At 39.7% G+C, this 72,089-nt stretch overlaps 2 protein-coding genes across 2 annotated transcripts; one reads left to right on the top strand and one right to left on the bottom strand.

Moving 5' to 3' along the window:
- The first annotated feature begins 19,386 nt into the window (after positions 1 to 19,386).
- Positions 19,387 to 28,409, top strand: spdef (SAM pointed domain containing ets transcription factor). Its single transcript, XM_010794625.1, has 6 exons — positions 19,387 to 19,738; positions 24,005 to 24,449; positions 25,197 to 25,394; positions 25,671 to 25,718; positions 26,039 to 26,173; positions 26,800 to 28,409. Exons 2-6 carry the CDS (start codon positions 24,014 to 24,016, stop codon positions 26,976 to 26,978), a joined length of 996 nt encoding a protein of 331 aa, XP_010792927.1. The 5' UTR covers positions 19,387 to 19,738; positions 24,005 to 24,013; the 3' UTR covers positions 26,979 to 28,409.
- A 10,358-nt stretch (positions 28,410 to 38,767) lies between these two features.
- Positions 38,768 to 69,769, bottom strand: kcnb1 (potassium voltage-gated channel, Shab-related subfamily, member 1). The gene is made up of 3 exons (XM_010794624.1): positions 69,438 to 69,769; positions 66,754 to 67,405; positions 38,768 to 45,014 (listed from the first exon to the last, which is right to left on the bottom strand). The coding sequence occupies exons 2-3, from the start codon at positions 67,324 to 67,326 to the stop codon at positions 43,098 to 43,100; spliced, it is 2,490 nt and encodes an 829-aa protein (XP_010792926.1). The 5' UTR covers positions 67,327 to 67,405; positions 69,438 to 69,769; the 3' UTR covers positions 38,768 to 43,097.
- Positions 69,770 to 72,089: the final 2,320 nt, after the last annotated feature.

Raw genomic sequence — 72,089 nt, 5'->3', positions numbered from 1 at the left:
CTTTTTACTCTGACAATAACACTGTGGTGCATAACGCTGGCTTCCTTATTCGTTTAAATGAGACCACTGAATTGGCACAACGGGGGTTCATGTTGAGGAAGCCTTAGGCAAAAGAAGAAAAAAAAACACAGGGTGTCATTGTGCAACACACTGCACTGAATACCGGGGAATACCTCCTGGTGCGTTACTTTCAGCATTTCAATTGAGAGGGAAAATCTTGCTGCTGCGATTTAGCTTCCCCAACTCGGCAGTTTGAGCTTTTGATAAACCTTTCATCTTTATGTATTGATTACATATTTTTCTTACTCTGTTCAGGAACACCAATGACAATAATATTTTGTTGTATTAACTGTGTGAACTTAAAGAGAACCAATAAGAAAGTATGATTCTGTTCCTTTTTATTTAGCTCAATTCATTGTGTTGGTGATCAAATGTAACTGTCAGTGATGGAGACTCCACCACGATGATGCCAATATTTGTTGCCACCTTTTAGTTTCTCTTCAAAAGTGGGAGATGCTGAAGTCAGAATGACAACTTGCAGTCTTGCGTTAATTTTTTCCCCACTTGAATGCCGCAGAAAAATACTCTTTCATTCTCAGAAGAATGGTATTTGAGGTCATGGGGAGCGCTAGATTGCTTTTATACCCTAGCAAGTGTTGGTGTTGTGAGGCTGTTTGCTAGCTAGCAGCTGTTAACTGTGATTTTGTCAGCATGCTTCAACTCAGTGTCTGGTACCCCTACATACAAATAAAGAGACTGCATACAATTTCTGTAACTGCAGACAATTTCTGTAACTTTCAAAAAGTGCTAATCTTTCAAGCAATGCCTAGTTCATGCAGTGATGGGCCAGGAGCTTGAAAGTAAAAAGAGTTAGCAGGGTTTTTTTAACTTCTACTACGAGTGCAACATGGTTGTGCTCAGGGCTAAGCAATCAATCCATGGATTAGTTTGAAGCTGTTACTGTTAGGAGCTGGACAAACACACTTTAACGTTACTAGCTAGTTCTTATAACCTGCCAAACAGCGTTTCACCTAAACAGCAGCAGGTGCAGATTAATTGTGGTGCAGTAGAATCTTTAAGAGAATCTAGCTTAAATATAGGCTTGTTAAATGTACGAATCAATTTGTTAGAGACTTCTGGGTGTGCTTAAGCTCATCTTTGTAGCATTGATTGTGTTGTAACTTACTGAAAATGAGCTACATTTGTTAGCTACATCTGCAGTTTAAAAAGGGGGAACAAGTCTTTTCATAAAGTAAAATGACTCCTTTGTCTCAGCACAGAGGATGCATAGTGTTTTGGTTGACTTTTCCAGATGGCTGACACATGCTCATTTGCTTTCCAGCTGCTATCAGTCTCTTTTTCACAGTAAGGTGATCCTCGCTTGTGATCCCAGCTGTATCTTTGCAGCAAATTCCAGGGTATCAGCAGTCAAACACTCAGCGTCTTTTGTCTCGGACCCAACTTTACTCCATTTGAAAAGCACTACCACACCCCATACACAAGAGAATAAAACATTCACAGACAGATGTGAATGTGTACAAATAAACAAAGATGACACAGATTTCATTTTTACGATTAATTTCTTTAAAAATAGTCTTCTTTTAGGGTGTGTTTCTTACACATTGTAGCTAACGTCAGCATGCATAGAACTGGAAAGAGCTCTGAGTCAGTCAGTGCACTCGATGCAGAGGAAATCCAAAATCACTCTCCCATTTAGATAAGACCGTCAATTTCTGTCAGATCCCAGAGCCAAGAATGAAGTCTGCCTTGCAAAACCCAGAGAATATGCCCAAACGTGTTCTAGCATTTTAACAGTATTGATTGATGAAATCGGCTGCTTTTCTAAGTAGATCCGAAGCAGTTTTAGTGAACTATTGACTTGAGGGAGATCTATTGTAGAATGCAAAATCCTGTTTTTCTCCCCTCACCTGATGCTTTTCTAAAAATCTATATACCTATTTGGCAAACAAACATCCACTACAATACCCAAAGGGCTCACTCGTATTATTTTCAAATACCCTGGGTTGCTGGGCATTTGACTTCCTCTTGCTCAATTCTCCCAGTGTCTGTCAGATCCAGTCATTCTTTTGCATTTGCATTTAGACACATACCTTTTCATACAATACTTTTCTTTTCATTGATCAATTCCTTGTTTTTGCACCTGGAAAAATGTTGTCACAATGCAGCAGGCTGACAAAGAACTGAAGTCCTGGTTTCACACGGGCAACTGTCAGCCAGTATAGTTTTAACACAATGGAGGGTAGACAGAAAAAACTCTTTCTAAGGCATCCAATTGGAACCACACGGCTCAAATAAGACCAAGCAGGGAGGACTCTCAGATACAGAAAGCATGAAGGGTGTATGAAAGGAGAGCTGGAGGATGCAGGGATGAGCACAGACAGGCCTCACAGCGATATGCAGCGCAGTGATACCCATGCAGCTGGATTATTGCTTTTATCATCACAACTGAAGGCAAAGCAAATGCAATGGAGGGAAAGGTTTTCAGGCACAGACATAAAATCTGACTATAAAACTGCAGTGCAAAACGTTGGCTTCCTCATTCAGTTGGCTGAAACCACCACATTGGCACATGCTCATGATGAATAAGCCTTGGGCAGAACAACACAGGTTGTCACAGCTGAAAAGTAACAGTGCACTTTCATCATGAAACACACTGCACTGAATACCATGTAATGCCTTATAACATGGTACTTGTTGTATTTAGATTGAGGGGGAAAGTATTGCTGCTGTGATTAGCTTCCCCAAGTGGTACCATTTCAAGAACATAAACAGCACTGCAGAACCACATCTCTGAGGCATGACTTTTAATTCTGTATTCACAAGATATCGGTACTATTCAGCCTGCTGACAAAGAACCGAAGCTCCAACAGCTCGAATAAAACCAAGAAGGGAATATTTAGGCTTACAGAAAGCATGAAGGGTGCTTGAAAGGAGAGCCGGACGATCTAGGGATGAGCATAGACAGGCCTCACAGCGATATACAGCAGCGTTGACATCCATGCAGATGGATTCTTGCTTTTATCAATACAACTGAAAGCAAAGCAAATATGTCAGAGAGAAAGGTTTATTTGGCGAAGACATTAAAAATCATCCGTTATATTGACAGCCGTGCAAGCAGTGGCAACATCAGGCTTTATTCTTGCTTAATCAGTGCTTTCATGCCATGTTTTAACTCTTTTTTTTCTCAAGCTTCTTTAGCAAACACACATCAGAGATTGATGTTTGATTAAGCAGAGAATGAAGGCTGTTCCATAAAACTGTGAGAACAGTTTATTTAGTGAACAAATAAAAGCTTTGAGTCCGAGACTCAAACACTATTCAGTTGCAAAAAATGATTGGATTGTGGATATAGAAAGTTTGGCCTAACAATTTAAGCCATTTCCACAAGTATATTTCTAACTCAACATGCTTTAGAGGCCATTAATCCTTGCCTGCTGCTCTCAGTCCGGCTCTGTGATACTCTGGGTTGTGACACGGGAGTGCAACACTGATTGGACTTGATGGCTCGTGCTGTGCTTTGGTTGGAAACCTGTTAGAAACAACTGGAAGTCCTTTGTGCTATGCTGAGAGCTGGGTGATGAAACCCTTAACTTGTCAGGCTAGTTAAATTATATTCCGACAGCCTACTTTGTTAGCTAATAACACTCCGGATTAACGGTTTAACCATTTTCCCTCGTGGCAACTTCCATATACTGTAATTAGATTTCACTTTTTAAACCCTGACATCATCGGCTGCCACTGATACTCTCAGTGCTCCACGTGGGACGATCCTGTGTCGTATTCTCAGGAATTTACCAGCCAGTTTGAAAAGCGAGGGTATGTGAGAAAACGGAAGCAGAAACTTTTGAATGTGTCTCTCTGGGGCTGCAGCGTATCTGCTCTCCTAATCCTCGACACAAAGCCTAGATGAGCAGCACCTTTTGTGTGTGTCAGAATGGCAGGCTTAGGAAACAGGCCTCGGCATGCACGGCTCCTCGCAAAGCCGCAACACGGTGGAAACTTAGCTGACATTGAGAACATCCACAGAAACATGGTGGAATAATGCTGTCAGGGATGATAACACAGCCATTCGTACACACAAAAAATACGCCCACGCGGACACAAACATACCATCTGTTTCCCGCTGTGAATGTTTTAGTGTACGTGCTTAGCGGTTCGTGCAGGTAACAACAGAATAAGAGTGATTTACGATAAAAAAAAAATTGGGGATGTGTTTATTCCTGCATGAAATTGTGAGGGATTTATGAGGTAAAGTTTGTATTAACTTTGAGAAAACAACAATTTTGTTTGGTCTTACTGGCAAGTTGTACAAATATATATTCTGAGGCAGCAGTGGTGAAAATGATAGTGAAGTACTGTAGATCAGTACAACTTTGAGGTGTTTCATACTCACTGCTTTTCAAATGTTACTTCTGCTTTTATTAAGAAATTGTGTACTATTCATCCCAATACATTTATCAGACTATAAATACTTTTCAGATAAAGATTTGGCATTGAAACATTTACGTTGTTAAATGTGTAATAAAATAATGTAATATTAAATCAGTCACATGGGCTTTTTTTCCTGCATTTTTAGAACTATATTTAGCAAAAATAATATAGTTCTGCTTATTGAATCAAATACTTTAGATGTATTCTTGTTGGCTGATGTTTCTATGTAAAAAAAAAAATAGTTCTACACTCGGGTGAAGTCTTTCATTTGAAAAAAAATTGCATTTTTCCGTGTCAATCTAGTATTGCACCTGGAGGGCATTCAGAGCAACTCCCACAGAGACTCAAAAACATACAAAGGATGTCAGGTTGTAGCAAATATCTGAGTGCGACACTTCCAATTCATAGGAGCCTCTATTTAATGTTTTATTCTTATCCACCAAGCAAAACTTCTGTTTAAAATTAGATTTGGTTCATTTAGACCAAAGTGAGTCTATGACGCGTGGAACTTCTGATCTAACTAAAGATACTGTTATATCTCTTTCAATACAAATCTTTGAACATTAAACATCATATTCAGGAATAGATCACAGACAAAACTTTAGTCTGATCTTAAGTTAGGAGTTGAAATCTTTAACACATTCAAATGCCATCAATCATTTAAATGCAGTCCATAAGTTCCATTATACCATTCATTAATTTATTTTCAAGCATGTCATATTTAATTTTTGACTATCCTAACCTTGGGATGTGCTGTTTTGAAGCGCACCACATTTAGACGCTGCCATTTTCATTAACACCGTCATGTTTTTTCTGGAGCTCCCAAAGGCAAACCCATTTTGGCAGCCTGGCGTTGGATCAGGCCAACCACCTGTCATCTTATTTCTGCACATGGCCTCTTCTGTCAAACACTCCCTCACATTCCTTCCTGCGCCCCACACAGCACCTGTGATTGGCTCGCCTATTTCCATCACAGCTGTCAGCCTCACCCTCACTGTTAATTAAAGCGATAGACCTCCCAAAAAGCTGTTTACTCCAACAGCTTGGTGCTTTCACAAAAGTGTGAGGAAACTAAATATTATGAAGTATTGTCTGTTGCATGTAGATGTATATGAGGCTCTAATTTGTAATTCAACATCACATGTGGTGATCTCAGTGCTCATTGTTTTAGCTTTTCAGTAAGAAACGGCAAAACATTCAATAATTCCAGTTTTTAAATGTACGGATGTAATAATTTCGTTATCATATATAATAGTCAGGTGAATATTCTTTGGTCGCACGGGTATGAAAAGACATTAACACATTTATTTTTACTATTTTCTGACCAACTAATCAAATCATTAATTAAAAACGAAAACAATTATTAGTTGAAGTCATTGAAAAATGGCAATATTCTTGTATGGAGAAGGGACCTCTCCCACATTTTTTCGTTGGAAGCCTGCTAACATCACTCCAACATGTTGAAGCTCCAGTCGCACAGACACAAATCAGCCACAGCAGACTGAATGAAACACAAATGTGCAACGTGCCTGCACATTGGCTTCCTGTCAACTTCATCTCCGGGGACTTTTGTTCCCAGAAAGCCGTAATATTCAGCACAATGAGACAACGTCACTTACAGCACATTGATCCAATTCATCCAGGCACTAGAGGCTCATTTGGAAATAAACACAAGCACATTTGTATAGTAGATCATTTTCTAATCATATGCTTCTCGACATTATCTCACCAGGAGCAGTCCGTAATAGCAGAAAAATAATGGTTCCTAAATAAAAATCTTAAATAGTGAACATTAAACTACTTTTGCAATAAATAAATAAATAATAATAAAAACAAATGTATTACTAATTTTCGAGATCAGAAACATATGGTAGTAGTGGGTTATGCAACAAGCTCACTGAAAGCCTCCCTGCCATCTCTGAATAAGCCTCAACGTTGTCATTAGAAGTTAAGTTTGAGTGCAGAACAAAAATCAAGCGAAAGACAGCAAGCCAAAAGAAATAAAGAAAACGCCAAAGAATCCGGCCGACGACTGAGCCGAGATAGAGTTTGTATTCAAAGCCAGCTTCTCACTGTCGCCATGTCTGTGCATAAGTCGACATTATGGATGTTTTTCACAACATTGTATTGGATTCACCTCATTATGTTGCACCGGCAATGCCTCTGCAAATATCATCCTTTGATCCATTTCGTAGTGCTAATGCCTCACAGAAAATACAAATCGTGTGTCAGCAGAAAATACCCCTTTTCCTTTTTTGTGAGCTGGCGTGTGTGCAGCTTTTTAAGGAAGATAACTATGGACTCCAATGGAAGCACACAGTTGTTCAATTGTTCATGAATATGTGTGCAAATCAGATGCAGAAAGGATGCATGTAAGGTTTGCATAAGATCTTTCTATTCGAAAATACGTTCTGTGCCACAGGAATATTAAAAAGTCCCATCAATTATGTTTTAAAATTGGAGAAACAAATTAACCAAACAACCCCTGGATGCAATGCATTAATCATGTAAGTGACAGTTCAACTCGTCCTCATGAAAAGCCAAATTGATGCTGGGTTTAAAGGGAATTCTGAATTTTTTTAGTCTCCTTTGCGCCCCTTTTTTCTGTGATTCGACTCCAACCGACTTTGATGTTTTCAGAAAGTGTAAATGGGAGCAGAGCTGAATGAAGCGGCTGGGTATCGCTGTGTGACTGACTTTCCTTTTCATTTCTGAACACCAGTAGCTAAGCAGAGCCTCAGCTGTGGATAAAGCATCTGATCTGTGCCCTCAAACATTGTCAGGCCTCTAACGTATTTACTAGATAGGCTTGTTACAATTATTATCCCAATAAGATAAAATGGAAACAACAGAGTGGGGGGGGATACTTTAAATGAGGCAAATCTTTTATCACAATGACACTCAATCAAATTAGCCAGTAATCAAGCTTTATTTTTCCTGAATGGCTGCAGTGTTTTGTTCAGCTGACAGTGGACGAGGCCTGAAGGAGTTCCTGAAAAAACGTCTGTTTTCTTTTTTTAAATGCCCCCATTCAGGCCAAAGGAAAGGATTTTTTTCCCAAGCCCAGTGTTCTCACACTTGTGCTTGCATCTCAAATAAACCTCCTATGGATTCCTAACTTCACAGAATGGCAGTGGGGGAGGGGAGTCAGGGGTGGATGGAGTTAGGAGGAGGGAGGGGGGAACTGTGTGCCAAAAAGAGCGTTTTATAGAGATGCTGATTTCTTATTCAGTGGCCCTCTGTAAGAACCGAAACCCAGAGGAATGCACATTGAAAGCCACCATACTCATTCAGAGGCCATAATGCATCAGCCCTATATGAGCAGAAAAAGGGTTTCCCCCGGTGGGAAAATAGTGACCCCCCGAACCCAGGGGAAAGATAGCTGCTGTGTGTGGTGCTAGTGCTGCAGAGGTGCATTGTGGGGCGAGCGCTGCCTCTCACCTGCACTGTATGAGAGCGAAAGCCCTCTGGAGGTGTTTTCACCAAGCCCTCTTCTGCCTTCCCAGTGAAGCGAAGGAATAACAACATAAGTCCTGGATGAAGTGCGGAAATGCCGCTGTTGCTAGATCTTAATCAAGGAGAGTGACAATTCATTCTGTGTTCCCTCTTATTTTGCAGATATTTTCACTTTCATCCATTTTCTTTTACGGTCTGCGGTAGATTATGCCAAAGACATTATGAAGCATGAAGATCGTCACGACAAAACAGGCTGTCACACCTGATAAGCATCATAAAATCACCGACTAAATCTCTGAAGTTAGATGGAGTATACAGGCTGAGCAAACACAATGAGCAGATAAGACTTTGTAAACGTGTTGAGCATTTCTAACAGCCATTTCCACGATATCTGATGCAACTGAAAGCCTAGTGGCTCAAAAAAACCTAAATATGGTCTAACTTGAAAACAACATTTCAGCCACTAAACTTAATACGAGCTTTGCTTTTTGTATTTTGGACTCACAGCGTCACTGTAACGTTCCGATGGGACCAACCAAGTGCATACATAAGAATCAGTTGCAGTTCATCTATACCTTGGCAGAGCTGCTTGGGTGTGCATTTATTTTCTTATTTTCCCCAAATTGAAGCCAGTATTCCCGACTTGTGCCACATTTGGAGGAATTAGAGATGATCCACCGTTCCAGCTGACAGGACTGTTAAACAGATGTTGAATTGAAGACAGATATTCTCAGCAGAGTGAAGCCAAGAATACCAACTGGATTTAGAAATGGTGTGTGTGTGTGTGTGTGTGTGTGTGTGTGTGTGTGTGTGTGTGTGTGTGTGTGTGTGTGTGTGTGTGTGTGTGTGTGTGTGTGTGTGTGTGTGTGTGTGTGTGTGTGTGTGTGTGTGTGTGTGTGTGTGTGAAAAAAAAAAATACAGAGTACATGTTTTACATATGAACAAAGCACCTACACAACAAGGCGGTGGATGCATCAGTCCCGTCCTGTGGTGGAGTTGGAGAGTAATGACAGCTCATTGGCAGTTGCATAGAGAATGAGTTTCCTGGGTGATATTAGTATTTGCACTGAGTTGTGCATGGCGGTCACATTAGAGTTGCTCTTTATATAAAACCTTTGAAGGACCTCTGTTCAATGGGTCCACAGTCTGGGGAATGCTTTGTAGACAGTCAAAGGTCAGGGCTTTTCTTCCTCCCCCTCCCCTCTCACACTCTGGGGTTTTGTTGTTGAGGCCATATGGTTCATTTGCACTTAAAAGACCTCCACGTTGTTAACGTGTTAAATGCTATTAATACACCCAAACATGTATTTCCTAATGCAATTGTGGATTCATTTGCATTGTATCATATGTACATCAATTATTATCTAGAAGGAAAATCAATACAGACAGCTTAAACAATGTTTCTCCTCAACCATGAACAGAGGCGTTTAGGCCTTGATTACTTATACACTTCACCATCTTCATCATTTATTTTTGAGCATCTTCTTCCTCTAATGAGTCACTATCAGCTACATTTTGTGCCGGCATTATGCAATAAAACCATGACCAAAGAGTTGGGTTTTAAATGCAAATGAAAGTGATATAAGGATGTATAAATGAGTGACTTTGACTGACAGTTCATAATGATTTATACTCAATGATGATTTGCTTGGATGTTGAACAGATAACCAAACCTCTTTTAATACAGATAATTCATCACATAAATGAACACCATGTCCTCTGTGTCTTTCAGGCTGTTGCCGTTGAAACTCTGCAGGTAGGATAAGAGATGGCTTCAGATCCCATTGGTCTCACAAAATGCGGAGGGAGTTAACCCGCTTCACCCGACTGTACCCCTCATAGGTGAGTGATGAAGTCCTCAGGTCAGTCACTGAACTGTGACCAGTCATCAACATGGAACAGTTATTTATACATTTATTTACTTGGAAGACTCTTTGGTCAATCTCTATGTTGTACAAATCAAGCCACAAGTGCTACAAGGCTGAAGGTCCATTTCATGACACTGAAATACTTTCCATTGCGCAAACATTTTTATTTTGCTAGGATATTATTATTGGAAAAGTTTGATGTTTAGGAGTGAAACAACATTAATTTGGTTTGTTTTAGCTAACACAATGCATATGACGTCCTCTGACAACTTTCAATGACTTTTAGAGCTAGTGCTAGGCTAGCTGCTTTAATTGGAGTCTGCAACACTGCATTTTGTTTTCCACAGCTTTGTGCCGTATATCGGGAGTCAGACAAAATGAGACTATATAGTGAACCAATCTAGACACTGATGGAGTCCTTATTCTTTAGCCATTACATTCTGCAATCAACATTTAACCCACAATCATAGGTTAAAGCCAAAAACCTGTCTATTGCCACTTTAACGTTATATAAGAGCTGTGATATTGTTGTTCCAAGGTTTAGCTCTTACATTACACTGTCGACATTCATCATAAAAACTCAGAGATGTTCCAATCAATAAGCAATTCAGGCTTGGAAATTGTTTGAACTTGTGGCAAATGTTCCTATATTTTGTGGTGGCTGAAGCATAACAGCCTTCAGGTGGTGTTTTCCAATATTTTATGCTGAATTTTAGTTTTAAAGTGTGTCGACTATGTGGGTGGTCTCGCACCGCTAACACTTGTTGCAGGAGACCACAAGTGTGTTTGGTTTGTTTTGAACAGTCCAGCTGTCTTCTGATATACTGATGTAACTTTTGACTGCAGTCCTAGACTTTTTATTTTTGATTATATTGCTAATATTTTGTATGTGCCGTGATTTATTATACAATGTGAGTTAGTAGACTTTAGAATATATTTTGAGCCAGATGACATGGAAGCATGTAGAATATATTTGCTTAAAGAAAGTTTAAACGTCTCCTCCCTCTAGCAGCTTTGACAAAAAATGCTGTTACAGCTGAACCTGGGGTGGATTTAGAAAGTCATAATTCTTGAATGCAAACATTTCAACTTGTAAACGCATCTGCAGCAGAACCAAATGAAGGTAAAGCGTAAAAAGACATATGCAAACTAAAAGCACTAATACATTAAAAAAAAGAAAAGCTTTGGCCAATCAGCCCTGAGCAGCAGTGGTTTTCATGTGGCAGAAACATCAACAGTAAAACAGCTCGATATCAACACACTGGATGCTTGTTCAAATAGAAAAGCCTGTGTTATTTGTTGACGACCAATTAATCAATTGAGAGAATACCACAGAGAATTCAAGTATTTAGAGTCCCGGAGTGACGTGCCAGAGAGTCGCTAATGATTTCAGGGCACATGGCAGTGCTTGGCAACTGACTCCCCAAAACACAGAGCAGAACATAAGCCCCCGGGCGGTCTCAGACCTCTAATTGGGCTCTCACCAGTGACAGCCTTGACTAACACTAAGCACTGGTCACATACAAATGGAGAGGAGAGGGAAAGTTTATTATTCTTAGTGGCAAAGGAGAATGAAAGCTGGCCTCTTTTTGGAGGTACCTCAACGGGATTGGTGCCAAACTGGAAAGATACATCCGTTCCCAGCAGAGACGCATGGCTGACATTCTAACTGACAACAGCGCTCATTGTTGAGGTATTCCTGTGCTGCTGCCGTTGTTGTTTTCTCAGGAACACACTGCTTTATTCTCTAATAAACTCAGATCAAGTTGATAATCTAACCAATATGTCCTTCTTGGAAGATTAAGAAAGAAATAAAAACAGACATTGGCAATGTACCTCCTATTCTTGGATAAGTGATGTTCTTTGGAGATTTTGTTTTTGTCAAAGATTTAGCAGCAACAATAGAGTTTAATAGAAAAAACTATTTCATACAAAACAAAACATTATGTGGGACTCTGACTTCAGTATTCAAACATGTTGTTATCATCATGCAATTCAGGGTTTCTCACAAACTTTTCAACAGCTCAGCCGCCTCACAGCCTTTGACATGATAAACAACCAGATTCAATATTCCTTAATACACATTGACCTTACACACCTAGGTTAGAGCATTGGTCATCAGATCAAGGGGCGTTGGTGAACTCCAGCTCGAATCCCGCCTCGGCCACCACTGCGTTAGGCCGTTGTGTCCTTGGGCAAGACACTTTACCCGCATTTGCTCCTGTGGGTAATTTCCACAGTAATGACTCACTCTTACATGTCTAATATGTTTAATTTGAAATTGTAAAGNACAACCATTGTAAAAGCAAACTTTGTCTGTTAGACCCCAAACCTGTTTTTCAGGTCTCAGGCTCGAAAATGACATTTCCAGAACAAATGACCATAACTACACTTCTAAAAGGTAGTTATGGTCATTTGTTCTGGAAATGTCATTTTCGAGCCTGAGACCTGAAAAACAGGTTTGGGGTCTAACAGACAAAGTTTGCTTTTACAATGGTTGTTGGTAAATGGTAAATGGACTGTACTTATATAGCGCTTTATCCAGTCTTTAAGACCCCTCAAAGCGCTTTACATACTACATGTCATTCACCCATTCACACAGAGCAGTGTACCTTACTCTATAGGACCTAACATTCATACACATTCACACACCGTTGGCCATGCCATCGGGAGCAACTCAGGGTTAAGTATCTTGCCCAAGGATACATCGACATGTTGACTGCATGGGCTGGGATCGAACCCACAACCTTCTGGTTGAAAGACGACCACACTCCCTCACAGCCACAGTCGCCACAGTCGTTGGTAATACAGTACAGTCGTATGACAAGATCTAAAGAAAGAATCATTCTTTTTTGCAGTTATTAAAAAAATATAATTTAAATGGTATCCAAACAAATGATCAGATACAAAGATAGACAGACAATCATTTCCTTATATGTGTTTGTTTAAAGGTACGTAGCCGAATATTCAAATTCCTCTGTTTGTTTAGTAATGTTATTCTTAACTCATTCTACATTTCCAAAGAAAGGATGCAGAACCAAACACAGATAATTATCTGTTTCCTGGGGAAAGCTTGTCTCCGGTCAGGTGATTGATTTGACAGGCTCCCACAGGCCCCAGGTCATTCTGGACCAAAAGGAGCAGATTTTGCACAAATATCTATGCGTTGGTCTTTTGAACACACTTTCAACACTATAAAGACATGAACTTTAAGAAAAGCTCCTCCACATTGTTATTTATCATGAGCTCCCAGTTGCTGCATCAGGCAACACATTTCCCAACAATGTCTCATTACACAAAAAGAGAGATCATACACTCATGCATGAATATGCTGTAATTCATATGATAAGTTTGAGACTGTACGATTTTCTTTGTTATATAATTAGGGCAAAATAAAAATTCTGAAACTAATTAATGAAAAACACTATATATAATAGTAATCTTATCGCAATATCATAATTCCCAAATACAATACTCCAAGTTGTTGCTATTCAATAATATGATCGAAAAGCAACAATGATAACAACATTATTTCTTTAAACCCACTCATAATTTAAACTATTTCCAAACTAATTTAATTTATGCTTAATCTTTTTTTGCTGTCTTTACTTTTGGTCTTTTCAGAAGAGTGTGAAGATTATGGGCTTAAAACAGTCTCATAATACACACATGCACACAGAAGGATTCACACTTGTATTTCATGATCCGCAAAAGGATTCACACTTGTGTTTTTCAATGCACACACAAATGTGTTCCATTTCATATACATGTAAATAAAATCCAAATACAGAAAGATGCATGACTAACGCTATACTTTGGGTCCTACAGGTGGAGAACACTGAGGCAATTTGAATGGGGCCTGTGTAGACATCTTGTGACAGGGTAAATGAGGACAAATATTGACTCTTGTTTCAGCGTAGATCATATCTGGGTTCTCTCATAACACTTGAGTCAATACGTTTGTTTGTTAATGATGAATAACACCCCATCACTTCTGTCAAGTCAAACAGACCTTTAGCTCGAGGCTCCACAGTGTGAGTGAAGGAATGAAATGCACAGGTGTCTGAGGTCGATGTACTGAAGGACCCTTGTTAGTCACTTTTAAGTAACTTCAGTAAGTGTGAAACAAAAGAAATTCATGGATTAAAAAGTTAAAGATGCAAACTTGTTTTTAATTAGTTTGTGCTTATTCAGGATCACGAGTGTTTTAAAAAACAAACTGAAATGTAAAATGTTTAATGAAGGACTGGTTGTGTAGGACACTTGAGCTCGAGGCAAACTGAAATGTTTAATTAAAAAATCTCTTCTGCTGATCCTTATCCGCCATCACTAATCTCGACATAATTTCTTGCCCCATGCACAGCACACACCACTCCCTGAATACATGCACTACTACACAGCAATGATATTAGATCTAATTTCCTCAAAATAAGCATGATCAAATATTCAAAGATGACTCCTAAACTGTACAGAGTGTCATATGAGTCAAGTGGTTCAGAGGGTGTTGGAGACAGGAAGCAGCCATGTGTGTTTTCATACACCATCTGGTTTATAGCGCTCTTTCTGCCTCGGAAGTATCAATGTGATTAGATTAGAGATGTAATATGTGTCTGGGTGGGGTGCGCTGCGGGCATCATAAACGAAGACCAACCTGTTGCCAAACCTTTTGGCTCAGAACTTCAAGATGGCTGGAAGATAATCTGTGTTAATATAAAGAGGAGACACTGACATTAAATGATACTGCATAACACGCACAATTCCTCATAGGAACATTTTCATTATTATCCAAATGCATCAAAAGGAGACACATTAAATATCAAAGCTGGCCTCTATCCAAAGGACCTTGAATCATTAATAGCATTTTAAACTTGTCCAGGAGCCAAGTTTTACAATTGTATACACTCCATGATAGCAATATTTAGCCTCTATAGCAATGCAACATATGTTATGAGATTACAAAATGTAAATGGCTACCAATGACGGGTTATTGGTCAAACAAGATAAAAATACTTCCAGTACCTGTAATTCCAGTACCTGAAACATTGTATTTCAAGTTTAATTCTTCAATATTTTAACATAAAACTTACAAGACATTTAAGTCTGTGACCGTCTCATTGCGATTTATGTAGTTTATTCAAACTCATTGTTTAGCTATTTGACAACTTTACTGTTGGAGTTCGTACACTCTTTGCAGCTAGACAAAGAGATAGTTAGGAGTTGGTGGAGACCAAAGAAAAGGTAAAAGGAGAGAGAATATTAAGCAGCATACACATGCACATACTGTATATGCATTATTTAATGCATTAGTGAGTCCTATATGAAATCTAACATGTTAAGTATGTTTGAAAAAGGTTGTTCATTTTACCAGCAGCTGATGGTATGCAAAATAATACCAGGAAAATGTATAGCAATGTCAAAGCTTGTCTTGACAACCAGGGACACAGAGGTTAATATTAACCTGGCGTTTTCCTTATTCTTTTTAAATAAATGCATTAGTATGACCTACTTGCTTAATTGTCCTAAAAACAGATTCATACTTTTTCGAGAGTTTTTTTTATTAAATTCTGCAACAAAATGTCTCTAGTCTTCTTTTGATTGTTTTGTAAAGAATACTTTTGATATTATATTCAGATGATAGGATTAGAGTCTATGGACAATAATACACTTACCAATATAGACTGAGGTCGGCAAGGAAGTTCTTATTTCTTCTCTTGTGGGAATTGGCAACATAATAACATGTAATGTAATTAAGACTGAAATGAAGAGATCTAGTGTATTTGTTGAGGTGTCAGCGGTTGGGTTTGATCCATAATCATCAAAGACCTGGTTGGCCTTCTTTGCCAAAAAAAGAGGCGTAAAGACTTTCAACGTCTTGTTTTTCCCCGTTTCTTTTAAATTACGAAACAAGATGTTTCAGCAGTATTAAACTCCAAAAGGACTCAGGGGCTAAAGTGAAGAGTTGGAAAACATGAATCGTTCATGCAAGCTCCTTGTCTTTCGAAGTGTGAAAAAATGAAATACTGTGTTAATACTTGTTTGTTTGTTTGATTGGATGGTGATTGCAAAGTAAATACACAGACAAGCTTGAACAATTGTAATTCAATAGTCCGAAACATTTGATGACTTTATCCAACTGTAACTTTGTTCATGTTCAAACTAAAAAGATGACTAGATTTGCATTTGTCAAGCTGTTTCTTGCTGTTGGTCTTCTTTGGAAACTGTCATTAACAAGGTAATGCTAAACTCAATACAATTTAAGCTTAGATGATTTAGATGACGTGAAGATTAGTGAAATAAATCAAAATTGATGGGCAAAGGAATGATCAAATGTCGGAAACCAAAGCTTGCAATTTGCATATTAGTTTGAAAAGGTTCCTTTTGAGGGCTTAGAGCTGTGTCAGACAAACTCTTAACATATACTTATACATTTCAAATACATTTGACTTTTTTTTTACATGAACACTACATTTAGCAAATTCACATTTGTACCACTCTAGTTTTCTTTTGTTAGAAAGTGCTTATTGTTCTGTATGAATGTTTTGTGTCAAAGAACACATGCCCTGACAGACAGATACTCACAAATACACACTTTTAAAAAAATGCACTGCGTTATTGATATGCCAAAAATATATATTTCTGATTAAAATTCCTTTTTGAGCTCCCTTATATTTGTAATTTCTCTCTATTAACAGGTGAAAAAAAGAAACATCTCAAATGATCCTCCGCACACTTCAACCAATGCATGTCATGTCTGTCAATTATATATAATATATTATATATAACAATACACACAATCCCTTGTATGTGAGATTGGCCTCACATCTGTTGTTGTTTTTTTGCAGGATCAGGCAAGTTTCTGCAGCACTAACTGTTTTACAGGCAGCGTAATGCTTTGGCACGCTGCCCAGCTGTTGAAGTGGATCATCAGGAAATAGATCTCAAACTGTTCTTGAGAGGAAAAACGTTACAGTTAAATGCATTACTGTTAAGAAACCTCTCTGCCGAGAGGAAGTCGTTTAATAGGGCTTATTTATATTGTATTTCTGAAATTAGATGTGTTTAATAATTGGATGTGTTCGGTCCATTGCAGGTGTTTTGTTGAATGCCTGATGTGATGCAACCTTGAAGTGAAGTTCATTTCACTAACTGCCTAATACAAGTGTTCCTTCCTCATTATCCCCCAAAACAGTTGAAAGAGCTGTCATAACTAAAGTCGGAGACATTACTCACTTCATATTCTTTTTCTGACATTTATCCACTCAACAAAGCTTAGTTGATATTGTTTATTGACTTTGCTAAAACAGCTCAGATCGGTCTTTAACATCTGTTTACAGACACCTGTACAAGCATAACTCATTTCAAGATCACAGTGGACTGATTGTATTTGACATCTAGACTGTTGCTTCTTGTCGCTCTTTGTGTTCAAGCCATGAGAATTTATTATACAGGCAAGAACGGGGTCAGACACTTGTTAAAGAAACTGCCATGCAAATGTTGTTGATCGACTGGATGCGAGCAAAGCCAAAAGCAAACAGACGTTATACCTTCTCAAATATATCTTTGATTAGTTTTAAATAAGTAAAATGCGGTACACTTATTTTAATTTCAAGGCGTCAAGCCATTATTTATACATTTGTGATTGTAAGCTTATCGCACAAAAATGCACTAATGTTATTTCTGATTGAAAGAGACACACATGGGTTCACTCACGTACATACACTATGTCATATTAAATGGATGAAAGGAGTTTGTCATCGTTTGATTTGGTGTGTCTCCAAACACTTGGGTGCAAAGAAGCCTTGACGCAGTTTGTGCACACCCTCTCTTCATCTCACAATTAGCCCATTCAGATTCTGCGGCTAACCATATCAAATCCACAGCTACTGCATCAGAGGTAAAATAAAATAAAATCATTTCCAGGAACTGAAAAAGGAAAATAAACTTTAGGATTTGGTGCATTGATAACAGAACACTGACCATTTACGGACTGAATTAGAATCAGGATTAGAAGGACAAGATTAGATATGCAGTGGACTTTAAGTACTTTTATTGTTGTGGGTTACCACAGTTTAGCTAATTACAGGCTATTCTTTATTTAAGCCTTTTCACAAACACTTCTGACAGACACATTGTTCAAACAGCCCTAACACACACAAAGATCTTCTCTAAAGGACAAAGTTTTTCCATTAAAATGCTTCATACAAACAGAATAACACAGCTATATTTTGTGGTTTGGATAATAAAGGCAATTCATCTTGCGGGAAATTGTAAGATAATATCAGTGACGGTTTTTCTTTGTGGAAAGGATTCGATGTTTAAAACTACTTGCAGTGATATAGATCTCAATATGCACCTGTTTTTTGTTATTGTTATAGTAGGTAATGAAATCACCCATAGTACTGAAATGATGCTGAGAATTACGATGTCCCTTTGTAATAAAGCCGTAATTACATAAAGTTAAATGGTGATAAATCTCAGTCGTATGGCAAATTCTCACAGTATCCCAAAAACTATTTGTGTCACAGCTTTAACAAAGATAAGACACACATTTGTGCTTTTGGCTTTTGCAGTATTGCAAAGCATATGGAAAGTGGATTTCTTCCACGATGAGACATCTTTACTTTATCTGCTGGTAAAGTGAGCCTCGAGTTAACATATTTTGATAAATTAATGATAATGTGTATGAGCATGTTTTTACAAAGTCATACTCAGTAGCCTACCAGTTAGAAGCTATGCTAGCACCATCACCTTAGCATAGCTAACACTAACCCTGGATGAATCCAAAATGAGTTAATATTTACAATGTCTAAACTCTGGTAATAATATGTTGTTGATAAATTGTAAACTGTCCAAAGAAAGCCAGGTTTTATTGCAGTAAATGTAAGCAAAAATATCCACTATATTAAAGGTGGGGTAGGTAAGTTTGAGAAACCGGCTCGAGATACACTTTTTGTTATATTCCATGGAATGCTCTTAACATCCCGATAGCAATACATTTCTTAAGTGCTTTGACAAAAAATCCATAAAAAAATGTCTTCTGTGGAAGCCGTAGTACTGTAAAAAGCACGACCAATCATTTTAGCCGGCCCGGCTAAAATAACTGGATGGCCTACCTGCCTGTCCATCTGTGCACAAACTTATCTCGTGCCCTCATTGGCCATGTGCGCGTTCCTGTGTGTTGGAGGAGGGGCTCTGTAAGGAAGTGGTAGATTTTTTCCGGCTGTGTATTTTCAAATTCTAGCGCACTCGAGCTGATTTCTCCAAAATTACCTACCCCACCTTTAAATGGATAGCCAGACATTAGCACCACATTGGTTTGTTTGGTTATAATATGTAAATCTTTTGACCTCTAATTCAANCACACACACACACACACACACACACAGGCACGCACACACACACAGGCACACACACACACACACACACACACACACACACACACACACACACACACACACACACACACACACACACACACACACACACACACACACACACACACACACACACACACACACACACACACACACACACACACACAAAGTAAACACTACAGCCCTATAAATATAAATTGCAGTCAATGGAGCTGGAATTCCTCTGCACTCCCTCACTTGTCCTCACATCTTCTCACTTTGAACACACCCCCAGCAGGTGCTTTCACTTGAAGTTAAGTGTGCAGTTGTGCTTTAGGCTGTGACTTTCAGTTTAGGTGTTATTTCACCAAAGAGCGTAGGGGGGCCAAAAGGCTGCAGGGGGCTCTGTAACAATTTTTTTTAGGGTGAAACAGTTTGAAGGGTTCCCACTGCCTACTGCACCTCTGTCCTCAGGTGGTGCCCGGACGTCTCGTCGGAGTGAAGGTGACACAAGGCCGCCCTTCATCCTTCTACAGAACCAGAGCTGCCCTGTATCTGCGCTCATCCAGTCAAGACTTCGTCTCTGGCTATCAGAGCATCTCTGCCTCGGTAAGAAATGCTTCATTACATAATATCCAACATTTGTGTCAAACAAAATTAATGATCAATTTGCTTGTTCATAGCCTAACTTTTCATTGTCAGTGGAGCCAATATGCAATACTAGTTTCAGAAAAAAACCAAAATAAAATGACATTTTATTTGCTGATTTAGAGTACACTTTGAGTACACGTTGAACATAACTGACTGTCAGAGGAATTAAAGGGCTCCTCTTAATGACAACAATATCTAGATAACTTTGTATCAATGATTATTGTATGTAACTTGTGTACACACGTATATATTTGTCAGTTATATTGCATATAGTTAATCTGATTTATGGAGTTTTGGTAAGTCATCATTTATGGACATTTACTGACCTAAATGTGGAACATTTGATATGGCTTGACAATGCAAGATAAGAAATACAATTGATAAAGAGTTGATGAAGTTAGTATTTCTTTTTTTTTATGCTCTGCATCTTTGCGATGCTTACCTGTTCTTCTAGTTTCTGTAAATGCATAATTAGCCATTAGCATGAATGCAGGAAGATACAAAACTAAAAGTGGTCAGATAAAAGGTGTCTGAGGGCGTTGTTGATGGTTTGATGCCCCAAACCAAAATGATAAGCTTACATTAATTAGAATTGAGACTGAAATTAAAAACAAAGGCTGCTTCCCCAAAGACTTCTAACATTTCTAATAAGAATAAATTACATACAGAGAAATCTTCATTTAATATAGAAAAAAACAAGTAAACTTAAAGTAATCTTCTTTAAAAACATTTATACTTCGTCAATTGAATAAATATCTATACAAAATGTACAGTCGCTTGCCTATTTAATAAAAGTTTCTGATTTGTGCAATATCCTGCTAAGGAGGATTATTTCTGACTAATCAGTGATCTCCAGTCTTTTAACTCCAACCTCTTGCTCAGCTCGCTTGGATCCTCGACTAAGTTCATATCAAAAAAGTACCAAAACTGAAGCTAATGTTAAACCAAAAGAAACAACATTTCCAAGCAAACCATGATTTACCATGTCGTGGCATAAGTAACTGCTCCACATAGGTTCAAATGATAAATGTGCAACATATTGTGCTCTATTAACACATTAAGGCCAGACAAATCCAGCTGCACGAGCACTTGCCTTAGGCCTTATACTCTCCGTATCTTCACTATCTCTGCAAAACCAAGTGAAATGTTTTTTGAATCTCTCGCCTCCAAATCTTCTGATCCAATCTCAATTGTATGAGGTTTATCATCTGCATCACCAACTGTTTGAACTGAATTTGGACCAACAGCAAAGTTTTTACCATGGTTTAGTGTTTCCTAGGATACTGGCCGAATGCCAGTGCACCTGACCAACAACTGAAATGCATCCCCCATCGGCAGATGATAAAGTACAGAGATAAAAATACATGAGGTGACACATTAAATGTAATCACAAAAGTTGTTTTACATATAGAATTTGGACAGGTGTAATGTTCTGTAAACTATGAAGCAATCCAAACAGATCTTTAAATTGTCCACCTAAAAATAGACTGCTAAACGGGATTTATTATATGAACAGAGCACCTGCACATGTCACTGCTGCCATATTAAAAGATATAAGGCGGAAATCCACAGATCCTAATCACTTCCTCCAGCCTGCACACTTTCTTCCCAGTCAAATTGCAATAGTCTTTTTCCTTGTTCTCGGAAACAATGACTTCCCCAAGTTCCCGTGAGAAACAATAACATGGAGAAAAAAAGTCCCTTTAACGCTCAGACTGCAAACAGTCACGCCCGGTGAACCCACTCCTTTAACTCCAGACTCAAACAATACGGACCTTTTTTTGTGGCGAGCTGCTGATGATTTTTTGGTTGCTATATGACAGATGATCTCAAATGTCACACATGACCGTTTCTTTTTTCTCCACTTGAATCCTTAAGGTTAAACACACTTTTAAAAGAGCAGCTTTTTGCTTGTTTTAATCTCTACTCATTAACTTTGATCCAAACACTTCAGGCAACTTCTGTCACACAACAGTGATAGATGGTCTATCAGGTTCATTTCAAGCAACGTTTAACCACTTTCACTTCAAGGGAGGGTTTGGTAAAGATATGTTAGACTACCAACTCTCAATTTAAACCGTTGTCTCCTGGCATTACAAGTGTCTTATGTGAAGGAGGCTATCAACTGTAGGTGAAATGATTGTTGTTGGAACATTGCAAGTTAAAATAAATCTTACATTTTCCCCAAATAAAGATAAGACCCACAGGTCACTTATTGTTCATTTTTTTATTTCTCACAAAACAATATAATTCCAATATAAAATCAAAGGTGGGTATAGAAGCCTCACCTCAAATAATCACCCTCTTCATGTTAAAGCATGTGGAATAAATATGGTTCCCAGGGTGGCCGCCTGCAAGGAGGGAGTCCTTTTCCACCGGTGTCAAAGGCTGACTTTGCTGAGTAAATGGAGCAAGCTCTAATGCTCCTGAAATGAATATCAGCATCTTGACCAAACTCATTTAGAGATCAGTCAGGGTCTTAATCCCTCTCCACCGGGGTGTGTGTTTGTGTCCCTTTTCTTGTGCCCCCTCATCCTTTTGGAAGAAGGTAATATGGCTAAATTTGCTTTGCTAATGGGCTTAGCGCAAGCTGTTACAGAGCAGAGTTGACACGAAGCAGCCGGGATGGAATACCAGTGGCTCTTAATCTGACTCCTGATGGAGTGAAATTGAGGGTGGGTTATGGTTTACGAGAAATGTGGAGATAAAAGGAAGACCGGGGAGGAGGTTTTACAGTGGGGGGTCGAGGACCAAAGTCTGGGAGGGTAATCTTCTCTATGGGAGGAGAAGATAACTTCATTTAACATTGTGGAAGTTCAATAAAAGAGAAAGGATTCCCTTTCTGAATAGCAACTTTAATGTGTCCATAAGAAAAAAGAAAAAGAATCTTCTTAAATGTTTGAGATCAACTTAATGAATGAGTTTGAGCTCTTGAATCCAAGCTTTTCAAGAAGTACGTCAAGGTGTGTGTTGCCAAAATGAATATGCGACTGACCAAGTTTTTACTCTTTATACTAATACTAATAAATGTATATATTTTTTTTTTCTTCATCTTGTCCATTTTCTTTATGAGAAAGGTTTGATGTCACCTGGATTAGTATTCAACTTTACTCTCACAAATGACCTCATCTGACGGGTGTAGTCTATCATTTTGCTGAATTTATGAGACTTTTAATTTCTTTTTGTACAGGCAAATAAAGCCGTGACTCGTTGAACATGTGCTCTGCACACTTCCTTTAGGGTGGCATCAGCCACTGATAACCTGGTGTGTGACAGCAGTGTGCCGGCCCGTATGCCAGCTGTGGAGGGTACACAGTGTGTGTGCCATATGCAGGTTCAGCCTGAGATTACAACACTTGTGCTACGGCTGACGTCCATAAAAGAACACTTATGATGGCAATTTCCTGTTAAGAACATGCTCTCACAGCTATCAGTGGAGTGTTCATAAAACTACCAAAACACACGGTTTAGTGGACGCTCCTTTCCACATTATCTAACTTGATTAAAAACTCCAGCTGACAGAGGAGACAGAGGGCTGCAGAGACGGCACTTTGAAAGCCGAGGAGGCGGCAGAGCTGCTTCAGGTCTCAATACGAGTCACCTACCCCCAACACGTCAGCCATTCTGGGCCACTGACCCACAAATAAGAGACTCAGTCAAATCCATTTTGCCCCATGCCGGTCAGAGCTAAGTGTCTTTTAACTCTCTTGAGGGTCATTTCCCCAATATCTCCATTCTCGGGGTTCTTATAGAACATCCTCACTTCAGCCTGCTCACATTAAAGAACAGGAACCCTCGCCTGCAGCAGCTCTGAAGGAGATTATTACTAAAGAAAAATAAATGCTTGTTTAGCAGCCAAAGAATCGCAGAAGAAGAACATTTGGAGGAGGTATTTTCACTTTGACTTGAGGAACTGATTTTTATCAAACTGATACTTGTTTGTAAGATAGACTTTTAGTTTATGAGCATATTTAAATTACATTTATAATAACATTTACTCATCTTTGAAAGTGCTTCGGGGACAGAATGATCTGTTCATTCTTTCTAATTTCACGCTTTTCAGTGTGTTCAGTTCAGAAATATGCTTTTTTGTATTCTTCTTTTGCAATTCTGAGAGCATTCTTTTAAACTTTTAGCTTTTAGCTCACAACTCTCAGGTTATATGCAAGCAACAGGTTATAAATATTATGTTAAATGTGGATGTTATGTCTCCCTTGTCTCCAGGTACCAGTTATGTCAATTCCAGAGGGCAGTTTATCAGAAGGAACAGAGTACAGATCCCCGATTGGGATGACAGAGGACTCCCTGGCCGTCCTGGAGCGAAACAGAGACTCTGGAGAGCCCTGGGACATCGGGGAGACCAAACCATGCGTAGAGGGCCAGGAACGTGGTGTCTATCTGTCCTGTTTCGACATGCTTCTCACTGAAGATGCCACTTGGCTGGTGAAAGTTTCTGAGGCTTCTCCAGCTGTGGCTGTACCCATGTACCGCATGGAGCCCCAGGAGGAACCAGAGCAGTGCCCCGTCATCGACAGCCAGGAACACGGCCTCTCTCCTGGGCTGGAGGGGCAGGAGGAGGAGCGGTCCCTGGAGCAGGTGCAGAGCATGGTGGTGGGAGAAGTGCTAAAGGACATTGAAACAGCCTGCAAACTGCTCAACATCACCCCAGGTAGGCTGAATTGACCACACCTGCTACTACAGTCCATCATCTTCACGAGGGGCTTTACTGTTAAGACACATCACTGACAAAGAAAGAACACTTTTAACGCACACAAGATATTTTTCATGAAAAAAAAACCCAAGCCAAGTTGAGGGATATTTATTCAACTTAAGCTACTGGACCAAAATCAACAGATATTTGTGTGGACAGCCCAGAGAAGATGACAGATCTCTTAAATAATATCCTCTCTGACGCACAGGTGTGTTTGCCTGCTCCAGGATCTGTTTAATCCTGACCTTTGCATGCGTTCTCCTGGATTCTAACAGTGATGTTTCTTTCCTGCCGGTAGATAGTGTACACAGTCTTAAGGGCGAGGTCTCTCCTGCAAAAAGCAAACAGAGGAAGCATTATGTATTGTGAACCTTCGCCTGTCATAAAGCTATGAACTCAAGGCATCTGTTCGACTGATTAGAAATATGATGGCATACAAGTGTGATTAACTTGTGGTTTCAGTAAATATATTCTGAATCAATGTCGTAACATAACACACAAAAAACAGGGAATTTAACTGACTTTACTCAATACTTGAACAAATACGATACAATACAATAGGATAACTGAATTGTTGGATCAATTTTCATTTTCAAGGACAAATATTTAACACAAGAAACAAGGAAAAATACATTTAACATAGCACTAAAAGGAGCACTGATTTACTGCAGGGAGTTTTCTCAATGTTTTCTGTCCTTTTTATAGACCCCATAGAGTGGAACACAGGAAATGTCCAGAAGTGGCTGCTGTGGACTGAACATCTGTACAGGCTGCCCCACGCAGGGAAGGCCTTCATGGATCAGACAGGGAAGGACCTGTGTGCCATGAGCGAGGAGGAGTTCCGCCAGCGCTCCCCGCAGTGTGGAGACACGCTGCACGCACACCTGGACATCTGGAAGTCAGGTGTGTGTGTGTTTATTTAATCCGTTTATCTATGTGGTGCAGATCCTACAATGATTGCATTGTAAAATGTCCGGCTGTTAGAAACTGAATTTGCATTTTGAGTGTTTCATAACACAGTATGAGTCCATTTCCTTTATTTAGCACAATATCATCAATTATGTTTCGCAGTCAGTACAATATATAACTCAAAGAGTAACAGGTGTAAGGATAACATTTATTGAAAGTATTTTTTTCTTATGCATTTAAAGTAATTGTCTATATATCTTATCTTTTCAGCTGCCTGGATGAAAGAGAGGTGTTCAGTTGGAGATACAAAAACTACAGGTAAGTCAAACTATATTTAACTGTAATGAATAAAACATGCATGTTATGAATGTATACACATGTTTCATTTCTTAAGAGTACCCTTTTACATTCTGTTTTATCCTATTGATATATATAAAAGTTTCTCATTCCTGCAATTCACCTACAAATTAAAGTAAATGTGCATTGTTGGAGTACACTTTTATTACTAAAACGTAGCTTTTGTTCAACAGACACTTGAAAATGAAATGAAATGAAACACTTGATAACGTTTGAGGAGGTTTTACTAGTAAATCTCTACACTGTGGCCTTTAATGTAAAATGTTTTCTTTATATTTCAGCTGGGGAGGATCTTTGGTCCGAGGCAGATTCCTCTTGTTCCGGTCAGCCCATCCATCTGTGGCAGTTCCTCAGAGAGCTGCTGCTGAAACCTCACAGCTACGGACGCTGCATCCGCTGGCTCAACAAGGAAAAAGGTACGTTTTATTACAGTATCAACAAGTATTTTTGACCACATCTCTTTAAAGGCAATTTAAACTACTTGGGCTTTACTCATTGCTGTGTCATTATAAGACACACGTTGGAAGGGAAAGGTGACAAAAACTAATATATTTATAATGATTTATTGTACTTTAACTGCATTCAGAGCCTAAACATAACATTTTAAGAGCTTTCAACAGCTCACAATAATGCATTTAATGTTGTACTTTTCAACTAACACTTCTTTTTTAAATGTAACTCTTATACAACATCTCAAAAACTAACATTCATACTGTATATTAAAGTAGTCAACTTGTTCCCAACGGTCAAACAACTTTCACAATTTAAAATATTAAAACCAAACAAACCAGAAGAGAGCAAACATTAGATTAAAAGTTGTAAACTAAGATTAAAATGGTAAATTATTATGACTGCTTTCAAGGCAGGTCATTTTAAACTGTGATGTTAATGAGACTTCTAATTTAAATGAAAGTACAATAAAAATGCCTGATTTGGAAGTCTTACATTGCTCGCTATGTGGCAATTCATAAAAAACAAACACCCATCTGTTGGTTTAATTTCCCCTCTATCACTCACAAACATCTCGTGTGTTTCCCACCAGGTATTTTTAAAATCGAAGACTCTGCTCACGTGGCGAGGCTGTGGGGACTCAGGAAGAACCGACCTGCCATGAACTATGACAAACTGAGCCGCTCCATACGTCAGTACTACAAGAAGGGCATCATCCGCAAGCCTGACGTGTCCCAGAGACTGGTGTACCAGTTTGTTCACCCAGTGTGAGGAGGAGGAGGAGGAGACGGAAACCTACCAAACCCAGAGGACAAACTGTCTCACAATGCACTTGAACACCTATGCACGACATGAAAAGGTGACAGGAAACACCGAAAGACCTAACACACTTTCTCTGCCAACACTGAAGCAACTGAATGAAGGTTTTCTGTGCATGGGCTCGAGAGGAAGAGACGAAACAATGTGGCTGTGGAGGCTTTTCCCTTAATGAAACCAAAGCAGATTAAAACACAAAACAAAATAAACCTGCCTTGTCATTTTCTGCATTATCTGCCTGTTTATCTTTCCTTAATGTGATCTCATTTGACTCCTCACAGCAAACAGTTAGATCTGATTGCTCTCAGGAAAACGCCCACAGCTACATTTGCTTTGTCTTTTTGTTTCGCTCATCTTGACCACTGTCTCTGTTTGAATTAGAGCCAGTTTTCCTGACACAGTTGGAAATGGTGGTTGGGATTGTTTTGCTTGTTTTGGGTTTGGTCCTGGCTGTTGTACTCACAATCAGTCATCTTCTACTGAAACCCATCGACTATCTTTGTATAATCTCAAAAGTACAGAGAAGGAAACCTCGAAGCGAAACCTGTTTCTAAACGAACAGGTGTCATGTCATTACTTTTCCAAGGTGTCACTTTAGGGAGTGAACAATTTCCTTAATATGGTTTCCCTGCTGGAGAGCCCTGCTTTATATTTTATTCTGTTAACTTTTGTTTGTTCTGCCCTGCAAGGCATTTAATGTTGTTGTTTTTAACTATGGAAGCATTCAAAATAAAATAAATAGATGTGAAATAAAAAATCATATCAATAATTACAAAGTATATGATGTAAGCTTGTAAAATAATTCAATTTGTTTGTAGATCCATGGTTGGACCGTTTACCAGTGTTGTTCAAACTGAATATTTCTAGAAAATGATATGGATTATATATATTTTTGATTCATTTAGCACCATGTTCCAAATGTAGCTCATACAATAGCTTGGTTTTCTATCAATAACTACAACACTAATCATTCTTGGTTGTGAGTTTTGTTGTTGTTGTGCTAATTAGCGTTGTTTAAGTCATTTAACTACATCATGATTTCCCACTAAGAGTTTACTTTAAAGCTATATTATTAAATGAATGCCTTTTCTGAATAATGCACACATTTTGATAATTTACATAAGCAACAGCTGGAGTGGAAAAAAAACATATCTGCATCAAACTTTATACCTAATAGCATTTATACACAAATTATATTGGATTTATTCACAATTTCAAAGTCATGTATTCGATCTGGATTTATTCATATGAGTATTTATTTCATTCATTATTTTATTACATTTGGAAGTTTTGCCGCTGCTTACTACACACTTGTTATTACTGATAATAACTTAATCCGGAAAATTCCTGAATGTCTGCCTCAGCAAGAATAGGTTATCCAAGCTTCAAACAAGACTTAATAAACTCTGTTTTTTAACTGAATTTGCATCTGTGTCCAACAAAGAAACGGTTTGCAGTGCCTTCAAATACAATGCTCAACAACTCATCTGTAATTTACTATATATACTTATTTTTGGTGTGATATTTCCTGGTTCAGATTTTTTGTTGACTAACTGCTTTTTCTTAATATATTCCAATGGGTTTTAAAATGTGTCATAACTTCTCATTGGAAGTGAGCCAGAAGCTCTGTAGTCTAAATCTGCCAAGAAAAGCTGGCCTGCAGCTACAATGAGCTGTGAGTGAGGTGTGTCTTGTGGAAGGTACATTCATCTTTGCTTTTATTTTACAGTTTTTAAATCTCAGAGGGGGAAACATTGATTAAAGGGAACAAGGGGGGTTACAATTTAAGGAGAATGTGTGACACTCTATGTGATTCATCAGCACCACAGTGATTTGATAATCCATTGGAAAATGTTAATTACAGATGGTGGAGTACAAACAAGTGGGAGGAAATTATGAATCGGCCGCACCCACTCACCAAAGCTGCCACAAAACAACCGTTTTAGTTCAACATTTAAACTGAGCCCAAGCCAACTCGTCCTCATCAGCCCTTTCTGGAGGGAGAGTCGAATACAAATATTATTACAGGAGGAAATATCTGTCCAGAGATCAGATCAAAATGTTGCATAGTATATCATTTTACAGAGCGGCCGAGGAGAGAAAAATATTGAGGCAACAATTTACCTAATTTTGAGTTATTTAGACTTAATTAACACTTATAGTTTCATGTCTTTTTACATAAGACTAGATCATATTTGTTAAGTGTTATTTTGGGAGAATTACTATTCTTGTGGTACTGCTGCCTTATTAGGCCCATATTGAGCATATTAAGACCCAAACTCATGCACAACAACGTCCTTCCTTACATACATAAGCACTAATTAGAAGGTTATTGAGCTAAAAACTCTCAACTAATGGCCGAGTACTTGCAGAATATGGTCATGTAGAATAAGGCATTAATAAGTGTTTAATAATGACTAATAAAGCGCCAATATACTGCCAATATGCATGTTAATTAACAACTAGTTGATGTTGAATTTGTGTACCTTAATATAAAGTGTTACCCAATGTATTCATTGTGCACACAAGATGAACTATTAGCCTCAGTTTAGAGTCTTACATTTTCCCACCATTTTGTTAGTTTGTGGAGATGAGATCTAGCGATACAGCCAGCCTTTCCCCCTGAAACGTGAGCACCTGTTTTTTGTTCACAAAGTCTGGACTGAATTGGGAGAACTTTAGGATTGTGTGCAGCTGCTGCATGGGATACAGACCGAGCTGAATTTATGGAACGTTGTAATCTGAACAAAACTTTAGTGAAAGTCCAGGATATAATTGTAATATGCAGCAGCAAATGCTGTGTTGGATCAAATTAATGTTCTCCAATGTATGTCCTTTTATGTTAAAGCTATGTGTTGACCTGGTTATAAACAAGCTAACTTAAAGGTGACCTATCATGCAAAATGCACTTTTGTACATCTTTTATACATGAATATGTGTCCCCGGTGTGTCAGGGAACTCACCAAGTGTCAGAAAACACATCCCTCTCTCTTTTCCTCCATACCCAAATCTCTAAAAACGGGGCTGCAACAGATCTGATACAGACTGATGCAGATTTGAAACATCTCTGACGTCAGAAACGAGGAGCTCCGCCTATATGGGCAACTCTCCACCTATCAGGAGGAGACAGCCACGGCCACTGCTGCTCGAAAGTGCTGGAGACGCTGTAGTACATATGCCAGGCCTGTAGGTGGCGCTGTAGTCTGCCACAAAAGCAGCGAAGAAGACTTCTCACAGAATCAGCCCTTGCAAATACAGGGCTAAAAAAGAGCAAATAGAGCGAAATGAGGCATGGCTAAAATGCATGATCTGTTTGGTATTTTATATAGGTATGGCCCTACATATATTATTCAAATATAGCATGATAGGTCCACTTTAAAATATAGCCAACATTATAAATCATAATTTCTCAATGTCCTGGTGATTGACTTTATCAGCCAAATGCTTTTCTTAAAACAAGTGTAGTCAATATGTCTTGATACGTTTTGCCCAAGCTAAATTAAAAGTTAAAAACCTGATGGTGGTTGCTTTAATGAATGACTTGGCCTTGTGTGCTTCCAAAATTATTTAATAATACAATTCATGACAAGTTCATAAAAATGTGTAAACTATTACAAAAATAAGTAACAAGAACACACCTTGCAATATTAATAGTATATCATGAAGTTGATATATATTTCTTTTATATTTCTTTTTCTCACTATGGCAGATCCGTGAAAGAGTACATTTTGCGCATAATTATGCCTTCTCTTAATTATAGTATTTTTGATTCTTCAATTTTCCATTTGCCAGGCTACATTGCATTCTATAAGATTGCACATGGGTAGCTACATACACTTTTTGACTAATTAATTAACTTTAGCTTAAAAAAATACTTCTACTTATTTTTCAATATATATATATATANGTGTGTTGTGTGTGGTGTGTGTGTGTGTGTGTGTGTGGTGTGTGTGTGGTGTGTGGTGTGGTGTGTGGTGTGTGTTGGTGTGTGTGTGTGTGTGTGTGGTTGTGGTGTTGTGTGGTCTGGAGGGCGGTTAAAGTGGCTATTTTGTACAATTGCTGTGGACGTACTTAGTATTAGTTCCTAAAATCGGCATTAGTTCAGAGAACCACACAATGGGACACTACAGGTGAACGACAGTACTCCAGAGACTAAGACAGGACCCAACGGTATCGGTGGTCTCTATTGTTACGACCCATGACGGTCCTTCGTACGTCCTACTGTAATGTACACCTGTCATACAATGCCATGGAGAGTATGTAAATTTACTCGTTTACGGTCCTTATAGGACACACACTGTACTGTCGTACAGTATACCATTCGATCTCGTGTCAGGCGACACACCTCGGTTAGGACCTTGCGAAACGTCCTTGTGGGACAGGAGCGACTACCTCGTGCGGATCGATGCGTCTATAAAAGATTATCTCTTTGATATTTAGTATGACGACGAAATGATGATGTGGTAACTCTGATGGTACGTAGTCCGTTGGGTAACGAGAAAAGATGTCACTTTGTCTGTTGTTGTATCGTTTATGTTGTATACCGATTGTAAAATTTCCATGTTAACCATTTTTACACTCCATTTACATCTTGTTCACGAGACCATAAAGAATTACAGGTCACACTTAATTAACCAGACGAACTTACGGCAAAGAGAGGTGTTATCAACAGTTTGACTGTATTCTGTAGGTCACACGATGACGTCCGTTGAGATTACTGATAACCCAATTTAATAATTTCTGACCGTGTTTATCCTGTATTGAAACATACACTCAAATTCGTGAACTTAACGAATAGTAGAATTGACGGACGGTATATTATTATTCACATAGAGTATAAGGAGTTGAATGGATGGTGGAATATCCATATAATATATAATAGATACTTATACAATATTTCGGTAATACAATTAAATGTAACTTTCTGTACAAATTAACTTACTTTTTTGTTGATACTGTCGAGAGACGTACTTCTTTCAATTGCAACCAAAAGTCAGTAAAGTGTTGTAACAGAAATTGTCTCATTAAATTGTGTTATATCCCCAGAAATAGATATAAATAATCGCTGATCTTATTTATATTAATGGATTTCCTCACTTTCAAGTTCGCGTAACATAAGGCGAGCTTCTAATTGGTGAAAAAGTAATATAAACGTGTACTTTATCGAGACTCGTAGGAATACTACCTTGATAACACCTTCACGAAACTGTTTTTTAGGTTGTATTTAAGGTGACTACGCTTCTGGGCATCACGACATTTTCGTGGCGATTAGTAAATGTCGATGTTCGGACTAATCGGGTATTGACCGACAACGAGTTCGACGGACAGTCAGAAGGACAGCACGTGTTTGAATGAGTCGAACGGTGAGTAACGAGTAACACTCGCCAGCACCACATACGAGCATTCCATGACAGTGTAAAAGTTAAAGGTCGCGTGAGCTCGACCAAAGAGGTTCAAGGTATGGGGTGTGGTCCTCAACGAATTCAATGGAAAATATTCCGGTCGGTATAAACAGTGTTTTAATAGAGTATGTCATGTACTGGTCAGGTGCTTTCTCTGGACGTGAGAGAAAGTACACAGTCGTAACAATAGATGAGACTCGGTACACGACACACTACCCTCTGGTACATCCTATCGTATGACATGGACAGTAGTCACTTAGGTCCCATCGTGACAGGGACGAATCTCTGAGTAAACATACAAGACTACAAGCACTGTGCTCACATACATCTCTAAGCACACACACACACACACACGCACACACACACATACACAACACGAGACACACATCACCACACCTGGAGGACACACGCTGCTCCACGGTACGCTGGCGGAGCGCAGGTACCAGAGACGCTCCCGTCGTGGACACACACAACACCTCACCGTCAGCCGCGCACTGAGCGATAGCAGAGGGTCTGTCAACCTGAGTAGACTGAACGGTCGGCTCGACCGGTGTGAGAGCCACCCATCTCTGCTGTCTCTCCGTTGCACATACACATGCTCTTGGGTCTCGCACAAGAATACGACTTCTTACTGACACGCGTTCGTGCTGACTCATTCGCGTTTCTACCTGCTAATGTCGTCACAAAAGAGAAGCAAGAGTGTAGTACGAAACACGAGGGCAGTAATCCTTTCATCAGTCTACTCGTCTTTATTCATAATAACGTTAAGTCGGTTAACTGTCATAGAATCAGGACCTTTACAATGAGCTACTTCACTTTAACTATTCGTTCACAGAGTGGTTACAACCTAGTTATGGTGACATTGCGTCCAGTTTATAACTCAGGTAACTATATAAGACCGACATATTTTTTCTTGCTACCCTGTGTTGAACTATCATGTCCAGAAAAAATGTAATAGTGTCTTCGGTAACCGGTTTATTGTGTTTATCACACAACGACGTGACATTTATTTACGAGTGGACGGTACTTAGTTAAATCGGGTGTTTACACATCCTCCACTAACTGGTTCATTAGCAGTGCCTTAGACGGAAACAACTTATACACAAAGATATATATGACCTTGCCAAGTCGTGTTTTTTGTGTCACGAAGTAGATAACTTGTGGTGTGTATGGAGTCTGTTGGGTAAGTTTGATTTGTGTCACTATCCGGTGGTAGACGTATCAAGATTACATATCTTAAGTTTGTTTGGTAGTACCTATCTTGTCTATAGACCTAGATACATAACACATGTTTACGTCTAACCCTGCCTATGTGAAATATGACTTAGTAACCAGGTTACGTACGGACGGAGTGAGAAGAGAGAGTACTTGGGACTGTGTCTTGCTTAGATTGTTGTAGTAGTGATATAGCTATAATGTGGTACTCCGTAGATTTACTCACTGTGTGGACTAAATGTGAAGAGGTCGGAACGTCAGATGGACCACGACTGACACTATGACCAAGTAGAGCAACGCATCCCCTCCTAGGAAAGGACGTGCGTTGCTGTTGGCGAAGGTTAGAACGTATATGAGTGAAGCAAAGCATAATAGAGACACTTGTAAGAGAGTCCGAGCTCCTTAACAATCTGGCGAGACGCATTACGTGTGTCGACACTTCATCTAGTGCAGGAGTAAGAGAGAATATGCTATGCCTAAGAGTCCGCAGGTACTATTATGTTGTTAGCCGGTCTTATATTTGGCCAGGACTTTTTAAGCTGCAGGAGAGTAGTAAAGGTGCGAGCGTGAACATGTCCTAGACTGACGAGCCTGTATCTAGAATTTTGTGTGTAATCAAATCGTAGAAGCATGAACGTGAGTGTTCCTAAATTTGCTTTATATCTATCGCCTTTAGGATCACTATTGAGCTGGCGGCACTGTAGACAAGTCGCGAGCGTGTTGCTGTCTAGCCCTCCATTGACGAGTAAGATCGCGATCCGCCATGCAAAACATTCAGTCACCTCTTATTAAGTGAGAGTGCCCTCTCTCTTTTTGAGGTTCTACTTTTTTTAGACTAGGTATAGTAAATGGCTGCTTGTAAAGACGATTTCTGGGCCCCGTTTCGTCATGGGGCTAAGAAAAGCGTTTTCACGCCCCCTTTGATAAGACCGTGGGGCGTTTGGACATTTACTATACCCTAGTCTAAAAAAGTAGAACCTCACACACGCAGCAGCACACGGTATTTTCAGCGTGTGTCTCAGCTGAGTGAGTGGCCACAACAAATGGAAGACACTACCGCTCGACTTACTGCAGTGCTAGGAGTAGATAGTATGTATGTAAGTGCAGTTCTGCTCAATTGAAAAAAAAAAGAGTTGAAACACACCTTTTTACGTCCCGCCCTAATAGCGCCAGGAAAAACTATTTATACGAGGAAAATTTTTAGACGCGGTAAACGACTAATACGCCATTTAAGAACGCTTGCCGTCTTAGCGCAAAAAGACCTTCCAGATCAGAGTGATAGTTGTACACGTCACACACCAACCATTTGTGTAATTCGAAATTTATGTTTTATATAAAATTACTACATAACTCTTTTCACCTCACCCGTTAGAATTTCCCAGTGGATAACACGTTTTTAGGTGAAAAGTACATAAAATTGTATGTTTACCACAGGGGAGACACGTTTCTCTACGACTTACAAAGTACTTGGGGGGAGAGAAAAACAGGACTAGGTTAAGTATTTTTTTGGAAAGGTTTTACTCGAACTAGTCTAAAACCGGTGAAATACTACAGTATTGCAAAAAAACCGGGTGGACATAGTGGCTTGAGGAGGATCTGATCTCGTGGTAACACAAAAAAAATTTTGGTTATAGAGAGTTCGGGCGGTGTGTCCCTGCTATTGTAAGCATAGACGATGTCAAGTTGATAGTCTATCTGCCCAAGCCGGTGTGCTCCGGTTGTACCTTTGCGTCTTTTGACTATTGCCCAGGGTTCCACCCATCTAGACGTTGTTTTGCGAGACCCCCACCCGTTTGCCGAGGCACAAATGCCCGGATATGCTAGTAAAGGACTATTGCAAACTTCGTTATCGGGGCCGGAGAGGGGTGGAGAAGGACGAGTCTGTAGTCGACGACCCGACAGTCTTCTGCCCCTCCTTTCTCTCCGAGGCAAAAGATAAGAATATAATAATATATCTAGCAATAAGTAACAAAATTGCGAGTTATTTATTGTTTCTTCTGGAAACTGACCGTGAAAGTTTAAAACAGGCCTTCTAATTTTGGAAATTGCCTGTCAACCTGGCCACTTTTTTTTCTATGGATTAGACTCTAGGATCGTCTGAGAACGGCGTGCCCTTGACAGGTTGGGGGACCACTCTTTCCATAGGTGAAGGCGTGGGGAACTTCGTGACCGTCGCCTGTCTCCAGCTACCCAATAACGTAAGTATCGAACAGTCACACTGTCTCGGACCTCCTACTATATTGGAATGTTTATGATCTTGTCTCTGTCTGTTATGTCTGAGACCAAGACCGGGGATATGACTCTACGCCGCGTACATTTACTTTCCGGTCACCCTAGGTGTCGCCTCGCCTTCCATTAAATACTGTCTTCCCCGTTTGGTTATGGTCGAGCTGATCGGCGGTACCTAAACTTTACAACGGTGAAGGAATGACACGCTCTGTGGCTTCAGAAGAAGCGACGAAAACCAGCGCCGTCCTGATGTCGGTGGTGAATGTCCGGACCGTACAGAAGTCGCGAAGTACTGGGTTACCTCCCGGCCTCCGCTCTATCTAGCAGACACCACGCGGTGTCCTGCCTGGCTGCATGATACCGGACTCCACGGACGTCAATCCAGCTATTCGCCGAGGCCCTAATAAGCCTATATAGATGGTAACCAAAGCCGAGTAGTCTAAAGCCCAGGTCAAACAAGTCAGGTCACAAAAGGATGCATCTACCGAGAGAGTGCGGAGATTGTCTATCGTGTTCACCCAAGACAAGGTTACTTGTGCAGTCCTGGAAAAAACGCTCAATTGTCGTCGAACGTCTATAAGTAAACGGATAGCATCGAGTCGTTACACGGATGACCTTATTCTAGTCGAGCCGTGATTCGGTTATGTGTTTTCTACTCTACATTTATAGAGTCATGTGTCGTTTTGGTCCCCTTACAAATGTGTTTTTAGTGAATGATGTAACTGTGTGGTGTAATTATTGCGCAGTTTTAGTATCGCTATTAGAAAATAATGTAAGATCACCATAGCATGTAATTCGCACACTTATGTTTCGTGGGAGGGGATAAATAACAATTGATAGATAGATTGTAAAGGGACAGGATGTGCATGAGATAGATCGTGAAGGGGAGCTTATTGGATGCTGGTTTTAGTGACATAGGATACGATACGTAAACGGGTACGTTTTTCCAGTGCGCCCTGGTCGCGTACCTACATATTATTCTTGACCTACATAACGAACAGATCAGTCTAACTCGTCCCCGAGCTATAGTGAGTTAACCGTACTCACTATAGCTAACTCGCGTACTTCTGTTTTACCGGGTTGAAAACTATCTCTACATGCTTCGCAGTGCATTATTCATAAGTATATTAGTATATTAGGCAAAGTAATAACACGTAGGATACCCATTTCCATTTCAAATACAATCATGTATCTTGTGCAGTGTACTTGCACATGGCCCCGCAGGCGCCAGGGCAACCCAATATAGGCGCAAGTAATTACGTCTCCTTTTATTTGAGAGTCTTATTGCAATATCTGTGATATAAAATGTTGAACTCCTGTCTTGAAACATTATTATCCCCGATATATGGATAATATTAGACTATACCTCTATTACCCGTGTGTGTGTGTGTGTGTGTGTGTGTGTGTGTGTGTGTGTGTGTAAAATAGGTATTGTGTCCAGTTTCAGTTGACCTCTCTGACTAAAGGGTGCCAGCAGAGCTCGGGCCCACACACTCAGTGGATGCAGCACCTGAGGGAGGGGCACCGTGTGTGTGTCGAGTGCCAGCCGCCCGCTCTCTCTGCTGGACAGACACACTGTGCCGGAGATGGAGAGGAAGACGACGGGGGAAGGTAAGAATGGATTAGATTACTAAAATGTTTCTTCGATGAAAGCATTGCTTTCTCCATGATTACAAATGGAGAAAAAGAGCAGAAGTTATTCTTCTTTGAATTCACACATTCAAGCCTTTGTTGTTCTGGAAATGTTAATGACCAGAAGAGAAAGATAAAGTGTCTCTGCCAAGGTGTCATCCAACCATGAAATGAGCTTGAATTTAATTTGGCTAGTTAGTAAAGATACTGAGTGTTGGACAAAACTTCACTATTAAAGGTCACCTTTCCTTATCACCAAAGGCAAATTGGCAAAAAAAAAATAATTAGAGCGCAGTTGCTGCTGTTATTTTTCACATTATAAAAGCTTCACCTGCCATTAGCTAATCAATTTACACACAAATGTTTATTAGCCATTTTGCCAAGTACGGTAAGTTTGAAACTTGCCTTTGCTGGATGTGTGGACCTTTCTTCACATCCTGGTCTTTGTGCACAAAGAAAAACTGCTCCATAGCTCTACTAGAACGTTAACCCAAAAAACACATTCAACCAAACTTGAACCCTCGCCATATCATCAGGATAAACAATTCAAACTCCAGAAGATCCTGGCCACGGTATCTGCAAAGATCAAGCATGTATTCTGAAACGAGGTGCAGTGGTGGATAGAGTACAGATATGCGGATCATTTGTGACAATGCAGCCTGGGCCGGATTGTTCTTCCTCACAGAACCCTGGACAAATGATCTTCACCTATCTCTTTGATCCGATAGGTAACAATGAGGACTACCACTAGATGGCATTATTGTTTATCACTTGGATTTAAAGTGTAATTGTGTGACCACTAACTGATTCCTCCCCTCATCCTTGGTGCAGAAGACAGTCACTCCAGTGGCAGGCGGTGGGAAACCCTCGATGCAGGGGTGTGTGGAGGCGTGTGGGGAGGATGGAGGCCTGCTCCTGCCCAACAGCCCACAGCTTCCTCTTTATATAACATCCTCCTTCCCTCTGTTATCCTGTACGCATCTTCTCAGGCTCATGTATAAAGAACAATCTGCCAGAATAATAAACCGGTCCTGTTAAAGAGTTCTGGTCAATGCTCAGGTGTGCCTTCTTCTCCAGATGAGTGCAACTTCATGTAGATGTTTTATTAAAATGGCTGAATATGTGCTGATGAAAATTGCTAATTCGAATCAGAATCCAATGCATTTGTTGTCCTGACTGCTCAACAAAGATTTTAATAAAACACATTTTTATTTTAGTTTGCATCAACAACAGCAAATTAAAAGCAAAAAAAGAAAGTCAGAAATCCTAATCAAAATGTAAAGTGATCTGATTTATTTCATTCAAGGGAAATGTTGCTTTTGTTGAGAAATAGAAATATCTTGGGACATTGAGACACTTTTTTAACATGACAAGTACTGGCTCTGTGTGACTCACAACCAGTCACAACGCCAAAGGTACAACATGCACAGAACAACAAAACATTGATACAGAAACAACAGCATAGAAAGTCAACAGGTACAAATGTTTTTTCTTTTTTTGTACAAAACAGACAGCCTCGGGACCTACAAACAACATTGTATAAGAGCTGGCTAAGGTCTTTCAAATATCTTTTTTCACTTCCCTGGAAACAGTGTACTTTACAAAGACTGATGGCTTAGGCAAGGTTGGGGTCAATTCCACTGAGAGCTTAAAACATTTAAAAAATATAGATTATGTTTTAGTTTGTACTAAGTTTTTATTTACCTCATGCTCTAATATTGGTTCCTTTTACAGTGTAATGTGTTATTTGTGTTTTAATTTATCAAGGCATTCTGAATAGACCCCAACCCTGTAATACAGTGTTAGATTCAGAGTAAATTGGGTTACTTGGGTTACTACTTAAAGCAGTGGTTCGCACTGGGTTTTAGAAACTACCACATGTCCTTGAAAAGGGTCCTATGGGGTTCTAACCAAAAAACCGACTTGAACCTTTTCACAAATTTAGCAGCTAGAGCGACAACCAAGTTCTATTGTAAGTTAACTTACGTAAACTAAATGCATTCACTGTACAGTTGGGAGTCTTGTTATGGAAACGTCAATGAATCTGTGCTCTTTTTCTTAGTTTGTATCAATAAATGAGAAATAAAGTAACTTGATTGTTTGTTTTCTTCATCAAGAATAATGGCTTAGTTTGAATTTCTCCGTAGTGATATCAGTGAAATAAAAATCCCTTTTAGATTAAAATAAAAACAAGGATGAACATAAGAAAATACATTTAAAGAATGACCAAATCAATATGTTCTTGTATTAGGGTGGTATTATGTCACAGTATCGCAGTCTAGATATGAAATCACAACATCATGCTTGATGTTTCTTTTGCACTAGTCTAAAAACGTAAGAGTATCAGTACTAGTGTAAGGATTTAAACACTTGCTTTGTGTCGATGCACATGGGCGCGCTATTGTGTAATATCTTCCCATAATAAATCTCAGTTCTCCACAATAGTGCTTGCTATCTATTTATGAAATATTGATTGTCATCATTGTTTAGAGATATTTCAGTAAAACTTGGTCCCTGACTGCCATAATAGCAAACCTAAATGATGCGACAGGTGCTCATATGATTCTTCATGAGAGGTTATGTGATCTGAATGCCCTTTATCGTAGCGTTGAAAATGAAACTTAATCATTCATTGTTTGTAATGATGTAATGAGCTTATTTGACTACTTATTTTGTAATCCACAATTAAAATTTAGGTGAGACTGGGTTACAGATATTTGCATTCATTGGCCTTGACTTTCATAAGATAAAAACACATATCTAATGGAGCGTACATGAAGCGGGTCGGTACTCCAAATGTGTGTTAAGACTGGTTTTGTCTAACCAAATATGTTGCATCATACATAGTGTATGCAGCTGCATTACATCAATGTATCACCAGCTCAAACCATCAATCCTTGACTAATTATATGAAAAATAAGATCGATAAAATGCTCTTCGCATCAGTCACTTCTCAGCTTTATACTAGGCTTCACTCCCTATAAAATCAAATGTGTGAGTAATCTCATATGATTAAGGTATAATCTGTGTTACTGCTGTATGTAAGAGTAAGAACTGCAGATAGAATATTTAGAGAAAAGAAGCAGGATTCCCCCAACATGCATTCGTTCACAAATAGTTCATTCCTTACTGCTCTAATGTGCTGGCTGTCACACACACACACACACACACACACACACACACACACACACACACACACACACACACACACACACACGGTTTTCTCTGCCTCTCACAGTCATTGTTATTCCCTCCACACCTCAGCTCCTTTCACTAACCGAGAGCAATATGAAATGGTTCAACTCTGTGATTAAAACGGAAAAGAAATCATGATTTGTGATTAGACTCTGGACAAAAACACTAAGAAATGCATGACGATCACCTTCTGTTGACTTTTGTATACAATTGTATACTCAACACCTACTTGTATTATAGAGCAATGTCCTATTTTATTTATATCTTCCACTACTATATTCAGGACAGGAAGCTTCTACAGTTTCCTCAGAGTTTTATGAGATGGCTAATCTTGTTAAAGTTAGAGACAGTCATGTTGAGAGATACCTGCTCTTCAGAAATGTTAAAGGCATTAAAAAAAGGTTGTACCTTCATAGTTGAAATCACATTTGGGGCTGAGGGGGGAACAGTGGGTTGTTAACCCTTTATAGTTACCCTGCTCATGTAAGAATGGTCTATATACGGGGTGAAGACAATATTAATAAATAAATAAATTCATATTTTTTAAGTCCAGGATTTTGGTTTAAATACAGCACTTTGTCCCTCTATATGTTGGGTTCTGTTTGTTATGTAAGACTGCTATGTGGTAATACAAACAGATAATAGACAATGCATTGTTGAGTTGTAGTATTTATGGAATACTACAGAGATTTAACACATGAACATAACAAGGCATCATAATGTTGCTTCAGTACTCATAAATATGCACAGTGAGAAGTGGCTCTGTTAACATGTGTCTACTGTGCATACCTGTCACTTTATTGGTATGTGCCTGTGTGTGTGCGTGTGTGTGTGTGTGTGTGTGTGTGTGTGTGTGTGTGTGTGTGTGTGTGTGTGTGTGTGTGTGTGTGTGTGTTCATGTGTATGTGTTAAACAAACGTTAAATGCAATCAGACTTTCCCGCCCCAATTAACAATCCTTTGCTGAGCTGCAGCCACCCTTAAAAGAAGGCTGCTGTCACCATGGAAACTAAATGTATCGATGTATCCTGAAAATGTTTTTTCATGCCTGTATGTGTCATTAGTGGGTGTGTGTGCTCATGCATGAGTTTTATCAGGTCCGCATTTACAACTGACTTGCCTGCAGTAACGTTAACCTGGCGGAGTATATTTAGTGCCATTAAAGTTTATTTGACGATTAAAGGAGCAAAGTACAGATGGAATACACACATATTCCATTATCTGAGTGTGAATACATTAGATGCTTTTGTGTTGGTCAAAAGAAGGCCAATGCATGCTGAACATCTGCTCCTGCTGTAAAGAAAAAACGATATTACTGGAATTTTATATATTTCATTTTCTAAAGCATCTCATTTTTTTGTATGTTGACTGGTTTGATGCATGCATGCTTCATAAATGTGCGCTTTATGCAGCAATCAAGCTTATTATCTCAGGCTCCTATGTTACCCCATATACAAAATTATTGGTCCACTACCACTACCATCCCTCAAAATCATACTGGGGTGCTAGGACAATATTCACTGGTCAATATTTGAAAGTATCATCCATTCTCACCATGTCATGATAGCATAGGGAATAGCAAAATACTGTTAAAGAAAGAGTGTTCAGTTGATGATGGGCTGGAGCTTTTGATAACTGCTGCTGTGCCAAGACATTTCACCTTACACCAGATTACTCTTCACGTATGAATATGACACAGCAGACTAGCAAATTACATATACTTATAAGGGACTTTCTATATAAAAATAAATCAGGTAAGACAATCTCAAGAGTGTGTATCCATGAATTACCATTAGATCACCCATCAACATTCACACTAACTCACACACATGCACATATACCCTTACGGTATATGCAGACATGCACACCCCTACAAATGTAAATGACTAAGGCCAGTTTTGGGAATGGAGGGCACAAGTTAGTAGCTTATAGGCTTGTAGGTCCTCTCCTGTATCTCCAAGACTACAAAATGAACTGGGAATCAGTAATGGGATAGCCGGCAGCTAGGATTTATTTCCTGGAGAGATAAGAGATATCCCCCTGCCGCTTAAACTCACCACATTTCTCTGTCGACTCTGATTCCACGGGTATCTCTGAACAGACCCGTAGGTTACCTGGGAGTGCTCTTTTGTTTTGTGTAACACCAGTAGTAGGAATGAGTTGAAGGAGGGGCAGTGACATTCTCCAATGTTGAAGTTTTTTTTCTCCCAGAGTATTCACCACACCTGTTGACCCTGAGCGTAGTGCCTTATGGCATGCTCAGATAATTTGTGAAATGTTTTGGTGAGATCCTTTGTCTATTCCTCTTTGTCTCTGGATAAAATAGTGTTTTTAGTCTGTCCGATGTCTCCATCATAAACACTCTGCTCCAGCTCCCTGTTCATTTCTGCTGCACTTGTGCCTCAGAGGCCTTTATCCAAAGTATGTTGACGCCCCCTGTCAACCTTTGGTCTGCGTGCCATCTCAGGTCCTACATGATTCTCATGAACTACCCTACGAATTCCTTCATTTGGGAACAGACAGTTCTGGCCAAGCATTTTTTGGGCTGTTTCTAAATGGTTGGTGCCCTTCTGGTAATTGATGTTGATGCTGCGTTTTGGGCTTGAACCAGCCAAAAGACGCTCTGAAGGACTGGCTTCAGAGTTGTCGCGGAGGTGCTCATCATCATCTGTATCGGCGTCGATGTATTTGCTAATGGAGGAGTCGTGGAAGGTGAAGACAGTTGCCGCCAGGGTCGTGCTCTCTGGGGACTTTGGTGGAGTTCTGCTGCTGGCGGTTGTGTAGACGGAAACTTCCGGGCTTAACAGAGAGTTGTCTGACTGGACTGAGCTGTCTGAGAGCGGGGACGGGCCTGACCCCCTATTGCTGCGACAGCCTCCTTTGGGTATAATGCTTTTTGAGGAGTTGCCAGGAAAAAAGAATCTCCGTGCATTCTCTGAGTATGAGGGTTTTGTGATGGGAGTCAACATGGGCTCACGCTCCCCAGTGATTTGTTGGCCTGTTTTTGCGTTCCCATGCTGGGAAAAAGCTATAGCCGGACTGTGAGAGAACCTGTTGCTTTCCTGAAGACCAATGTCCATTGCTGGACTATGGGTGAAGCGTGGATTCTCCTGGAAGTCTGTAGCACAACTGATGTAGCTGTCAATGCTGGACAGGCTTTTCATGTCACCCACTCCTTCCCTGGTTCCTAGCATCGTTGGCCTGTGATCCTGTATGGCCCCCAATTCTATCTCGTCCCTCTGTTTGCCAGCTCTAGAGCCCCTGTCTTTAGCATTGAGGTTTGGCTGGGATTGTGTCTTGGCCATTTGGTTGTACATCTCCTCGAGCTTCTGAACATTTATCCTCTGAGGACTGGTGTCTCGGCCCTTGTCGGGAGAGCCTTCATGTGCATTAAAGGAACGGTTTGAGCTTGTCTCCGATGCAGCTCCTTTGGGAGTCCATTTCCAATGACTTGGAGAAAGATGGTTGTCATGAGGCCTCTCGCTCTTCTCTACCACCACATCCATCAATTCTGCACTACGAGCAAATGCCTCTTTTAAGTTCATTGAGACAATGCTACCATTTCTCTTTGCTCTCTCTAGGGCCTCTCTTCGTTTGAGTGCTTTTTCCTGCCTCTTCTGCTCCTTGTAGAATTCAGAGAAGTTATTTACAATAATGGGAATAGGTAGGGCAATAACCAGTACTCCAGCTATGCAGCATAAACCCCCCACAATCTTTCCTAGTAGAGTTTTTGGGTAGATATCACCATAGCCTACTGTGGTCATAGTAATAGTAGCCCACCAGAAAGAAGCTGGAATGCTTTTAAACTTTGTATCTTCCTCATCCTTCTCAGCAAAAAACACTAGACTGGAGAAGATCATGATGCCCATGGCCAAGAATAGGATAAGCAGGCCCAGCTCATTGTAACTCCTCTTAAGAGTGAACCCCAGTGACTGAAGACCTGTGGAGTGACGAGCAAGCTTCAGGATACGCAGGATACGCATGATCCGAAAAATCTGCACCACGCGGCGAACATTTTGAAATTGCAGCACACTCTTGTTGGATTCTGTCAGGAAGATGGTAACGTAGTAGGGCAAAATTGCTAGCAGGTCAATGACATTCAGAGGACCCTTGAAGAACTTCCACTTGTTTGGAGAGGAGAGGAAGCGGAGCAGGTACTCCATTGTAAACCAGGCAATACATACAGCTTCCACGTGGGCCAGTTGTGGGTTATCTGAGGACTGACCAAACTCATCTGTTTCCTGCAGCTCTGGGAGGGTGTTCAGAGACAAGGCAATGGTGGATAGCACAATAAAGAGAATGGAGATGATGGCCAGGATCTGAAAGACAAATGTATAAAAGTAATATGAGTAAAGATGCAGGATCGTAGAATGAAATCAGACTAAAACATAAATTAAATATCAGATACACACATAAGAATACATTTCTTAGTCTGTAAATAACACCATACACATAATACAATGAATGCAAAGTTGTTGTTTTTAAAGGGGTTCTTTTATGAAAGTGCTATCTGTAAGTCACTCCAATACACTTACCATTTAAAAAATAACTTAAATGGCTAACTGCGTGAAGTGTGTGATTGCTGAGAGCTAATGGATTGGATTGACTTGGACCACTTATTTATTCATGACTCACTTAAGAGGTTTATCCACATGAGTGACTTTGCTTCAGTGGGAAGTGTTGTTGATGTTTAGCATCTAATACATGCAAGCAAAATCATCACAAAATACAGTATATTTGACTTGTTGAAAACTATCTCCATTGTCTACAAGAGCCAGGTATTTATGAAAAAAAGCTAAGTGTTATTTTAAGGTGGCTGAAGATTGTCAGAGATGGTGTGTTAGGGAATGCTAACATGTGCTTATTTGCATTGAAATCAAAGTTAGGCTGAAGCTGATGGAATTTCATTAGATTTCCAGCTATCCATGTTATTTTAGAGTACTGAAAACATGTTTTGTTTTTTTAACTTTGTAATGGCACCAGATGAAGAACCTTGATATCCCCAATATCTTTACAATGTATCCTTATGAAGGAATGAATGCCTGTGCCAAATTCATGGAAATCCATCTACTAGCTGTTGAGATATTTTAGTCTCAGTGGTGGACCGGCCAAGAGACTGATATTGCAATCCTTTGAGCCAAGTAAAATGCATGACTAAAAAACTCTTCTTGGATTGACAATGCAAAGATACTTTCATAAACATCTCAGGAATTAGTCAAGGCAAATTGATGGTAAATCACAACAGGTTAGGAATCGTAACTAAAGTTCTATTATCATAGCCTTGAATGGGATCTTAACCACTTTCCTCTGCACTAAAATTAGCATGAATTTGCAGAGATAATCAGACAAGCCTACTGGTTTCATACAGTGCTGACCCTACTCAGTTTCCACTAAATTAGTGATGGTGAATGCTATAAAACAGCAAAGTGAAAAGGCTTCAGGGCTCTGTCTGAGATCACAGAACTGGGGCTACAAAACCTTATCCTCATGATATTTCACACAGATTTCTCTCTCTAATGGGCTCTTTAGAGCTAAGGGGACCATTACCTGTCCCTTGTTCCACCTGCAGTGGCACCAACACAACATAAAATGAACATGTAATAGGAGCAGCATGTCCTAAAAATCCACTTGGAACTGGAAGAAAACAGTATCCTGACACATCCGACAAGCACACACACTACCCCGTCCCCACTCCACCAATCCTGCTAACAAGGAAGTACGTGGTGGTAGACTATTCCTCTTTTAACCAACCCGGTATCACGGCGAGACGTGAACATGTGACGATTTACCATGCTAGGAGACGTGAAGATGTTAGGATTTCATCCCTTCAAACGTAACAGTTACACTCTAAAAACAAATGCTTTGGCTCAACAAAGAAAATCAACGCAACAGTTTGCATCTATGTTTATTGAGTTATGACAAATTCTAATGAAATTGTCTTAAACCAACAAAGTTATTTGAGTTAGGGGAGAAGGCTTTTCCTCTACAATCAGAGGTGTTTTTTAATTACCACTTAATAATTGGTAGCATAAACACAAGTTTTTTAAGTTTATTACAAAATAAATTAAGTTGTTCCGACTAGTTTTACCGCTTGATTTAAAAGGAATTTTAAGTTGTATGTACTTAATTACCATCATTATGAACAACCATTTATAAATTAAGTTGCTTCAAATATATTGTATTCAATTGTTTGTTTTTTTAGCTTTTTCATGTTTTTGCCTTTAAAACATTTTTTTTATTAATTCCACAACAAAAATATTAGGCAATTCACTTTTTATTTTGAACTGCAGTTGTTTATTTCAACACATGATGTTTCAATCAGGAGAGAATTCATTTTTGTTTGGACACATGCCATATGATAAGGTGCATGAACACCTGAAATCACAGCTGACTGCAGGAGAGAGGAGAACCATTTTATAGTTTGGCTGCAGCACGTTGATTGGCTGCTGGAGAATGAGGTGAAATGTAATAGGTTAAAGAGAATGCCTGTGATGAGCTGATTATATGGAGCTGCAGAGTGAATGTATATACACCCAGTCTTCCTGAAAGAACTTGCGCTGAGCTTCATTTAAATCTTGAAAAAAAAGATAAATAACACAAATTTAAATTGCCCCACAAATAATACATAAACACATTAGCCACATTACCATGGGAAATGGGGACACAGCAAATAAATGCTGCCATCACAACGAAGTTAGAGGCCTTTGCATATTTAAAACCAGTGCCAAATATGTCAAATCTGTAAAGTTTTTGTAAAACTACAGTAACAAACTCTCAATGGCCACCAATCTGCAGATCACACACATCAATTTTACAAAAGATGTAGCAAAGATGTTTACACTGCCACAGTCATTATTTCAAACAGTATGAACACATTTAACGCAGAATGCTTGCTCATTCATTTGTTTCCCTCGACCACGATGGTTGCCATCGTATGGTCACCACTTTTCAAATTTTACACAATCCTTTTCCCATGCCATTGCTGTCAACACCTATCCATGCTGAATGTTGCTAAGATATTANGGGTAATAGCTAGTCGCAACAGGTTGCGTTCCCCCTGGGAAATCACACTCAAAGTCTGACTAAGTCCCTCAGGGTTAACTGAACGTGAATCTCGAGGGACTTGACCCATTATCTGCTCAACCTCTAGCGCCGCTTTACGAGAGGGTCTAGGTAAGAGTGTCCGCAAATAGTTGGAAAAAGATTGAGTTATGGTTCGGTGTGAATTTACACACAATCGGAGGAGATAAAATTACTTTTCAGACTGAAACAACGGCAGTCATCCCCGAGTCTTTGATTTTAGACACATAACAAAGTAACAAAAAGGAAGCATTAAAAACATAATAAAAGATTTTGGTGTGGTGACAATAAATGCAGTTGTATTCTGTGGTTAATAGGATACGACAAATAAATAAACAAACTAACATATTAAACCTGAAAAACCTCCAGACAGTCCTCGCTCCTCAGCCTCGTCGAGTATCATCAACGAATCTCTTAGAAATGTGGTGGACCTTCATTCATAAAGAGAGGCGCACTAACTGTTTGGGACACTAATCAGGAGTTCGAGGCACATAACCTACAAACTCACCGTCACGCTGCTTCCAATGTGGCTCGCAGTTTGCTGCGTAAAAACTTTACCCTACCTTTGGTACCGTCTGATAGGTTTTGAATCTAAACTTTCCCAGGTGGGTGAACCAATGATTAACATATATTGAAAGTAATAATTTTCTTTTAGAACCCACTTCGTCTAGTTCCTGTACCGAAGAAATCCATCCTAGCAACAAATCTCAACAGTAAACTATTTACGTTTCAACAACCGCAGCTGGGTAAGTCTTCATAATTATTAAATCCATTAAAGAGAAAAAAGAAAATTTTTTGATCTTGTTATGTTAACTGTCATACGTCTATCTGTGATATCGGTAGGGGACGGAAACAGCAATGGACCCTCTTTTCCTTCTCCTGGAAAAGTTCCTCAAATTCGCTGCATTAATTTTTAGAACTTTATTTTATTTTTTGGTGCCCCGGGTGTCACCTGGTGTCCTGTTTTCGTGACTGAGAAGATACAGGTCGAAATGTAAAAACTTCGTATAAACCGTGTAAACCGGTGTGGTGGGGTTAGTTATTTAAGTTATTATAGAAATCGTTTTGCAAGTCGGTACCGACATAACGTCAACATAGGCCGAGTTGGGAGTGAGAATGTGTTGCATAAACACCATATCCCAACGTGCATTGCGGCTAAAACATGCAATCACCAAGCTGAGGATCTTGCCTACGTCTGTTTCCGGTATTGTTTATGACAGATGTATTTTGTTATACACACATTCTTTCACATTTTAATTTGAATTTACATTAAAGTATTTCGTGAGGCCTTCTAAAATGTTTTTAAATATAACTAGGGTTGTAGTTGAAGAGTTTGTAAATGAACATGAACCCAAGCTGTTGCCTGGCAACGCAATCACACAACGTCACGTCCGTTAATTCTACAACCACACACATGGATTAACATCGATTTAATACATTAATGTAGCCTTTGTTTCTGCTAAAAGAGGTGTCAACCAACTGGGGCAACTCGGCGAAATCGAGTGTGACTATTAAAATATAAATAATTATTATATTAATATTGACAATAACAACCGACCGTCAGGGTAGAGCATTTGCTTGGCATTTCCGGGTATTTCTCCACTGGTTGGGCCATGTTAACAATACCGTGTAACTGTCACATTTGAAGGGACAAAATCGTGACATCTTCACGTCTCCCAGGATGGTAAATCGTCACATGTTCACGTTTTGCTGTGATACCGGGTTGCTTTTAACACCGTATGACAGTTTCCCTCTCATCCAGCATTCATAGTGTAAACACTTGAAGCATATTATTTCTGTAACTTGAGCTTGTTTGATCTGAATACACTTCCTTATTCAACCGTGAGAAATACCAAAGGGAATGTTGCACGGCTATCCAACCTCCGATCAACCCCACTTACAGCTCATACAAAGTCATAAGTCATTTTTATTTATAGGGCTTGTTTGGTGATAAGGAACTGATATGTGATGCTGAAGTTAAGAACCTTTGTTTGAATGCACACATGCATTGATGTCAGACAGTTTAAAGGTTAACACATAAGGTGACAATGTTTTGACATTTCATCCACTGAAATTAAAGCTAATGCTCCAATGAAGGTGAGCAGAATTTTTCTACTGAAGTATATGCTCTTAAATTCAGCCTTAGTTGTGTCTCCATTATCCATTCTTAATGCACCTTAGTTGAAGGCTTCCAAAACGGACTATCAAGCAGTAAACTCAGCTAGGGTAGTTTGTCAGGTGAGCATCTGTACCTTTAGTGGACTAAGAACAGGCTTCTTTTTTAACTGTATTCTTCACTTAGTAAATGAATCCTGAATTACTCCTAGAAACCATAGCACAGGACCAAACAGCACAACTTGGAGGATGAGTAGGAGGGTATACTGTAGCTGGAATAAAGCCCATTTTTGCAAAAGCCCACACGGAGGACGTAATAATCTTATAAAATGAATTAAATCAGAGAAAAGTTTATTTTTAAAACTCAAAAACAATCGCAGCTTCGACAATGCAGAGTAGGTATAAGACATAATCATAAATCTTGTGGCATTAAATATACATATAATGATATAACATTTGTGTGTTTTAATTACAATTATATAACAGTGCAAAAATGATCTTTTCCTCCCCCATTTTCTAGTCAAGCTTAATCAAAACCTCATCTATGAAGTGGATATACTGGTTAAACAGAAAACCAGTTGAGTAAACAAGCAGGAAAGCCAGCAGAGAGCACATGATGCGGGGTTTCCCTGTAAATCATCTAGAGGAAATGAAAGCACAGCAGCAGAAATGGGGCAATAGCAACGGTTGTTATGAGGTGATTGACAACGCGGGCCTTGACAACGGCCTAATTATTCGGAGTCCACTCCCAGGAGTAAAAGTGATGGCTAAAGAGGCAACCTTATCTACGACCAATCAGAGCAGGAGGACACTGTTGCCATAACGTCACGGCAGACATGAATAATGACCCTATCTGTTTATTTTCTTCCCCTCTGTGCTGCTCTCTTCCTGCCCTAGAGGAAATCTATTAGAATCAAACACATCAAGAGCAGAGAGCAGAGGTGCCGGGGCCGAAGAGCGAAGGTTGATCTAACGAACCTGAGGGGAAGGAGAGGGGGCAGCAAATGGAAAATGATGTTGTTAATAAAGAGAAAAATATTTGCACAAAGTAAATGACAGGTTACATTTTTCTTTTTATATAGAATAGTATTAAAAGGTTCACATATTTTGTGTACCAGACATAACAGGATTGTTATGATTCAGTAAAAGGAGGCTTATATCAAATCCCAAAACTCAAAGCTGTTGGAGAACTATAGAAGAGCATGACGAAATAAAGGGCAGAGGTAATAGGATTGAGAAGCTTTACAAAGGTTACTAACGAAGACTGGTGCTGCTTCATAACATCAAGGGTTATAATGTCAAGTTCCACAAGGGAACCCTATTCATTTCCCGTTGGCCTATGTCCCTATTGCCACAGCCTTGCTTGTCTTTATCTCTTTCTATCCTGGGTTGTTTTAATGTCATATGCTGCTAATTTCATAAAACTATTTCCCTGTAAATCTGAGATAAGCCTTACAGAGCACATGAAGGAGACCACAAAAGCACATGTCTAGGAAAAGGTTGAATGGAGCCCAATACATGATTCTATTGGCATCAACACAATTACAGGCTATTTATAGTCTCCCAGTGGACCCAGAGGCACATACTGTATAACAATAAAGATGGTAATAGGGGTCACACCCTAAATTATGTTCTCTAATGTCGTGCAAGTTAGGTATGATGAATACTCTATTATTGCAAGTAGATTATATGGAAACAAAAAGTGACTCCAAGCAAATGCTCCTTGGTGGCCTACTTAATGGGGGACAAGAAGAAAGGAAGGAGACATTTATATCTAGAGCAGAGGAAGAGACAACACGTCACACAAGAGAGAAAACAGATTGACAGGAAATCCCACTGTGACTCTAAACAAAGCCAGATCACACTGTTGTGTCTCTCATGTCATATTATTGTGTGGCCCAGCAGACGCTTGTTCACACAGACCCCCCATTTTCTATAGGACAAGGTGACAGCAACTCTCAATAGGCTGTTATCCAGGACACAATTAATGTGAATGACCTCAAAACCACCCAAACACACACTTCCCTGTGAGGTTCTCCTCTAAGTTACATATGGGAGGGAAATGATTCCTTATAGGGGAGAGGAAACAAGACTTCAGACATGGCAGCCGTTGCACAGGGACTATTGGCTGATAACATATACATACACCAAAACAGCTCTACAGAGCTTTGTACACTTGGGGCTCATAGAGAAGAAAAACCTATTCATTTAAAATTATTCCATGTTGTACTTGCTGCTGTTTGCTCTGCCACCAGCTCTCGCTCAGATATGATGGCCTGGTTTTCTGTTGGCTGTGTCCCAGCAGCTGTGATTAATTTTCTTTGTCCTACATTGGGTTTGTCAGGGTTTGTTCCATTCATCAGTCTACTGAGCACTAAACTAAAAAAGGACGGAACCTTGAACCTTTTCACGTTTTGTGGAGACGTATTTCTTTTGAAAAAAGGAAGAGTATTATAAAAGATATTAAATTAAACCATTGAATTACTGGTGTGATTGTGGGTACATAACTGAGGGAATGTCGGGGACACTGAGGAATCAGCTAATTAAGATTAAAACATTCAGTGTAAAATGTATTAAACCACTAAATCCTGTTGGCATGAATTAAGCGATATCACCAGTTGTTGGCCACTTGGTTGTAGACATAACATATTTTATATACAGTTGTTATTGAGAACATGCCAGCAAAAATCTACCTTCACATTATTTGGAGTCTTGTTAGTTACTGTACACCACAAATACGTCCTTTTTTTTTTTCCAGAAATCCTTAGGCATCATTTTGGCTTTTGAGGCTTTTGAGCTTTTGAGGCTGGAAAACAAGATTGAAGTAATGGCAGGAGTGAGCAGGGTAACTGCTGAGCCAGATGATCAATTTACATGAGTTCACTTTCACATTATACAGTGAGACTATGTTCCTTACACTCCATGGTCGTTATGGCCCCAAGTACAGATTTTGGTGTAATGCTTAATGCTAAAACATATTTTAGCAGAAGTAGACGTACAGAATATGGAAACTGAACAGTTAGTCAATTATTCAACAATACAACAGAAACTCAGATATTTTATAACCAAAGTACAAATCGGCCGTGTGATCACGTGTTATTCGTATTTCCTCTTGGCCCTCTTGATAACTTGGTTTTATGTTTGATTTAGTGTTATATTTGGTTCAGCCCCCTCCGGTACATCTCAGGTGGGTGCCTCACCTTGTATTACATTTGGTGGATTCTCAAGAGACAGCTGAGGAACTCCCAGTGCCCCAGCCGGCACCTTCTCATTAACAGCAACAACATACGTACATGCCGCTGTGCTTTAGAAGTGGAAACTCCTGTTGCTGTGAATCCCAAGACTATTGTCTGTTAACTCTGCCAGCACTCACAGAGGGACACACAATAACAGGTCTACCTTAGAATGGCTCCAAATCCTAACACTAAAAAAAGAATTGTCAAAAAGGTTTGAGTAAAGGGTTCATTTATTTTTGGGTGAGTGAATGTAGGTCGCACCAAGAACACCAAGATCCCCCCTGACTAGCTGACTTGCTTTCCCATCATCCCTTGAGCCACTTCCGAGGCCACAGGGATGCCATGCAACTCTCTCCCAGCCTCGACTGCCAGCCACTGTCACCATGACAACCCCCTTGAAGCTCGACAGGAGGTGGCTACGTGGACCTGCTTGTGAAAAGCAAGTCTGACAAAGTCTCCTCTCTGCCGCTCCCTCCCTCCCTCCCTCCCTCCCTCGCACCGTCCTTCTCTCCCTGATTTGTACCTTATTCAAAGCTCACCCAGCTTTGAACCATCTGTCCTGCTGTAGTCTCGTTCTGACTCCTGGTTTTTCTACTATTTGTGTCAGAGCGCCGTTTAAATGTAAGGTGCTGTGCTGATTTCTTTCCATGCATTTGTCACACCGTTCTCTTAAAAGTGAAAGAGTATGCAATTACTTATTTGCCTTAAGGAGAGGCTGTTGAAATTGCATGAAATTCTTAAGCTGTTTGGATTAACAGTCAGCACACAATCACAGTATTGATCTTCATCTTCATCAAGAGGTTACTGTCAGTGGTCGATAGTTTGAGAGTAATAAGATGAGCGTTAAATTATGTGGGATAATTCACACCCCTGATTCTGAATGTAGAAGGGCTTTGCCTGTGAAAGAGATGGGGTTTCCATGGAGACGGGAGGAGACTGTGCCTTCCACATTTCCCCCAGTATGTTAGCTAGAAACACACACACACACACACACACACACACACACACACACACACACACACACACACACACACACACACACACACACATTTGCAGTAACTCAGCTGTAGTCTCTCTATCATCACTTCTACTTGTAACTTTGAACAGCAGAGCCTCATTTATCTTAACCTCCCGCATCTTGCCAAAGTGAATAACACTTACCTTGGAGCTACTGCCAGTCGTTCTTTCTATACAAATGCATATAGGCCTGCAGATTGTAACTGGTGACCTATAATCATGACGTTACTTATCTACCATAAGGGCTCCTGCACTTTGACTCACCTTATGTGTCTTAGTCTTGATTCTGTAAGTGTGATAGCTAAGAATGATCTACTTAAATAATCTGAAAGTCACATTAGTGGATAGATGTATGTCCTTTAGATCAGTGAATTAAATTAAATGTAATCATTTACATTACAGGCCCTGACTTCGCTTCACCCCTGAGCATATTCCACATTTATGCTACACACTTCTGGTAACGTAATTTTCCACAGATTAGATGCCTATGTAGGAGTATTCAAATGATCATCCTCAGCAGTCAATAATATATGCAAGCCTGTATGGTATTTGACTCTTATTTATTCAGTCATTTCCACTGAAGTAAAAGAACAAATGAGGAACAAGAACATTTCTGGCTTCCTCAAAAGTTTTCCCTTACTCATGAAATGCTTCCATGCACCACATTTCATAAACTTCTAATATAGGTAAGAAATCTATGCCTGGACCATCCACTTCCTGAATGAATCCCCCATCATCTCCTCTGCCTCTCAATTATTCATGCATTTCAGATGAAGAAGAGAATCCAGACTCAGCGTCTATATTTAAACTCTGACTGGTCCATGGTGGCTGTATAAATAGAAACAGTATATGGTCTGGTCTAGCCCACCAAAGGAGGCTGTCTTCATCGCACATTTTACCTTAGAGTATACTACATTTATTGCAGGGGGGGAGGTAAAGCTGTGTAGAGGCACTTCTGAATTGAGGAAATATCAGTGAAGGAATTTGGGAAAAGCTTTCCTTGTATGGGCTATCAGTTTAATGTCTCACTTTATCCACATGGTAGTCTACCCACTGCACTACATAAAAAGCAATGGTGAACAGTCACACACTGCAAAAAGAAATCACAAGGATCTTATGTATATGTATTGCACAGTAGAGTACCGGATATATAAGGAGGCAGGTCTATCACATTGTTCCGGGATATTGCCTCTATAGGGTCTAATAATGACTGTATGACGCAGTTCACACCGCCGTGCAGTCCAGGATAGTTTCTTTATTTCAGAAACCAGAGAACGTATACTCGGCAGGGAGCAGCGAAGAAGGAAAATGCAAACATTAAAGAGAAGCATTGATTTGAAACGCAAAGAAAGATGCAGAGAAAGGCACACTCACAACCCTTTTACACACACACACACACACACACACACACACACACACACACACACACACACACACACACACACACACACACACACACACACACACACACACACACACACACACACACACACACAACTTGCACACAGTCAATCAACAATGACGCCTGAATAGAAGGCAGCTGCAAGTCTCAGCATCACGGAACTGACAGTTGCCATGGTGATAGTGACAGTGAACTTTTTAACATTTTAGTGACGGCTGTGAAAGGAAAATAAAAGAGAGAGATGAAGAGAGAGCACAGACACATTCAGACAAAAACAAGACTCTCGGCAAGACGCCACACATTGTGTTCACAGAGCAAGAGCAATACAAAGCAAGATGACTCTTAATCCTGAACTCATGCGCATGCTTACTGCAGATGTTCTACTTACTCACGCCTTAACATTACACCGAGTCCATATTTCATAGTTATTTGAGAGCTCAGTGACCATTCAGTGTCAGTGCTGTTAATCCTTTAGAGAGTTAGACTCATATTAACATGCAAATCCTCGGGAACTGGACGGCTTTACGCATATGATTGTTGTACTTAAAACAGCATCTTTGTATTTGTCCTAAAATGATTCAATAACTCTCCTGACTGTGATGCAACCTGTTAGGTCATAGGGAACATGTGAGAACATATTGTAACATACCACAAGGACGAGCACAATATGCATGTTATCTGTGTAATGAAATTACGGAGGCATGTTCAGGAGGCTCTGTGCCGTACTAATGTAAATAAATGTGCAAAAGGGATAATTAACCATTCACTAGCCCCGCCCCTTTTTGCTGCTTTTTCCAGCTTTCCACTCCCTTCCCAGATTGTACATAGTTTACAATAAAAACACCTTTGCCAGTTGTACATTTAAGTAATGTAATGGTCCATCTCTGTGATTTCAGAAAGAGGTAAACTACCTTGCTTTCTTGGAACCAGATTTAATCAGCTGGTACGGTAACTAAAGGCAACTATAGATAACCAAGTTGGTTGTTAACGCAGCGTTCCAGCTTAGTCTGGTTCCAGAAAAAACATTGTTATTGTTTTAAACTCAAAATACGTGATAACCATAATGAGTAAAATATGTACAATAGAATGGTTTTGTTCTTATATAACCTGTTTAGCTGCCTCGCTTACATTACATACTTGGACAAGCAGGGAAGAGGTTTTATTTTTGTACGTTCTACACCACGGTCTTGCTATTGTGAAAATTACTTTTATATGCTAACCTTTGCAGCTCACATTAGAGCAGACACACAGTTTTGTGAATTGCTAACACTTTTGCTTGTATTTTTTGTTTTAAAATGTCAATAATGATACTCAGCAATTATGTTACCGCTATCTCTTTTACTACAGCCCGAGGCACACTGCTTTGGCATGTGGAGAACTCCAAGTATTGATAAAGCTGACGTGCGTATTTATGGTTAAACTTAGGATATGGTCAAATTGAATGTATAGGTAGCAATTGTAATCGTTCGAAAAACGAAATAAAAGACTGCAATGATACTGCCAGTATCTTTGTATTGTCTTTTTCATGTGTGTGTATGAGAGTGTGTGTGGAAAACCTGAAAGTAGTCCCAGGCCGGATGAAAGTGCTCATCAAGGTGGAAGGCGCCTCACACCTATGGTCAAGTGCGCTCTCCCCATTCTCACAAGCATGCGTTGGCTTGATGAAGGTTTCTCCTTCACCTTAGTGGAATCTATTTATACCTCTGCCCTTAACACTTTACTCAAAGTCGTTTCTTAACCTTACCACACGAGCTTCAGCATGAAGTGAAATCCTCCAGAGAGAAAAGCTGAAAATACTACAAGTGGAGCAGCTGCTGGACCTGAGAGTATTGACTTATAGACGCAGTTTTTCTTTCCACACGTATAGATGTTAAATATTGGATAGGGTGTGCAGTGGGTTGTATATCACAGTAATGGTGATGTGGACTTTCTGAACGTCCAAGGCCAGCAGCTGCCTCAGGGCCATTCTGCTGTGTTGTGTGGGTAAGAAATGGTAAAAAAAAAAAAATAAGTGAAAAAAGAAAACTACCTATACCTTTTACTGTATATGATATAAATTGCATAGCACAGACATAAAAGGTAATACTATACGTCTCAGGACTTCCGATGCCTGAGCCTGTGTGTCAATTGTAAGTACATCCTAAAATAAACCTTTCCACCTGGGTTAACTGACTGAAGTGGTTATTTTCTACTGCACTGGACAGTGTGCAATGAAACAGTGAGGAATGACATGTGACAAAGGTTACATATCAGGGCCATATGTCTATCACAGTGTGCATCTTCAGCGACCAGGATTTCCCTCTAAGTCTTCTGTATTTTCATTTGCTGAGCAGGTGATTTTCTCATTTTAGTTCATTATACTCTGACAGGAATGTTGATTTATGTGCACTGTCCCTGTTAATTAAAGGGGACCTATCATGCAAAATGCACTTTTGTACGTCTGACTTTTATACATGAATATGTGTCCCCGGTGTGTCAGGGAACTCACCAAGTGTCAGAAAACACAACCCTCTCTATTTTCCTCCATACCCAAATCTCTAAAAACGGGGCTGCAACGGATCTGATACAGACTGACTGAAATTTGAAATTTTTCTGACGTCAGAAACGGGGAGCTCCGCCTATATGGGCAACTCTCCACCTATCAGGGGAATGAGAGGTTGCCGTGGCATGGTAACAGCATGGTAACAGCATGGTAACATGACTCTCGTGCCTCGCCCCCCTCCTTTGCAGGGGGGCGTGGTCAGCTGCAGCTCATTTGCCACAGAATCAGCCCTTGTGAAGACAGGAATAGAGCAAATAGAGTGACAGAACTTCACAGACATGTTTTATATAGGTATGGCCCTACAATATATTATTCAAATATAGCATGATAGGTCCACTTTAAATAACAAGATGGCAGATCTGATTTATATTCTGTAGTGTAAATGATCCTAGATGAGTCCCAGATTTGACTTGGCATTCAACTAACTTTGCTTTCTTCTGTATTTTGTTTTGAAGTTAAATGATCTTTTGCTAACTCGAGCTCTGAGTCCACTTTAATGATAGCACTGTTTTACTTAAATTGCTTATAGGCTCCTCACTCCTCACAGCAAGCACACCTTCAAGGAGTGGCTTGTTGGTTTTACCCTCTATGGTCACAATCTTTGTGACGTAAAACTATTACTGCTAACCATTCAGAGCTGTGAAATGAAAAAATATGATTTTTAGTTTAGGTACTTTTTTCTGATGAAGGTCTGAAAAGGGAACATGCAAGGTTGTAAATGTTTTACAGTATACCGTGTCATATGGTTGTGTTTGAATGAAAACAGTTGTGACAGTCAATAATAAAAAAACTCCTTGAGGGTTTGCACCAGTTGGGAAAAACTGACACAGTATAATTGTTTACTCAGTATTAGTCACTCACTTACTGACTCGCTGATTATACTTATGATGCTTTGAGTTAGACTGCATGTGACTCCAACCGTGAGACTAGAACTGCCGTCTCTTGAATAAAATATGCTAAATTCTGCACGACCAAGGTCTCAATTCATCATAGAGGAAACACAAAATACATAATGTATATGGTTTCAAACTTCTTCATGTAAGCTAAGACATTAAAAACTAAACCACTAACCAAGCTTCTTGTTGATGCTCAAATTGCTTTAGTCTTTTATCTTTCTACCCTATGAACAGAAAACAGTTTCCCAGAATGACTGTGTTTATCATAACTCATGAACACAATTCATTTAAACATTTGGGTCCTCGATGCTGAACTTTTGTTTCTGCTCCAATAGAAGAAACAAAAATACTACCCAGATGCTTTTATTTGTTTAGCCTCTGGCCATGTGAGAGATTTAAGCTCATATCTTCCTCATTCTTTGGAAATATAGATACTCTCCATTAAAAGGACTATCAAATACTTTGCACACACACCCAAGTCTTTCAGGTTATTCTAAATTCAACAGCTTTTTAGTATCCAGTATCTAGACTAATATCTAGTAGCCAGGACAGTTGATTATCTTACTACTAAGTTCAAACATAATTGTTATAATAGCAATAATAATAACAACAATAGAGAAACTCTAAATCAAAAACGTGTGAAATGCTAAAATTATGGTTTTGTAACCATAATAACGTTTTTTTCTTCATAATATAAATATTTGTTTTTGATGAGAAGATACAAACACCATGACTTAAATTTCACCTTGATGAATTAAATGAGGAATTTGTTAATCATTTTGAATAGAGAAAATATGAAACACATTTGAATGGTTGTTCTTGTTAAATACAAGATGCATGCATACCTAAAATAACTAGACACGTGAAAAATGCTACAACGCTACAAATGAATAAACCAGAGTTTAGAGTGGTTTACCCACAGGCTTAAGATGATGGAATATTAAACAATCATCATATGCTAGATGTCCTTTAGTCATCAAGCTGCTTCTTTCTTTTCTCTTTTAGCTTCTCAGATGTAGTCTCCATGTGTAATCTTCAATGTATTTCCTCCTTACAGGCATCCTTCTCATGGGGACAGTGAAGTCTCAGTGTCTTTCACTCAGTGCTCACGTAACAGCTCAACTCTAAATTAAAGAACAAAGGAGCTGTCGAGCTTTGCAGTTGCACTTCTTTATTATTGACCACTTCCACTATACAATCCAATTTATTTGTGTTCGACCTTTCTTCTTGAAATACGTGTCCAATCTCTTTGCATGAACTCCAAGAGAATTGCTAATATGACCACAGTTATGTAACCTATAACACACTTTAGTCACCAATCAGACGCAACTTGTCCACTGAAATAAATTCTGCTGTGATAAATAGAGCAAAACGAGCAAACCGTCCCTGCTCAACAATGTTCTGCAGCAGAAATATACTACAGCTGTGCCTCAGTAAAAGCCTGCAAAGCTGTCATGATATTACAAATCCAGAACCAACTACTGCAAAATGCATGACATGACTTGTAAAATACTCAAAAACACGACTCAACCACTAGAGAATCAGACCTGCAAAGTGAATGAGCATTCAAAAAGAACAGCACAATGTTAAAATAGATACTGAAGGGTCCCAAACTCTTTGGAGTTACTGTTGAACAAAACCTCTGTTCAACAGTAACTCATTTTTAGAAGAAATATCAAACAAAAACACAGTGAAATATAGCATGGACTATGATCAGAATCATAATCCTTCGCATTTTGGCTTGGTCTTTTATCCGTGGGTTATATGGCCTGCACTTTTCACACAAGTTACTTCAAACACATCAATTATAGGCATTGGGTTTGTAATAACTTAAATGTCCCTGTTTGTTTGTATGATGGTTTATGTGTGACTGAATAAGCATCTATGACCTTTTGTATTACAACAATGAGCCAAATATCTTTTCTAACTAGTGTGTCCCCTGACCTGAAGCACAATATTAGTGATGCATTATGATGCTGCCGACAGAGAGAACCCCACTGAGAAACACATGACCTATCCCTTACTGTCACAATTAGACCAATTCATACTATCGTGTAATCTGCCCAGCGGACTGGTGACTGTGACAGTAAACGTGGAGGGGATTATCAGGCCTTGGTGGACATCTGCACTCGACTGAGTGTTCTCCTAAAGATGTTCTTTCCTTACAGATGTATGTCATATAATGTACAATATATTTGTAAAATGTGAATTCAGATCCAGGTTGATGCAAGTCTACGCACATAAATCTCACAACTCTGCAATTCTTCTCAGCATCTTTTAGTTTGTTTTAGTTTCCTGGACAAATCAGTCAGTGCAAAAAGCACATACACACCATCTGTAAGATACCTGTCAATCGCCAACAGTTAACTTAAAGGGAGATGTTTCCTTCATGTTTATGTAGAGAACAAAATTGAGATAAACATTAGTCAGGTTGCCAGAAATATGAGTCAAATTGAATGCTAATGCTGCTGTGTTTCTGCTGCTGGATGCTTAAGGCAACTGTTTGCTCACACTTTCACCACGTTAACTCCAAACTGTGATAATACCTTAATCTTATGTCTACAGTTTGTTCTGCCACACCCAAGGGGCCCAAAGAATAAAATGTAATGCAGGTTTCTTGGATCGCGTAGTGTATTTGCGACTTAGACTTAAAAAAAACATGTTCTTGTCAAATTTCACCAAAGTTATTCTTGTGCCACGTAATTGTCAAAAACTCACTTATTCTTCCTCAAAATGAATTGAATCCCTACTTAATGTGAAGAAAACAATCTTCTGGTTGTCTTCTTCATGGCATAGAAACAGAATGTTGATTTTCAAAGTTATGTGAAAGCAAAACATTATTTGTAACGATGATAAGGAAGCCATAGCCATCTCTCCGCAGATCATAATTGCTCATACAAAAAAATCTTGATTTTCCACCATTGTTCTGGCCAAAAGTAAGGTCAATGTTCTTTATCGTAAACTCCAGGGATAGTGTTTCACACCATTGGAAACAGTATACAATGCAAATATAGGTGTGCGTGCGAGTGTGTAACTTTATACTTGTGATCTCTTAACATTGACAACAAAATCGGTCGTAGGTGAGAGCTTTTAATCAATTCCCTGACAGGCAGGGAGACCGACGGGCATGAAAGCAATCATTAAATCACTCAATCTCCGAGCACACATGATCCCGGCGTAGATCTCTGCACCGCGCAAACCAGGATAACATGGACCAATAACCTAGCAGGATCTGATGTGTTATTTTCTTCCAAAATCCCCTATCAAGCACACAATTGTGACCTGAGCATTGTCTGAGAGTTGCATGAGATACTTGATTCTCACTCTGAGACCTACCCTCTTTTTAATGTGTTTGACATTGGCGTACAAAAGTTAAATCCTAGTGCTACTTCAAGAACCAGTGTGACATTTGCAGTCAGAAATCCTTCGGGATGAGTCTTGGATATGTTTTACATTTTGGCATATGATGTCATTAAGTCAGGAAAGAAGAGGGAGTTATAATGGAATTGTTTAATTGCATTGCAACTAATAACTGTGTTGTCATATTGGGTTTTTAATCATCCTACAGAGGCAAAGTATTTAAACTGAAAACAACAGTGTGCCAAGAATAGACCCTTGAGGTTAAAAATGAGGAACAGAAGTATGCCGTTAAAAAAGAGAAGGTAACAAGTCAACAACTGTTTCCTTGAGACGTACCCACATATCTTTCTAGACACTCTATGATGCAGGAAATCAAAGCGATGCATAGCTGAACTTGAGCATCTTTCCAAATGAGGCTGTCTCCTCACATACAAAAAGAAGTTGAGTAATTCCCGATTGTTGCTACCTCCATAACATAATTTGTGGGATTTTGCAAAAAAGCTTTAAAAAACGATATATACTATTTGATAATGGGACAGGTAATGTCAGTCTTTCATGAGTTACTCAGTGTATAAATGTAGACTCTGGGTGATTCAAATCCTGAATTGGGACACAGCATTCTAGTCTGTTTTTTTAAAGACTTCATAAACATCATCATTCATTTGCCTGGCTGTGATTTTCCAACTGTCAGAAATAGGGATGGATTAGTCTGGTTTCTGCATGTGTTGGATTCAGCTGCGGACTACTGATTTATGTGGAGGAATGTAGCCAGACCACATTTATATGACATCTTAAGTGTGACATGAGAGCAGCATGATTGGAATGTGTTGCCTGCCATCTGTAACACAATATCCACTAAAAGAACAGGAAATGCTAATTATCCATAGTTTGATTCCCAGAGGCAAAAATGTACAGACACCTTCATGTTCCTCTTTGGTTCTTCAGTAAATTGGGTAAAGCCAAAGTTGGATACAATTTATTTGATCAGCATCAAACATAATCTTAAAAATGTTAGTGAACAATATCTCCAATGTGATTATGGTATCTGGGATTTCAGTAATTGATAAAAAAAAATCTAAATTGTACTCTTACTAGAATATTGTACTGAATTATTCTAAGGTTATTATTTGCTTGTCAAGCGATGGTCTCAGCATCTTACTGATTTCCAATAGCTCTGGAAAGATGTTGCATTATTAATGACACGAAACCACCCAAAATTGAGATGAAATTACATAAATGCCACTGAAGGTGAAACTGGACTTTTCTTGGCACCAATCTCACTGTTAGGCTCTGCTTTGCCAGCGGACACAAACAATCTTATTTCATGGTGACTCGAATCCTATTTGAGCAAGAGAAAGACAATGCTGTGGCTTAGAAAGAATGTAAACAGAGAGGGAGGGAAGCTTCAAATTGGGCCGGGAGTCTCCTGGAGAATAATTAACGTGACATTTCCCTGACATTTAGTTGGAGGTATGGTGGAGGATCCTGAAGAAAGGGCGGAAGGAAGAGAAGATATGAGCCAGTGAGGGAAATAGAGACCGAAAGGATGACAGGGTAGAAGATTATATTGATATTTCATCTACTACTTTCTTGTGTTGCTCTGTGCAAACATTTGAAAAGGGGAACTAAGCAGGAGTGCGATTACACTGCAGCAACTCAAAAAGACCTACTCTCATGTTCATTACCTACTCCTTCAGTGGTGATAAAATTATACTTTCGTTGCTTGGCAACCGTTTGTTTTGTACTTAACTGTACCGTTGGCCATCTGTTTATGGGCTGTAACATACATTTCCATCTCTGACCCCTGATAGGAGCGCAGAGCTGATGAGCTGTGGTCAGAGATGGTCCGCCCGACAACCCACAGTGTGCTCCAGCCAATTAGGAAACGACTAAGACAATACATCAACCCCTATCAGTGCTTTTAGTAGTTTGGTCTGTGGTTCGCATTGCCCTTTCAAGCTAATTAGGAATTGATAAACTCTGCCTCTTGCTGTGTCAAGGTAGCTCTTTTTTCTGTAAACCACCCATCGCTCTAGGCTTATAATGATGCCAAAAGAGTAGATGATGAATACCTTTATTAATGGAACTCACTGTATCCGCTTATCAAAAGGTTGTTATAGAGAGCTACACATTCTCAAGAAACAATAAGCACAATCACTTTATTCAAAAGGTATAGCACCCGTCTTCGTTACGCACTTCAAAACGTTCCTCCAGTGATGCTCTGATAAATTGCAGATATCAGGGTGCGATAATGGAGACAGCAGCGCATGGTCAAGTCAGAGTGGTCATCTCCTTTTTGTAGGCTACAGCACTTTCTCAGCTCTAACACAATAGACATTGATTTTACATCGCTTTGATCCCCACGAAGAAGACGTTTCACTGACAGACTCGCAGCACTCATCTCAGTCTGTTTGTGGGGTAGAGCTGACAGTTCTCACCACAGAGCATCACCCAGCACACACTGCTAATAGTTTCATTCCTATACATTTCCCAAACAAGGCACTCCACTCACTTTAAAAACAGAGTGGGAAAGAGACAGCATCTCCTTTGATCCCTTCAATCCAACCTGGAGGAGTGATCAAAGGCTGCTCATGTTTAACACTGCTGATGCCTCCCAGTTTGTTGTTGCAGGTGTGGCTCTCTGAGAGGCCTGCTGAGGCTAACTCAGTCTTTTTGCACTGAGTAAAGGTCGGATATCTAATAGAAGTCAGTGTGCTCAGGCATGGCTTTCCGATTGAGAACTACACGCTGACTAACAGAAGGGTGAGAACATAAACAATGAAATACTAAACATACAGATATTACTGAGAGGCTGGGTTACATGCTCATTCAACCAAATAGGTCAAAACCTTAATACAAACATTCCAGCAAGCAATTTTTTTTTTAACCTAAATTCTTTGCTAACAAATATTTCTAGTCCGACAAATCAATTAGCTGGCTTAATTATGAGATAACTGTTACAGAAGCAAACTCAATTAGTCTGGGTTTTCTATCATTTCTCTCTTACTGCAGCTGTTTGTTGAAGTGTGCAATAATGACATGTCACACAACCATCCGTTATAAATGTCACTAGCATCCTCTGTTGATAAAGAAAAGTGCTCCTTACATGCCTTGATTAATCCGAATGATTCAGACAATTCTAAATCATTTGTGACTTGTTGTTCATTCGCACAACAATATAATTGAATATATCAGCCTTCTGCCAAATATCTCAAATGCAATTGGCTCAGGGCAATGCTAGGCACAGAAACACGTCTAACAAAATAGAGAGGACAATCAAAAGGAATCACTTTGATATATTTCATGTTGAAAGCAAGGGTAGCTAAGTAAGTGTGTGTGTGTGTGTGTGTGTGTGTGTGTGTGTGTGTGTGTGTGTGTGTGTGTGTGTGTGTGTGTGTGTGTGTGTGTGTGTGTGTGTGTGTGTCTCAATGCTTTTGGGTTTGTTCATCGATGTGATTGAAGGTGTTTTTTTGTTTTGCTGTGTTTATAGTTGTGAACAGATATACTACTACACTAGTACATGGTAGGCTATAGGAATGGACTTTTGTTACAACCCTGGTACTAGAAGCATTACAGGAGATGCATATAATGGACTTTGTGTTGTATTTAAGATGCTTGAGAGTGATGTATCCTGAGAGCTGCTTTCACAGTGAGAGTCATGACATGCTTTTTCTAGCTCTTGAACTATAATGGAAGATAATATCAGACACATCCCACACTGGTACTGTAAATCACATCCGCTGGCTTATTCTATAATTCCCCCTCTTTTCTTTGTGTTCCAACCTAGCAACAATCACAATATCAGTAAACACAAAGCACAAAACACAGAGGTGTCCTAAATTGTCTCATGTTTTGCAACTGTTAATGGCTTTTGAAATGTGTTGATAGGTCTGAAAATTGCAATCTATGAACAGTTGCTCGTATTACTCACACTAAAGCTTAGCAGCAGTGCACATTTTAAGATTGTGCTCTTGTGGACAGGCATTTTTATGATAGGCCAATTAAAAAAAAATAATGTGGTCTAAAAACTAAAACATCCCATCTTCATTTCAAAATGCTACAAACAACCAGAGGCAATTACTCACTAAAAGAGAGAGAGAATAGCGTGTATCATATATCAAAATGTCAAAGCAAGAAACACTTTGAAAATAAGAGTCTGCAGCCATGCTAGCATCTCTGTGACATTATATATTTAGGCTAATTGGTGCTTTGAACTAAATGTTGAAATGTTAACACACTCACGATGATGGTGCTGACATAATGTGAGCAGGTATAATGTTCACCAATTATCTTAGTTTAGCATGTTAGCAACATATGCTAACTCACCCTCACAAAAAAGGATGATGGGAATGTCATTATTTTTGATTAACCTTGGATTGCTCCAACCAATTCCACCCCCAACTCCATTACCTTTGCTGCAACAGATGAGCCGGGCTTTTCCAGGAGGTCCCAGAGTTTCTTACGTTTTTCTGCACAACAGGTGTTGTCAAATTCGTCTCCCTCTCTGTCTTTCATATTGTCGGCCTCTCGTTTGAGCTCCTCATTCATTTGCTCTTTTTTCTGGTGGTACCTCGCCTGGCAACAGGACTCCAGGTAGATCTCGTCGATGCCCCAGTAGTCAAGCTCTTGACTGAAGGACAGGGCGCACATCTCTTCCATCATGTGCAGCTTACCTGTGCGGTAGAAGTTCAGAATTGAAGTAAAAGCCCCAGGATGTCGGTCAAAAAAGTACTCATTCTCCTCGAGGTTGTAGTCATCGCACACTTCCATCAGAGAGTCATGGGTGTTGCAATCTCTTAACTTTCCCAAACGTGTCCGTGGTAGCCTATCTAACGTTCGCCACAAGACCTCATGTGGGAGACCCCCAACATTCAGCCGTACTCTGCGGTAACATGACTTGCTGCGAATGATGTCCACCGGTTCAGGTGGTAACGATGATGTTGAGCGGGAGGCATCTTTGTTCAAATCCAAGGATTTCTCCATGATGACTTTAGGTTGAGGAATCAGGCAAACATCCAGGGCTATGGACTACAGCTGGTCCTGTTTCCTTTCATTATTGTATCTAAAAGATGACCAAAAAAAAGCAAAAGCATTAGTACTCTAAGATTGGCCCCAAAAGTCAAGGTCCACGCCCTAATCATTCGGCTTTGAAATAATGTTGTATTAGGTCTGGGCCCCATGGGCAGGTAATAAGAGATTTAAGAAGAAAAGTAAAACAATTTAAATACATTTGTATCAAAAACAACTTTAGATTTGTCTGATTTCCTAATATTTGCTTTTTCATTATGAAGTATTGGATACTCTACCCTTTCAGGCCTCTAAAATATTTAAATCAAACAATCCAAAGGGGCCAAATCCATTATTGGTTGAATTTATGTTAATGTCATCATGATGAGGGGTGCAAAAAAACACTACTTTCAAGAAGTGTTTTTTTATTATCCTGGATATACCTGGTTTATCAACATACTTGAATATAGTGAAATATGCATCATATTAAATCCACAGTAAATGTACACTTATATATGTTTCTTGTGACTTATTGTAAGGATTAAAATCCTTGGTGTAAAGGCAGAGAAAGAAATAACAGAAGATTGTTTTTATTATGATTTCAGGTTAGAACATGATTCCCTGAATTACCAATCTTAGATTGGGATTCTTGAGATAAATATAGAGATAACAAGAAAAAACTGTTTAAACATTCATTATTATTGTTCTGTTATTGGCTAAACATGAAAAGAAGACTAATTGAATGGAATCCTAATCCAAAATCTACTTTTCTGCCAATATAAAAATGACTTTAACACCTCTAGGAACCCAGCATGGAACTGCCGGCTGCTTTAAAAAATAATTTAACATCATTGGCTTAAAGAGCTCCTGCATGGGGAGTGAAATGTAACACTGACAAACTGAATTTTTATCTCTGGATTTTCAACTGATCAGATGCTGTTCATTATTTTTAATCATATCCCTAATCTACAATAAACATACTCTAAGATGTGCGTTCTTGAGATGACTCCAGATATCAGTCTGAAGAATCTTACATTTATATTTGGGGCTGAGTAGAAAACATTTGGAACACCTTGAATTCTTTCTACCAAAAATTTTGAAACACTGACTTATTATCTTTTTTCCAAGACTTTGTCTCTATGGGAACTCATGTAATGTTATGACCAACAATAACATCGTTTTCTTAATGAGTGTTTGGGTTGGTCACTGGCCGTGTGACGCCCATGCAGTGCTGTGGGTGCAGGACACCAGTGATGATGAGTGTGGTACAAAGTGAGCGCTGTCCACTCTAATGGTGCTGAAACCCCAGGAAGCGCTGTTCACTGCCTGAATCACGGCGAGCTCCCATGGGGGGAGGCAAGCTGACTGAGAAGAACATATAGCCTCTATCATCTCCTGTAGAAACCTACGTCTCCAAAATCCTCTTATTCTGACTTGATACGTGGCAAGAGCAGCACATGTTTGCATGCTGATCATTATTTTGTATCTGATGAGAGCTTGGAAGCCCTAAACACCTCGGGCCTTAAGATGTGATCAGTGGTCGCTGTCACACAAAGTTTCTAACACTTTAACAACACAATCAGGCCTGAGCAATATGTCAACATACATTACAAAAAACGTAGGAAATAATATCAGGAACACAAGATATATGAGGATGGAGACATTGTTATGTAGGCTTTTGAGCATGCAGTAACAGGCTGCGGGAAGCAGGGAAAATAAATGTTAATTTCAAGGAGCCTCCACCCTCCTGTTTTCTTGAAATCAAGGCTTCGATAACACATTTCAGCAATAAACCAAACACTACAAAAAAAAACACAAACACAGTGTGCACCCTACACTGTGATATTATGCGCAGCTTAATTGAGATTGAAAATAAGCTTATTAAGATATTTAATCATCTACAACTGCAATATTGTGAATGCAAATCCTTAATCGTTGAGCATTTCTCTGTTTTTCGGAGTCTGCCTGCTCCATATCGGTGCAGTTTAAATGCACAGTAGTCCTATGTGTACCATTGACAACACATTACAATTGATAGGTTACATATAATGTAAGTGAAAATATGGAAATAAGCTTAAAAACAATACCGTAGTGAGTTGTTGTCATCCTGCACTGAATCAAACCAGCACGTAGCGCTCTGTGAACAAACAATCCGCTGGCACAAACGGAGATGAAGCATTTAAAAAAGGAGGCGTCGTTATTGGTTTACTATTGCCAGGGTCTAACCCAATCCATTTCCCCCTCCTCTGCCTCCGACATGGCAGAGATTTCCTCAGCACGATCTACTGCTCACCCGCTGGTTTCCTGCTCTGCATTTCGCACCAGTGGTTCGCCCGAAGATCAACAAGTCTGCCGAGAGCCCATTCGGACACTACCTGTGTTCCAGTCAGCTGTGCGAGGCGGCGCCGCATCTTCTGAAGGTGGGTCCATGGCAGCGCAGCGCTCTCCTCCACATCTTATTAACTCTTTCAGCACCACTTGTGTGGTGTGTACCACCTGAAATAATGGCCACTGTTGTTGTCTTCAGGACGGGGTGTACTGTAAGAAAAATTGAATTATGTAATGAAAACATTAAACAAAGAAAAAATACTTGTATGATCTCGGGGCGTATGGTTTAAAGGCACCTCGGCAACAAAGGAGCCCCAATCAATGGTAAATGTGAAGAGAGGATTTGAACAAACATCTCATATGGAAGTACATTTCATGATGCTAAATATGAGGGTATGGCTTTACCCTTCTCTTATCATCACATAAAAGGGTATGAAAGTTCCCCTACATTACATGCATGAATGACGTAGTAGCAAGAACTCTACTGAAAATGCAAACTGGGAATGATATAATTGGACTGTTTATCTGTAGTAGTTCGTTTTAACTGTTTCATACAACATAAGGTAGGACATTCATTAGTTAGACCATGAGCGAACTATGGATAAATCAAAGAGAAGAAAAGTACCGGAGGAACACAGGATTTAATATTATATGCTTTCACAGCAAGCGATGCTGGTTTACCGGTATGTTTGATATATGTAGAGATAAGTTGTCAAAGGTGCTGCAGCCTTTACGTATCGAGGAGAAAAACGGAAGAGGAAGACAGCTGACGATCTTCAGTTATAATTCAATGGGGTATGCCATTTATTTCAGAAAACACTTTTTGTTATATTCCATGGAATGCTCTTAACGCCCCGATAGCAATGAATATATTACATGCTTTGACAATAAATACATAAACAAATTAATCTGTGGAAGCCGGAGCGCTGTAAAAAGCACGACCAATCATTTTAGCCGGCCCGGCTAAAAATAACTGGATGGCCTACCTGTCTGTCAGCCTTCCATCTGTGCACAAACTTATCTCGTGTGTCTGAAGGAAGAGGCAGATTTTTTCCGGTTGTGTATTTTCTAATTCTATCGCACTCAAGCTGGTTTCTCCATTCTTACCTACCCTACCGTTAACTCTTTTTAGGGTGCAGCTATAGGTTTTATTTATTTCAAAGTGGGCCCATTTTAATTATATTTGTTTTCCTTCAAATGTGCAAAGTAAAAAGGTAGGCCTGTGTATTATTTGGAAGCCAAAGTGACGTGTCCTTAGAAAGTTATTGTAGACAGCGGTGTAGGGCCTCGTGTAGTTGTCTTGTTCTATAGTTTCTCACCGCTGTAGTAAGGAGGGTTCCTGGTTCGCCGTATACGTATGAGGTGGCATAAGCATGGGTTGTTATTGTACTCACGAAAACTAAGAGGTGACGCTAGATATCACACAATCGAAGCGCAACAACGCAACTGTCAGCTTGTATATCGCTGGCTAAGAGTGAGTGACTCACCGACAACTATCACCACTCTTACAGCTAACGCCTATCACAAGCTATTGAAATATGTTTGCGGCTCCCAGAACAAATATTTCTTTTGGGAAAAAGAAGGCAACACACACAGTCGGACTCTTGGTCAAAGTGACAAGAGAGGTTGCGACGGAACCGCATTCTGTATGGTAGAGGACGATCCGGATGACTGTCAAGTTCGCAAGATGGTATGCCACTGGTTCGCGAAACAGACATAAGCGTGAGGGGCTGCTTTCTGAGGTGTGAGAACTGTCTTGATTCAAGCGAGAGCAAGAGGGAGGTGAGACCTAAGCGAGCAGTAGGAGACAGGGAGGACGATGCTCCGAGGAAATGTCGAGCGGACAACTCTGATGCCAAAACAGTGACAAGCCGGGACTTAAACAATCAGGAGTGGTGGCAAGAGGGGATGATACTTTTTCCGCACGGAGTGAGAGCCTCGCATATGACAATGAGATGACAAAAAGGCAAGCGATGGTGATGCGTGTGTGTGTGTGTGTCAGTCCGGATACTTGCAAGACCCCTCAAGTAAAGCGCGGATGTGTTGCGGCGGGGACGAACATCTCACAGCGTCTGTCAGTCGAGAGTGACCTAGCATTAGCTAGAAGGCCGAATCCGACTCGTATTCCGACAGCGTCGCATCCGGGAAGTGAATGTTGATACAACTAACACGAAGGGAACACTTATAATAACCAGCTACGTGACCGAATTGATTTTAGGTTTTCCATGGTAGCGCGTCTCTTGTAGCAGAGAAAAGCCGACAGACAACTACAAAAAGGTACCTCCAGAGCAGATGACAACGGGGGTAGAGGAGAGATGAAACTGAACAGAATCGAAACTCCGACACCTCTGGAGTGCGGACATACACTTTCCCACTGAAAGCCTAAAACAAATACGGCGACGTGCGCAAAG

This window comes from Notothenia coriiceps, unplaced genomic scaffold (assembly GCF_000735185.1).
Source record: "Notothenia coriiceps isolate Sejong01 unplaced genomic scaffold, NC01 NC01_scaffold00037246, whole genome shotgun sequence".
Taxonomy (NCBI): Eukaryota; Metazoa; Chordata; class Actinopteri; order Perciformes; family Nototheniidae; genus Notothenia; species Notothenia coriiceps.
This window is presented reverse-complemented; position numbering and strand designations above follow the sequence as displayed.

Coding starts and splice junctions, on each gene's coding strand:
- spdef (XM_010794625.1), top strand. CDS start 24,014: ATGTCAATTCCAGAGGGCAGTTTATCAGAAGGAACAGAGTACAGATCC. Junction 25,719..26,038: donor TGGAGATACAAAAACTACAG/GTAAGTCAAACT, acceptor TTTATATTTCAG/CTGGGGAGGATCTTTGGTCC. Junction 26,174..26,799: donor CTGGCTCAACAAGGAAAAAG/GTACGTTTTATT, acceptor GTTTCCCACCAG/GTATTTTTAAAATCGAAGAC.
- kcnb1 (XM_010794624.1), bottom strand. CDS start 67,326: ATGGAGAAATCCTTGGATTTGAACAAAGATGCCTCCCGCTCAACATCA. Junction 45,015..66,753: donor GCTCATCTGTTGCAGCAAAG/GTAATGGAGTTG, acceptor TTTGTCTTTCAG/ATCCTGGCCATCATCTCCAT.